This window comes from Natator depressus, chromosome 3, assembly GCF_965152275.1.
Source record: "Natator depressus isolate rNatDep1 chromosome 3, rNatDep2.hap1, whole genome shotgun sequence".
Lineage (NCBI taxonomy): Eukaryota > Metazoa > Chordata > Testudines > Cheloniidae > Natator > Natator depressus.
In genome coordinates this window covers 199566642-199638526 of record NC_134236.1, presented here as the reverse complement: position 1 = coordinate 199638526, position 71885 = coordinate 199566642, and the positions used below count along the sequence as shown (strand labels likewise).

General features: G+C 43.0%; 2 protein-coding genes across 4 annotated transcripts; both read left to right on the top strand.

Moving 5' to 3' along the window:
• Positions 1 to 3242: 3242 nt before the first annotated feature.
• LOC141984244 (D-beta-hydroxybutyrate dehydrogenase, mitochondrial-like) lies at positions 3243 to 20427 on the top strand. The gene is made up of 4 exons (XM_074947180.1): positions 3243 to 3579; positions 12619 to 12771; positions 15375 to 15505; positions 18882 to 20427. The coding sequence occupies exons 1-4, from the start codon at positions 3243 to 3245 to the stop codon at positions 19227 to 19229; spliced, it is 969 nt and encodes a 322-aa protein (XP_074803281.1). The 3' UTR covers positions 19230 to 20427.
• An 11051-nt stretch (positions 20428 to 31478) lies between these two features.
• On the top strand, positions 31479 to 66102 carry ANKEF1 (ankyrin repeat and EF-hand domain containing 1). Of its 3 annotated transcripts, XM_074949657.1 has the most exons (10): positions 31479 to 31561; positions 38190 to 38577; positions 39235 to 39434; positions 42853 to 43002; positions 44731 to 44854; positions 45786 to 46605; positions 52879 to 53105; positions 56638 to 56828; positions 59395 to 59529; positions 61477 to 66102. In XM_074949657.1, exons 2-10 carry the CDS (start codon positions 38232 to 38234, stop codon positions 61627 to 61629), a joined length of 2346 nt encoding a protein of 781 aa, XP_074805758.1. In that variant the 5' UTR covers positions 31479 to 31561; positions 38190 to 38231; the 3' UTR covers positions 61630 to 66102. The 3 variants fall into 3 exon arrangements, with proteins under 3 accessions (XP_074805758.1, XP_074805759.1, XP_074805760.1); XM_074949658.1 differs by lacking the exons at positions 31479 to 31561; positions 39235 to 39434 and having other exon boundaries at positions 38436 to 38577; positions 61477 to 62875; XM_074949659.1 differs by lacking the exons at positions 31479 to 31561; positions 38190 to 38577; positions 39235 to 39434 and adding an exon at positions 38607 to 38724.
• Positions 66103 to 71885: the final 5783 nt, after the last annotated feature.

The window sequence follows — 71885 nt, the reverse complement described above, 5'->3', positions numbered from 1 at the left end:
AAGCACAGTTTTTGGTGAAGGGCTTGGATTTGTATCCCTACATCTGGGCCTGACCTTTGATTTTTGTTCTGGGTCACGTCCAAAAACCTGCGGAAGGAGACTAGTAGAAATCAACTGATATTGCAAGACAGTTGCTGTGTTGGACCCAAATCTCACAAGATTTTGGTACTGTACCTTGAACTGAATACACACTGAGAATTATCAAGGGCATATTCCTTCACAAGTGTTACCCTCCTGTGAAATAGTTTATCTGTTTTGGTGTTAAAATGTCTTTATAATTATTGTTTGCATTGGTAGCATGCAGAGGCCCTGTCAAGGTTCCTTCCCCACTCTGAACTCTAGGGTACAGATGTAGGGGCCTGCATGAAAGACCCCCTAAGCTTATTCTTACCAGCTTAGGTTAAAAACTTCCCCAAGGTACAAACTTGCCTTGTCCTTGAACCGTATGCTGCCACCACCAAGCGTTTTAAACAAAGAACAGGGAAAGAGCCCACTTGGAGACGTCTTCCCCCAAAATATCCCCCCAAGCCCTACACCCCCTTTCCTGGGGAAGGCTTGATAAGAATCCTCACCAATTTGTACAGCTGAGCACAGACCCAAACCCTTGGATCTTAAGAACAATGAAAAAGCAATCAGGTTCTTAAAAGAAGAATTTTAATTAAAGAAAAGGTAAAAGAATCACCTCTGTAAAATCAGGATGGTAAATACCTTACAGGGTAATCAGATTCAAAACATAGAGAATCCCTCGAGGCAAAACCTTAAGTTACAAAAAGACATAAAAAGAGGAATATACATTCCATCGAGCACAGCTTATTTTACCAGCCATTAAACAAAAGAAAATCTAATGCATGTTCTAGCTAGATTACTTACTAGCTTAACAGGAGTTGTAAGGCTGCATTCCTGATCTGTTCTTGGCAAAAGCATCACACAGACAGACGAACCCTTTGTTCCCCCCCTCCAGATTTGAAAGTATCTTGTCCCCTCATTGGTCATTTTCAGTCAGGTGCCAGCGAGGTTGTCTTAGCTTCTTAACCCTTTACAGGTGAAAGGGTTTTGCCTCTGGCAAGGAGAGATTTTATACCACTGTATACAGAAAGGTGGTTACACTTCCCTTTATTTTTATGACAGGCCCCAACTGAGATTAGGGTCCTATTGTGCTAGGCACTGTACATACACATAGTAAAGGAGAGGCCCTACCCTCAAGAGCTTACAGTTGAAATACAAGACAGACAAAGTGTGGGATAAAGAAAGGAGCATTATCCCCATTTTAAAGATGGATAAGTTAGGCACAAACGTATTAAGCAACTTGACTAAGATAAGCATTGATCCCAGATCTCCTGAGTTCCAGCCCAGTGCCATCACCACAAGATCCTCCTTCCATGCAAGACCTGGCTTCCAGCTGCTTACTCTTGGTATCTGCACCACATTCATCAAGGCCCTGTGTACTCTGAAACAAACTGGAATGAAATGGCTTTAAATTCCCTGTATCCTCTGGCATGGCAGACTGGAAATTCTGTGGTAGCATCATTTTAAACTACCAATTGAGGTTTTTAATTAATTAAATAGGAAAATGAATAAAACAGCACAGCAGTGGCTGAGTTGTTAATTCTAATACTAAATTCAATTTATTTTATGCTGTCCTGACCTTTTCAGTTTTTGATATGCCACATATTTTTGTACTGGCAATGTATAATTACTGTATAGAAAATATCAAGGGGCGAGATATAGGTTTTGGAAGGTGAATAGGGTACAGAAGGAGCTTTTGTCACCTGAGGGGGGCAGCTTAGGTTTGTGGGGAAAGCATATTTGCTGGATATTTCTGCTAAAATAACAAGCAATTAAACAGTTAACAATAACAACTTTTAAGTTGTAATTGGTAGGTTTCAGAGTCACCATAATATTAAGCTGAATGGTGGCACTTCAGCCTTCTTAGAACTATTGTTTCCGTCTATCTACAGACTCAGAAGGACAACACTTAGTTCTTGTTTTCCAGGTTGCCGTTACAACCATGAGGACTAGAATCATATATATTTTTAAATGAAAGAGTAGATTTCAAAGTACAATTTGCCAACAAGGCACTGGTAAAGGGAGGACCCTACACAAAAGTCTAGAGCAGAAGAATCACATAATGCCTGGGACCATCCCTATAATAAACCTAATCTGGATCCCAACACCAGTTTCTCAGCCCATCTCTAGGGACTGTTGGCACAGCGACCTTACTAAAACCACAGACCATAATTCATACATTGTACAAGTAAGGGGCAAGAGTTGTTTTAAAATCATTTCAGTAAATCACACTGAGAACAATCAAGGACATAGTCATTTACAAATGCCACTGTCCTTTGAAATATTGGATCTCTTTTGGTAATAAATCTGCCTTGAGGATCTGCTTTCATTACAATAAGGGTAGAGGGAAGGTTAGAGAAACCATCTTGCTGCTTGTAAATGGAGCATATTTGATACAGACGTCATTGGGGCGCAATAAATATGCCATTTTTACAATTACCTTTTGGAGTAGAGCAGCACTTCAACTTTTAATTGTTAAAGAAAAGAGTTTCTAGTTCTTATGAGTATGAAACTGGTTTTCCAAATGTGGACCAATGCCAGGTTGTCTGAAGAGAGATTGAAACAAGGGGGTAGGGGGGCAAGAACTGCCTCTCTTATTCTTAATATGTTCTCTCTGAACCCTAAGTATGGCCCCTCAGTTGGCAACATTGTGAACTATTTCAATGCTAATCATTTTAGCAGAGGTATCCAGCTCCCCTGGGATTGTGGATGGATTGTAGCTAGAAGGCCATCGCTTTCTATTCCAATCCAGTCCCTGTCTGGAACAAACCCAGCCATCAGACAGGGATCCCGACAGCTCTGGCTACATCTTTCCCATCCCTTCTCTTACGATGATTCCTTTGCACGTGGTAACTATGAATACCTTGTGGGAAATAAATGGCTGAGCTATAATGACAACTTTCCTCAAAAAGTTTGTGGCAAATCTGCTTCATGATTCCAGGGCGCCCCTAAATTTCAGCCCCAGCTGTGGGCCAGCCGGGAGAGAGGTGCCCTGAACCCAGCCGTGGGTGTGCCCTGACCCCTCCCCGTGCTGTGTGCGAGAGCCTCTTTCTCCTCTCGCCGGGCAGGGAAATGCTCCCCGCAAAGGGGGGAAGGGGGCGGGTTTCTCTCGAGCGAACTGCCCGGTGCGGGGGACACTGGCCAGACGGAGCAGAGCCGGGGGCGGCGCAGCCACCATGTGGGAAGCGACCGCGCTGCTGCTCCTGCTCCTGCTGCTGCCCCTCGCGCTGCGGGCCGGGCTCCCGCGGCAGGCAGCGCTGCAGCCCGCCGGCCGGGCGGTGCTCATCACCGGCTGCGACAGCGGCTTCGGGCACGGGCTGGCGCTGCGCCTGCACCGCCTGGGCTTCACCGTCTTCGCCGGCTGCCTCTGCCCGGGCGGCGAAGGGGCGCAGCGGCTGCGGCGGGAAGCCGCCTCCGGCGCCGGCCGCCTGCGGGTGCTGCCGTTGGATGTCACCCGGCAGCGGGACGTGGCCGCGGCCAAGGAGTTTGTGCTGAGCAACCTGCCGGAGACAGGTGAGAGCGTCCTGCGCCCGGCCCTTACTCCGGAGGCAGCGCGTTCACACGGCACTGCCCTGCTCCGGCTCCTGGCCTCTGCCGCCGGCTGCCGCCTGCCAAAGACCCTTCCCAGAGACAGCAGCCACCCAGGGCAGCCACTCATCCTCTGCACCGGGGCCGGGCTCCGGACACTGGAGTAAATCCGGAGCAGCGTTTGCTCCCGCGTCGGAGCAGGGTCTGGCCCTAGACTCAGGGCTGGGAGTTCAACCAGGGTCGATATAGGGGCGCCTGGTAGCAAAACGAGAGGATCATCAATAAACCTTCCTGTGTTGTAAACTCCTTGGGGCAGGGGGCCTGCTGCCTTTGTCTCTTGTCCAGCCCCAGGTTTGCTGGGAGGCTTCCTCCGTAAAAGGTATTGATCTGGCCATCAAATATCAATGGAAACAAAATGGTAAACAGAGTTCCCCTGAGGTTCCACCCTGCTCTGCTAGTTCATACCCCTTTTGTCTGGGGCAGTTCAGACCCCTGCTGTGTCCAACCATTTGGCGGAGCTGAATACGCCATGTGCTGGGTTAGGTGCTGGGGATCAAAGTTCATGAAATCTTTCTTCTGAGGTTTGACTGCTTGGGGCTTGAGCTCTGAGATCTGGGTTGGGATGAACCCAAATATCAGAACCAAAAATTCAGCGGGGACTACTGACTATCACCTTTTTTTTTTTTGAGACTTTTAGCCATAAATCAACCCAAACCGTTGTTAATTTGTCCAGTGGCAGCACCCTTCATGGACCTGGGACCCCTTGTGCGAGGTGTTGTGCAAACACAGAATAAAAAGACAATCCCTTCCCCCAAAGAGTTTACAATCATGAGCCCGTCAATGAATCTTGACTAAACTTCCAAGTTTGTAGTGAAAAAGGAAACCCACCAAGTGTTGCTTGTCTGGGGGTTTCTTTGTGAGTATTTTGCAGGGATCTAATTATAGGTAATAATGGGGAGGAGAGCAAATGAAGAAGTACAAGCAAGAGGAAAACAAGTAGTTTCGGGAGTGATTTGAAAAGAGGTGCATAAATGCAGGAAAGCTGCAGAGAAGAAGGCTCTTGTACCAAGAACGACCAATTATTTATCAGTCTAACATTTTGTTTTATAAAGCTAGTGCATAGCACTTGGTCAGATTTGGGATGGATATTTAAAACCAAATGTAAAGTCTAAACCTTATTCAGTGTGAATGGCTGACCTGACACCAAAGGGAGTGGAGGGGAGATGTGCTCATTTGCACTCTTCATTGGACATGTTACACATGGTAGCAGATATGAGGCAATTTCCCTGAAATTAGGGACAGCATGTAACCAGAATTGCTTTGTCAGGAGGGCATACTAGAGATGGAAGAGCGCATGGGAAGCCTCCTTTGGTCATCTCCCTGTCCCACCTGCACAGCAGTAGGGTCGAATTTCCCTCTAGCATGGGCAATGAGATCCATGCGGGAGGACACCTCTGCCTGCATAGAGCTGCATTAATTTCAGCAGGGCTGTGTACTAACACAAGTGCACCCACAATGATTTCTCTGCAGAACTGGATGGCTGGGCACAAAGTTGGTGAGGGGATGACAGCGCCCATTAGCCTCCACATAATATATGAACTTAGGGTATATTATATTGTCCAAAATAATCACAAGCAGCACAAATCCCTGTTTACCTTATCACAAGAGTGTCAGACTGCTACGACTGAACTTATTGGCCCCGAACCATGCATGTGCACGCAAGGCAAAGCTCTTTATAGACTTAAGTCTGCGGGGCATAAACACTTCTATTAGCCATTGAAGCCAATGGAGTTGCATCAGGGATGGATTTAGCCCCATACATTTACTCAGTACTTTGCAAAAGAAGTTAAGTGCATCTGTAATTCTGAACAAATGATTTTCATTAACACAAAAATTATAATGAAGAATAAAGCACATGACACAACCATGGAAATGCAGGACACATTCTTGACTAGCTTGTTAGGATATGTCATGGAAAGGAACAAGAATATAGAAAGTAAACAAAAGCACAGAAGCCTCTCATTAAGTATGTGTATTTATGGGTTATCCTGACCTCAACTGATTAAGTCTTCCCCGTTTAGGTTCTTTCCCCAGCTTTAGAAACAACAGCTGAATCCCAAGGCCAGTGTTTATAGGCTAGACAGAGCCCAGGGACTTAAGGGAGCATCACCCTGAAACTCCTGTGCAGGGGCAATTAGTTGTACCTTATACCAAAGCAGTAGCTGGCATCTATTCAGCGAAATCTTGATTAACAAGGTTAGCTTGCCAAATTGGGGGTATTATGAAAGATTCTTACTGCAAGGCCTGATTCATGGGGGCAGCAGGGAAGGGAATTTTCCAGGGATTATGCTTGTTTGATTCAGCTCATTTACATGGAATGTCCAGATCATAATATATACATTCTCTTACACTGATCTAGACCTTTAAGACCTGATCCAGAGACTAAGTGAGTCAGTGAAAAGACTCTCCTTGCCTTAAATGGGCTTTGGACTAGGCCCTTAATAAGACACTTATACCTATTCTGTTATATGACATTATACATAATCAGGATCTTGTATGTATTATACATCTGATGATGGCCCTTCACTTTTTTGCTCAATCTCTCTGCTTGAGCAGCTATTGAGTGTGCCATGGAGAAAACCAGGTAAAGGTCAAGGTAAAGTGGTTTTACGAATCCTACCAGCATGTACTTTACTTCTAAATTACTAGGCAGTCTTTCTCCTATGAATATATTAACATTAAGTACGATGGAGCCACTGGCTTAATTTAATATCTGATTTAATACAGTGAATTCCAAAGGCCTTATTAGTGGTTTGCAAAATATAGGGGCATAAAACATTTCATTTCAAGTGGAACAAAAGCCAAGAAACTGATGTATGTGGGATTGACATTAGCAACCTTCCTGCATGGGCTTCTTCAACCAGCCAGGATGTAGTGATCCATCTCTTTAATTATAATGGGCTAGATTGTGCCCTCCCCCCTTTCATGAGTGTCCTGTGTGCAGGGGGGCTGGAACAATTTGTGTAGTGGGGGTGCTGAGAGCTATTGAACCAAACTGTAAACCTTGTATATAATGAAAACCACTTCAAACGAGGGGGTACTGCAGCACCCCCAGTACCCCTAGTTCCAGCACCTATGCCTGTGTGGGTGGAGAGAGGAAGGACTCTGCCTCTTTTGTGAGGCCTGGATAAGGGTCTCCTAGAATTTCTTATACGGTGCGTGTGGGAGGAGGCAGTGGTTTAGAGACTGTTTCTGAGTTGCTCGTCTCCTTCCTATTTCCCTAGAGCAACTCACCGTAAGAGGGTGGGCCAGATTTGGGGGGTGATAGTACGAGGTGCTCCTTAAAGTGGTGTAACCAATTACTTTCTCTTCAATGCAGCCTGGAGCTCAGAGCTTGTATGCTCTCCACGGGACAAAACCTCCCAGGTTAGCCCAATATTTCAGAAGGGCCTAACTCTGCAGCCCTTACTCACACCATTCACCTCCTTGGGACTCTTGGTGAAAGCTATGTACCTTAGTTGATTTCAGTTGGCCTCCTTGTCTGAGTAAGCATTTCTCGGTGTGAGTAAGGGTTGTAGAATCACAGCCTAAATTAATGAAACATTAAAATGAGATCCTCCTTGCCTCCCAAAAATATGTACAATATTATAGATAAAATTCTACATCTCATTCGGCTAAATATTCTTTAGCCACTAGATAAGTACTGAACTTTGAGTGTTGCATAGAGTTCCAGACAAAATATAGTGCCTGTTAAATAAATCCAGATCAAGCAGGAACTCAAGCTGTCTGGAAGTCTGTTTGCTTGTGCCTGGAGATACAATAGTTTTTTATAATAAATTCCTCCTGCTTAAGAAGGACTGTGATCCCGGAATTCCATATGCTATGACACAGACTAGGCAGTATTATTCCAGGCATAATAATGACTGTACAGTCAAATCTTCCAAAGGGGCCACAGATTTTGGGTGCCTCAGTACAAAGACTTCAATGGGAGTTGCGGGTGCTCTGCACCGTGGAAAATTGGGCCTAAGGTGACTCGTTTTTCAGTAACAAAAAAAAAATTAAATTAGTGAACCATTTGGTTAACAGTTCTGATTCAAATTTTGATACAAATGTTGCAAATGTATTTTTTGGGAAAAGCAATTTTTTTTAAAAAGTCAATTTTTTCACAGATTTTTCTATTTTTGAAAAAGAAGTCCATCTTTTTGTTTTTTTACAAAAACCCTTTTCATTCAGAAAAAAATCTGACCTGTGTAATCATGACCTATAAGTACCTACACAGGAAGAACATATCTGATAGCAGAGAGCTCTTTATCTAGCAGATGAGGGTAACAAGATCCAATGGCTAGAAGTTGAAACTAGACAAATGCGAGCTAAAAAAAGGAGCAAATTTTTAACAGTGAAGGTAATTAACTATTGGAGCAGTTTACAAAGGGATGTGGATTCTATATTATACCCAATCTTTAAATCAAGATCAGATATCCTTCTGAAAGATATGCTCTTGTTCAATCACAAGTTACTCGGCTTGATGCAGAAATCCTTGGTGAAATTCTTTGGACAGTATTTTGCGGGAGGTCAGACTAGATTATCATAATGGTCCCTTCTGACCTTAAAATTTATGAAAACATCTTGCATTAGAATAAGTTCACCTAAGGTTTCCCATTCTAACTGATGAGGATAGCTAGTTTCTAGTTTTAAGTATTGCTGAAGAATTCCCTAACCCTCTTAATACTGTGAAGAATACAGTTGTATGCATGAAAGAGGTGTTGGATCTTTTTGAGTCACTAAACATTTGTCCTTCAGACGTGATCTGGCGAATAGCTGTCTTCTGAGCCCCCTTTCATAACTGATAGGCCAATACTCTGTCATCTTTATTCCCTTTATCATAAAAGGAGTATTTATTCACTCTTTTTCTCTAAGGAGCTGATTCAGTTTTCCTCTAGTGTTTATTACATCCCTAAATAATATTTCCTCCACTTTGGCCTTCTGCAGAACATCCATTACTATTTCTATTTCAGTATCACCTAGAGACCCCAGGGCTGCATTGTGCTAGGAATATATATACATGTAGTAAGAGACAGCCTCTGCTCTGAAGGCCCTACGGTCTATATAGATAAGACAAAGAGTATCATATGCAAGCAGAAGATAGGGAATTGAGGTGCAGAGATTAAGTGATTAGCCCAAGGTCACACAGGGAATCTGTGAGAGACCAGGAATGGCATCCAGATCTTCTGAATCCCACTATGTTGCCTTAACCTCAAATGTTTCCTTCTTCCCAAGTTCTAACCTATGTTTTCCATCTTTTCTAGGGTCCCTCTGTAGGCTGCAGGTCCTTTGAACACCAGTTCACTCATCAGGATTGCTTTGGCAGCTTTTCATAACATATCAACACTACAGCACTGTGTTCCTTGTTTGCCATGTTCTCTGACATATCATTTCTCAAGTTTTTAAGGCTGTTCTCCTTATGTAACATAGTGTTATAGGGGGCCTAGTGCTACTGGACCCATGGGAAGGCATACTTCAGCAAAATCAGTCCCAAATCAGATACCAAAGTACTGGTAATACCTGATTGGATTCTTTCTCTCTTCATAGATTGTTTCTCTCTGTAGAGCTATGGTCTATTCTAGACTATACAACCAGGTGCTTCTGAAACTCATTTTCCATGGGTATGTTACTTTCTCTAGACATCTGACATGGAAGATGGTATAACACAGGGCCTTCATTACTGAAACACCCTCTTTAACCATTTATAACATAATGAGCAGCACTGAACGAAAAGTAGGAAGCATATTTCAAATGAAAAAAATAAAAATAAAAAATGATTTTTTAAGTTTTTCAGGTTCTGAAACCACACAAACACACACACAGAAATAAATAAATCGGGTTTTCTTTTCTTCCTATCTCTCCCTTTTTTTTTTCTTTTTCTCCTTTTTTCATTTTGTCACAGAAAGGGAGGGGGAAGGGAAAAAACAGGAAAGTGGGGAAAAAATGAAAAATTTCCATTGGAACATTTTTAAAAAAAATCAGTGAAATTTTGTTTTAAAAAAAGACCCTTTTTCATCAGAAAAAGGTTCAAATGAAATTTTTCAACCAGTTCTAATAACCGTGCTTTTTTCAGTGGATTCTGAATTGTCAACACACTGCAATACATATAAAGAAGCAGGAATATTTACAAACAATATATTTCAACCCAATTGGCATCTATCTTGTAACACGTTCTTTGATTTTATATTCCATAAAACCCATGGTCAAATATGGATTTTATATTCCATAAAACCCATGGTCATCCACAAATACAATGTCCCTTCCTGCCTGCCGGCTCATGCATAACCTGGAGAATCTCAAAAATAATCAAATCTGAAATTGCAAAAGAGAAATAAAGCTAGAGAGAGCACGTTCTTTATTTTGCTTTTCACATTTTTCACCCTCTTTTCATCTTGCATTCTCATTTGCGGATTTTGAGTGCAGTCTCTTGTCCAGGGAGCTGTTGAGATTGACAGACCAGGGGCTTCACTGCCCCGTAGCTTTTTCCAAGGAGTCAAGGAATTTATTAGCGTCTTACAGATGTGCCGAGAGATTTGGGTTTGTTGTAAAGAATATGCAGCTTTGCAAGGTACCACACTGCCGAGTGTGTACCCAGCTCCATAAGATTTTATATATTTTTAAACCAGAGTGAATTGTATTATCTTTTTTCTCTGTTTCTACCCTCACATCAGAAAGAACATCAGGGTATCTTCTTTAAATGAAAGAGACCTCATTCCACGTGGCAGGGATAGAAGTTTTTCTTTATCCTTGTGAGAGCCTACTCCCCCTTCTGGAAGCCCCACTAATCTTAAATGAGGTCTCCTAAAGTGAACCTCCAGATCCTCTACTTTATCTGTTAATCTTTGTCTTCAGAATCCGTTTTAACGACCACGGTGTTAGTGAGAATCTCCCCCCATCCTCTAATTCTGTTTGCAGCTTCAGTCCTTCTGTTTCTGATAGAATCTGTACATTGCCCAATGACTACCCTGCTCTCAGAAACTGCCATGAGCTCAAGTGAATGTGGGGGGGGGGGGAGAGGAGGGACAGTTCTGAGAGCTGGATAGACATTGGATGAGACCCTGACCAAGCACTGCCTTGAGATCTGGAAAGACAAAATCTAGTGAAACCACCCTTGTGGCTTTGCACAAGCAGCTCCAAAAGAGGAGAGTCTGAGCAAGGAGACCCTGGAGCCTGCTCCACAGGGGTGGTCTGGGGAGAGGCGTGATAATATCCATTAGGTCTATGAACGATTCAGCTCCCCTCGCCAGGAACCTTGCTGGTGTGGTTGCAGCAAGCTGTGGTCCCTGCTGCAGTCTTGTAGCCATAGATGACTGGGCAGATGCCCAGCACCCTGTGTCAGGATTAAGAGGAAAGATTCCATTACCCACTCCAGCCCCCACAAATACCCCATTTTCACTGATTCTGTGCAGGGCATGTGAAACCGACCATTTGTATCAAATGCTGCCTTCAGATAACGATGTGCAAGGCCCCTGGCGGAGCTAACAGTAAGCGAAGCTGACGAACCTGGGAGAGACTTAGGACAAGTCTACACTACAAAATTAAGTCGACCTATGGATATGTCTACACTACCCGCTGGATCGGCAGGCAGCGATCGATCCAGCGGGGATCGATTTATCGCATCTAGTCTAGATGCGCTAAATCGACCCCCGAGTGCTCTCCCGTTGACTCCTGTACTCCACCGCCACAAGAGGTGCAAGCGGAGTCGACGGGGAGCGGCAGCAGTCGACTCACCGTGGTGAAGACACCACGGTAAGTTGATCTAAGTATGTTGACTTCAGCTACGTTATGCACGTAGCTGAAGTTGCGTAACTTAGATCGATCCCCCCTCCAGTGTAGACCAGGGCTAAGTTATGTTGACGTACAGCCACTGCAGTAATTAAATCACTTTTGCATGTCCACACTGCTGGCGGTGCACGTTCTCACCAGGAATGCTTGTACAGACTGTACTGTCAGTCTGGGGCATTGTGGGATGGCGTCTGAAAGGCAGCAACAGTTGATATAAGCAACGCAGGGTCTACACTGACCTAACTACATCGACCTAAGTGCTACGCCTCTTGCAGAGGTGGCATTGTTAAGTTGGTGTAGTGGGTAAGTTACATCGGTTGGAGCCACATTTTTATGTAGACACTTGTAGTTAGGTCAACATTACATTGACCTAAATCAGCTGTTGAATCCGGTACAGACCTCCCTATGTTAACCACTGCACAGATATTACAGGGCTGGTCAGCCTGGAAATACCTGCAACAAGTATTTGAGGACAGGATCTGGAGTAAAGTTTTCAAAAATGACTAAGTAACTTTGGCTCAGTCCCATCTTTTAAAGTGATTTAGGAGTCTAAGTCCATTGACTTGCAATGGGTGTGGGCTCCTAAACACCAAATCGCTTTTTAAAATAGGATTTACACTCCTAAGTTACTTAGACACTTTTGAAAATGTTACCATTTGGTCTTTAGTCTGCTTAATACTGTTTTCACAAAGATGCTCCAAGTTACACAGCAGGATTAATGTAGTTAAAATACCTTGGTGCACTGTTTTGGCAGCAGAAAATGGCCTCCCAGATCATGTTATTCATAAATAACCTAAGGAGACAATATAGTGAATGATTATTAAATAGCACTCAACAGGCTGATATGGTCCAGATAATGGCCACAATTATGTACCTTCATTAAGCAAAATGTGCACATGCTTATGAATACAAACCTAAAATATAATGTAGCCAAGGACTTATTTCAGATTGCTCTCATTGTGGTGTTCAGTGATAATATAAGCTGCTTGCAAGAGCTCTGCTTTATTCTATGTCAGTTCCAGCTGGGTGGGCTTCAGAGTGCCCTGACCAGCTCCTGTCTGGGAAGCTCAGTCCTCAAAGGCACAGACCAATACCACAACCATCTTATGAACATTGTTGAAGACTCTGAGGGTGTTGTGTCCAGTTTGTCTGGTGGTTAAATATGTTACAGACAGGAGACAATTTTTCCCCCTTCAGGTTTTTGGGGACTGGTGAACAATGCTGGAATATCGACATTCGGCGAGACAGGGTGGCTGCCTATGGAGAAATATGAAAAATTTGTGGATGTGAATCTCCTTGGGTGTATAAGGACAACGTTGGCATTTCTTCCCCTTCTAAGGAAATACAAGGGTAATTCTAATCCAATGTCATCTACAGTTGTAGAATAATTAGTTTACTATAGTTAACTGAAACAAAACCAGTCTGTTGTCCAATTTCCTGAAGTGTTACCTGAGAGGACAACACTATCCTGACAAGAGGGCAAGGAAGTATAGGGTGAAAAAAGTAGTTCGTTTTAATTTATGAGGAATTAATGACATCAATATCTGTGGTTGGAAACAGAGGGAAATGCTTAAAGCTAGTTGTTAGAGCCGTCCTTCGAGTACAAGAGACTGTCAGCACTGGCACTGGGACACACGCAGCATGGGCAAGGACTTGTTCCGGTATTTAGATCATACTATTTTATTGTTCATTGCTTCTGGGAGGAAAGATAGTCTTGTGGAGAAGGACTCAGGAGATCTGAATTCAATTTTGGCTCTGCCACAGGTTCTCTGAGTTCTAGGGCTGGTCACTTAATCTTTCTGTGTCTCTGTTGTCCCCATTGAACAGATTGGGGATAATAATATTTCCTTTCTTCCACCTTTTGTCTGTCTTGCATTAAGCTCTTCGAGGCAGGGATTGTCTCCTACTACGTGTGTGTACAAGGCCTCACACAATGAGGTCTCGATTGCGGTCTGGAGGTGCTACTGTAACACAAATAATAGAAAGGACCCTGTGATCCAGAAATGGATGCTTTTATCCTACTATTTATCCCTTAGTCACAAATACGCAGCTCTTCAGCCTCCTAGTAACACTGCTTTTTCAATACATGGGAAAAAATGTAATGAAACCTTAGCACACTGTAAAACGAATGGCCACGTTATGTTAATATCACAAGAACACAGCACTGCTTCTGCCTGTAGAAGTGCTACACTGTTAACTTGTGGGATGCAGTCACTCTCCTTCTATGATATGTCACTGCTAACACTCTATCACCCAGACCTGCAAACACTTTTATGCATGTGCTTAACTTTAGGCACTGTATGGCGATCCATTGACGTTATTCCTGAAACACTGCCACGATTGTAACCATTTATATTTTGTCTGACCCCAGCACCCTCTCATTCTGGCCAATGGAGATAGGTCCTGTGCAAGGGAGGAGCAGAGTGATCCCAGAGTGGCCAGGCTGCCTTGAGGTTCCTGGGCCATTGTGTCTTCCTGGCACAGTACTTATTACAATAGCACCTAGATGCCACAACCAAGATCAGAGCCCCATTGTTTTGGGTGCTGTACTTACATACACATACTCTGGGCTGGTCTACACCAACAGGGGAGATTGATCTAAGTTATGCGTCTTCAGCTACGTGAATAACATAGCTGAAGTCGACGTACTTAGATCTACTTACCACGGTGTCTTCACTGCGGTGTGTCAACGGGAGACGCTCTTCCGTCGATTCCCCTTCCGCTTCTCATTGAGGTGGAGTACCGGAGTCAACACTAGAGTGATCAGCGGTTGATTTATCGCATCTATACTAGACACGATAAATCGACCCCCGCTGGATCGATCACTGCCCATCGATCCGGCCGATAGTGTAGACATGCCTTAAGATGCAAGCCCTGAGCTTGCATTCTAGATTCTAAATAGGCAAGGCAGGGAAAAGGAAGTACTGTGATCCCCATATGACAGGGGAGCTCTGAAGCAGAGACATTAAGTGGCTTGCCAAGGTCACACGGTGACTCCGACTCAGGAGCTGAACCCAAATCTCGAGTCCTTAACCACAAGACCATCCTGCCTCTCAGTACCTGAGGTATCATCATACATGTAAACATTTCTAGTTCTGTGGTATAATTATTTGTTGGAGCTGTGGGAGTAAATTGTTCAGCTGGGCTGGAGCAAAATTCCTTGTTCTGGACACCTTTGAACTTTAGTAGACTGGTACATTGGACAAAAATCATAAAATGATTATAACAATGGCACAAGCCATGGAAATCACTGCCAAATGTAATGAGAAGACACACATTTGTGGAAATCACACTACTTTTTCAGGGCTAACCTTCTTTGAAGTCAATGGAGTTGCACTGGTATAGAACTGGTGTTACAGTGAAATCAGCCCCATCATGAAGAATAATTAGACACTGTCTCTCTCCCCTACTACAATCCTCCTTTTAGATGCACAATCCCTTCATTTTTATTTCTTTTATTTACCCACTGGTTTTAGGGGTTGCTTTGCTGCAATCTCTTTCCTCCTCTCTATGGAGTGGTTATACAATTCCTGGTCTTCCACAGTTTCCAGAGAAGACCAGGATATATTTCACCAGGGAGCTTAATAAATGTAGGAATTTCATGATCAGGGAATTCTCTAGTTGCTGGTTAAAGCATGGCTCTTTGCGTTTATGTCCTTACGCTACGCTCTTTATATCTGAACTTACTGGCTCAGAACTGGCAGGATGCAAGTTGTGACTATATTACACTTAGTCTGGTTCAGCACCTGCAAATAACCAAGAAATGAGACTTTTGGAGGAAGCTTGGTTTTTTGAGCTACAGAGCTGAACATACTATAGTAAGGTTATGATGGGAATGTACATCTTAGCCTCACTGCACAGTAAGGCAGTTATGAGGGAAAGATTATGAGGGAAAACAAGGAATTTAAATACTAAGTTATTTGTCATTTGAACAGTGTTTTTTTCCCCTCCAGGACGTATGGTCTTTATGTCTAGTGTTACTGCATATTTTACTTTGGGGAATGGCATTTACTCTATGACCAAGGCAGCCATAGAAAAATTTTGTGATGCCTTAAGACTGGAAATGAAGAAGTTTGGAGTGCTGGTAAGATACTTATTCAGCTTTTTTTCACTCACAAAAGCTGTTTATATATTTCAGGAGTAACCATTAATTTTGCATGAAGAAAAGATGTATTCTATATTTTTATAGCATCTTTCCTCCTGAAACTCTACACACATCACTGACCTGTCATTATTTCTGGGGTGGAGGGGAGCAAGCAGCTTACGCAGAGGATATTGCATATTGATGAGGGGAAAAGGAAATTTTAGCCAAGCAGACTCTTAGTCTTGTGAAAAGTCATATTTAAAAGCCCCTCTCGGTAAACAGCATATATTAACACTGGAAAGATGAAGAACTGAGTCAACCCTGGGATTCCAGCCTCTGGTTCCAGGATGTCTAAGATGCAGATCCTTCTAGAATCTATGTTGGTTTCTAGGTATGTGATCCCCAGCAGGCAGTGTGGCCTAGTGGATAGGGTACTGGCTTGGGAGTTGGGTGCTCTGGCTGCTATTCCCAGCAATGTGGGACCTTGGGAAGACACTGTGTTTCCCCTCCCATCCTTTGTCTGCCTCATCTGTTTACACTGTAACTTCTCTGGGGCAGGAACTGTCTCTCTCCATGAGTTTATACAGTGCCTGTCAAGAAGAAGAAGTTGTAACAACATATTGTAACTAAAACGTCCCTTCAGTGGGGCAGTTACTGGGGGGGGGGATGAGGACTTCAAAAATGAGCGGTGTGGTATAAGAAGGAAGCGGGACCAGGTTGCCCAGGGAGTACATTGACCTGGTGTCTCTCACTCACAGAGCTCCTCTGGAGTTTCCAGAAGGAGGTAAAGGTTCACTCCTCTGGTAGAAAACCTGAGTGCTGGAGACATCCCTCCCCACTAGATTGCCAGGGGCTGCGCTGATGGTGACTGGTGAAATATACACCCCCTGAACCAGGGCTCCTTTGTCGATGGAACCCTAATGACCGAACCTAAAGCTTCGATCACTGAACAGCTCATCTAGCTTTTCCTTTGAATCGTTCCTCCATTTAAATCCTCATTTAGCGCTCCCTAAATGGTCCCCGAAGAAATTACTACAGCATAGACTAATTGTATGCACCGCTCACATCAGTTTGGTTGTGGAAAAGCTGTAGCTGTGTTTCAACAGCCCCCCCCTTTTGGAAAACAATATACAATCCCTTGCATCGTACACGTTGAAATACCTACGGCACGATGAGGATTTGAACTGCTTAGCTAAGGATAATCTTGAGTGCATGGAAGTGCTTAGTTTAAGAGGTTAGCTGTTCCAGTTTGCTTGGACTTTAATGTTCAAAAATATATTTCTCTACTAATTACCTTTGCGAATAAATATGGTGGCGGTATTTATGAGGATTACTTTTATATCCACTCACTATGGGCTAAGCTGTGGCTAGCCCTTAGCTAATCCTCCTTGTCCCCTTCACCACTGCACAGCCCGCCTAAAGACTGGCAGGATGCATCGCCTTGAGAGTCTCTCCCTCTTTTCTGGAGCCACTCTCCCAAAAGGGGGCAGGGAGCAGATGGAGCCATGGCTCTACATAAGAACAGCCATACTGGGTCAGACCAAAGGTCCATCTAGCCCAGTATCCTGACTTCCAACAGTGGCCAATGCCAGGTGCCCCAGAGGGAATGAACAGAACAGGTAATCATTAAATGATCCATCCCCTGTCACCCATCCCCAGCTTCTGACAAACAGAGACCGGGACACCATTCCTACCCATCCCAGCTAATAGCCTCCATGAATTTATCTAGTTCTTTTTTGAACCCTCTTATAGTCTTGGCCTTCACAACATCCTCTGGCAAGGAGTTCCACAGGTTGACTGTGTGTTGCGTGAAGAAATGCTTCCTTTTATTTGTTTTAAACCTGCTGCCTACCCCCTCTATACATTGGCCAGCCAAACTGACTGCCCACCCAGTGCACAGTATGTTGCACCCATTAAAGGGATACAGCAGTTTGTGCTCTCTGTAGCTAGGCAGGCCATTCGTCCAGTAAATGGTCCTGCTTTTCTACGGTTTGTCCCCTGTCCAGTACTGAGACAAAACCAGACATGGTTTTGTCTGGGGGACGCCATTTTGAAGAGTGCGCTGCCCTGCCCCTGCCAGCGTTACCTCATATACATCATGTGTGTGAGGTCCAGTGCTGCTCGCCTTGCATTGGGTCTGTGTTGCCACTTACAAAAGGCTGTGGCTAAATGCCACAGTCTAGCCCTACAGGGTTTGTCTATGTTGTAATTAAAAACTCATGGCTGGCCTGTGCCAGCTGAGTTGGACCTGTGGGGCTAGGACTAAGGGGCTGTTTAAATGCAGTGTCGATGTTCAGGCTGCCTCCCACCTCTGCAGAGTCCTCGAGCCCCTGCTCCATCCCGAGCCTCAGCATTCACAGCCCCTTAGCCCAAGCCCCTTAGCCCACGTCTGATGGCACAGGCCAGCTGCAGGTTTTTAATTACCGTGTGGACAAACCCGTAGTGTCACTGTTACGTGACATAGGTAGTTTTAACAAATACGCTGTTAACCACTTACCAGTAGTCAGATATTTCAAGTCAGATGTGCCCTCTGTAGTGCCAAACATGCCCACTGCAATCTCTGGGAACCTAACAGAACAGCAGCACCAATGCAAGCAAGGACAATGGAGACTCAGCAGCAAAGGATTTGGAAACTGTGGGTGTAAACCTAAACATACAGAAATCAGAGGGAGTTTCGCTACAGACTCCAGTGGGATCAGGAACATAATCTTTGTCCCTATCTACTTGGAAATCAAAGTCCATTACCTGTTCCTTAGAACGGCTAGGAAAACAGAATTTCCATCCCATGAAAAATTCCAGCATTTCCTAATTTTCATTTATCTCGCAATGGGACAAAAAGTTGAAATTTCTGAATTTACCATGTAACTGACATTCAAAACCATTTCATTTTGGATACATCGAAATGGCCTTATCAAAATGTTTCATTTAAATAATGTCAAAACATTGTGTCCTGATAACGTTTCACTGATGTAAAAAATAAAAAAAAGTTATATACACATAAATATGAAATCCACTGTACAATACATGAAATATATAAACAGGAATTAAAATTTAAGGAAGTTAAAAAAAATTAAATCAAAGTGAAGGGAAACAAGACAGTTGAAATGAAACAAAGTCAAAATGATATACTCCATTTTGATTGTAATCAACATTCCCACGAAACATTTGATTTTGCAGAAGCCACATTTTCCAGCAGAACTATTCTGTTAAAAAAAAAACCCAATTTCGACCAGCATTACTGCTCCTATTATCTCACTGAATTCAGAGCAGCTGATTATATTCTAATAGGTTTCAGAGTAGCAGCCGTGTTTGTATTCGCAAAAAGAACAGTTCTCATAGTTCTAATAGTTATTTCCTAATTTGCTTTTCCTTTTAGGTTTGTGTTATTCAGCCGGGAAATTACGCATGTTCAACTAATATTCAGCCACCAGTCAATGCACAGCAGATCTGGAATGAACTTAGTGAGGAGGAAAAGGCAGTCTACAATAAAGAATACGTGCAAGAACGTTCAGACTTTTTCAACAGCATGCTTAAAGAAGGGTGCACCACAGGCCACGAGGTTGTAGATGCCATGGTGGATGCTTTAATATCACCTGCACCCAAGGCACGTTATATGGTTGCGAAGCTAAAGGAAAAACTGTTGGTCTTTATATGCACAGGTTTCCCAACAGCTGTGATGGATTCAATTCTGTCCTTTGCACTGAGTAAAGTGAAACTCACATAGCCCTGTGGAGAGAATACTGACTCCTTGTTCTGCTCTATTATTCACGTTGGACAACTTTTGTAAGCAAAGGATTTACAGCTTGGTCCAAAGCCTGTTGAAATCAGTGGACAGACTCCCATTGACTGATACGAGCTTTGGATCAGACTCTTATGCTAGGACTGTAACTTTTGCATACTGAAATGCATCTGGAGTTGAATGTAAAAGAATTCAGTTGCTGTACTCTGGGACACAGCACTGCTCCACTTGCTGTAAGGATTAGCTCACATGCAGCTGTGCTCCTTGCCTCTCGAATCTAATGCATTTTATTTTTCTATAGAATCTTTCAGATGAAAGTACCACAAAATGCTTCCACATCAGTTACAAGTAGAGTATACCCCACAGTGGCATTGATAGATACAATCAGGCAGGGATGAAGAATGCAATAGTTTTGAGAGCCTGAAAAAGTATTTTATTGGTTTGTTAGAGGCAGAGCTAGGAGTGTTAGTCTGGGAGTGAGAAATGGGCATTGAAGTAGGTTTGAATGGAGTCAGGAGGGTGCAGAGAGCTAGGGAGCCTTAAATGAATTATGAAAGTATAGGTCCTTACCACTGGAAACAATAGCAACCACTGTGAAGTATTTTAAGCTCACTGATATTTTGCTTAAGTCTGTAACATCAAAGCAAATATGTCATATGCTTTGTAAAATAAATAAGTAGCACATTCCACTTACAAAATGAATGTTCATTCCTAAAACGATTTATTGCCTGTCTCTAATGTCCAGATTAACCAACACATTAAGCCAAAGTGCGGTCAGAGAACTAAACACAAAAGACGGCAAGCAGTTAGCACCGCACAATCAGCAGCTAGTAGTTGAGGAAAGTCCGCACATATAGCTTGTGGCTCAGTTTGATGTTTCAGAGGTGCCATTTCTTTCTGTCAATATAGGAATTAATTAAGGGTCTGATGAAAAGTCTATTGAAATCAGTGGAAAAAGTCGCATTGATTACAATGGGAGTTGGATCAGAGCCTAAATGCTTTTGGATGTATATGAATTTAGTGCTCATGAAACATGCTAAATTAACACATGTGAAGCTGCTGCCCCATCAATCAGCCTCCATCCATACTGGAGACTACTCCAATCAGAGTTTTCCCCAGGAATTGAAATTAGAGGAGGTGTTTGAATTTACCAGGGTGTGAAGGCCAAGGAGTGAGACCATAAAGGTGAAGGTGGGCTGCATGGCACCATAGTAAAAACTGAAAAATGTTTCACGACCATTTTATTAGATTTAACTCATGTTTTAAAAATCATCACACAAATTAAAGTTGGCTACTCAAGCCTTCTATGAAACACTACATCTACATCCTTCTTGGTCTCTTGTTGTAATTTTGCACAACTCTGTTAATGAACTTCTCAAATGCAGTGTGTTCACTGTGTGAATGGTATTTCCAGTCCTTCAACTGATACGTTCATTCACATGATCAGGCAGAAGGTGACTTTTTTCAGAATGCAAAATTCTATCCGTGATGAAAACGAACACTCAGCTGTAGCTGCTGTGACTGGGAGTAGCAAGATATGAATTCCTACTTCTTTCATCTCAGGAAACAGAGCACAAAGATCAGGTCAAGCCACTAGTGATGATAAAAAAGAAGTTGAAGTCAAATCTTCATTAATTTGTTCTATGACATTCCACTCCGTGTTCAAATTCTCCATTCTGTCCTGACCACATGGCAGCCCCATTAATGGTAGTGCTTCACTCCATTCACCTGTCAGGGTTTTATAAGACGGGCATCTTTAAAAGCTATGTAGAGATTGAGTAGAATCCAGAAGTTGCTGTTGTAGATTTGTAGGGATCAAGTTTGTTCAGTTGGCTTAACAAACACTTCTTGTCCTCTTCACTTAAGGATTCAATATAAGTGCCTTCATTAGTCAACTTCTGGATTGAAGTCTTTGCTTCTTCCAGTATGTTTTCAATGGTTATCCCTCTGATTGATCCAAGTGTAGCTTCTATTGCTGAACAAAGATCTACTACTGTTGTAGCAGATTCCTGGATGGCATTGTTTAATGACCCAAGCAGTTTCAACAGTAGACTTACAAAAGAGAGAATGGCAATTGTCTTCTCTGAATGTCTTAGCAAAAGTAGTCCACCAGCCTCACCACTTAGATCCATCCCCTCTTGGTAAATACTTTCTAAAGCCAGTAATAACGGCTGCAGTAATTTTAAGACAAAGCCAAGAATCGCTCAGGAGAAAGCCAGCGGGTTTTCCCAGGTTGGACTAATTTGAACTTCAGTTCCAGAGCATCTTCTATTTTTTTCCAAGATGTTCAGTCTTTTTGGACTCTTGTTGAAAAAAAAGAGTACAATGAAGACATTAAACATATGGCTTTTTAAATGTCTTTTGAAGATTCTGCAGCTCGTACTAGTGCTAGTTGGAGTGGATGGCCTCTGCAGTGTGTATAGGAGAGATTAGGGTTATACTTTTCTCTGAGCAAAGCTTGCACTTCATCATGTCTTCTAGAGAAGTTTGCAGCTCCATCAAATGCACAAGCAGCCATCTGTTTGGGGTCCAATTTAAAAGCATTTAACTCTTCTAAAATGTGGGTTATCAACGATTCAGCTGATGTGTCTTCTATAACCTGAACATCTAAAAATGCATCTACTGGCCTTCCACTGACATCAAGAATAACGTATGCGTTGATTTAATACTTGATTCCCATTTGCATCGGTGCATTCATGAGCCATGTACACACGTCTTTGTTCATACTTTTCAAACCTATTATGCTTTTTCAAGTACAAGTGTTTTACCATATATATGCTTTTAAAGTGTGTATTAATGTTTCAATTTCAATTCAAATTTTCAACCAACTGCATGGAATTTTTTCCAACTAGAAACTTTTTAAAACAACTAGATCTAATTGGAAAATGATTAAATTGGTAATACCACATGTAACTAGTTGACCAATGGAGGGGTGGATGGGAGAGTTCAGGGGTGGTGGTGTAGGGAAATCCCTGGTTCCAGGGGAACTGATTTGTTTCAGTTGTGTTGGTGATCTCTGTGACATGGATTCTTCCCCTTTTTGAACTGGACTGAGAGTTCATCAGCTCATTCCAGGTCTGTCACTGAGGATCCTAAATGGTCATGAATTTTTTTCACAGCAGACCTGAGACTGATTTGAATCAGTGGCCATTGGCTAATTTTGTTATTAACAGAGAACTGTTTGGGGAGGGACTGCATAGCACAGGGGTATGTTTTTGTAAGAGTTATTAATAAATGAATACAAAGAGAAATAACCATGTAAGAAGAAGAGTATATCATCTGAGAAAACGGATGCACATTTCAAGCTCTGCTTCAAACATGTTGCTGTAATCCTGCCTTCCTACTGCAGGTATATTCTCTGAAATAATCATTACACAAGGGAACAGCAGTATTCCTTTAGAAGGAGTTATACCACTACCAAGTAAGTCACTGAGCACATGGTTGGTAACTTTACGATCTGAATCAGGGGCAGTGCATAGCCCAGGAGAAAATCCAGGAATGCACTGGAACTCTCAGTGTTATAGTTCCTCTCCTGAGGACCCCTTGCTTTGCAGGGGAACAGCAAGTTACTTCATCCCTTGTAGTGAAGCAGTTTACTCCCCCTCATGCTTGACTAGCCACATTGGCTACCAAGTAGGGAAGGTCAAACCAGAGCTCTTCTCACCCCGTGGCTCTCTCCACCCCTTCCATTCCGCCACCCGCCTGAGGTGGGATTATCGGATATGTAGCCCTTGTTCTCCTCATCTAGCCCCACCAGAGAAAGGCTGAGCAGATGAACAGGGTTGGGGCTTCCGGTAGATTTAGCATCCCTCCTTCCCCACAAAGCCAAGTCGCTTTAATTTGGGAATTGCAGCCATCTTTCCTGACATTAGAAAATCTGGTTCATCTGTACATTCTTCACATAGGGTAGGTAAACTGTGTGCCTGGCTCACGTGGGGTTAGCGTTTGGTACACTCACAGTGAGGGAGCACTTTACTTCTAAAGTAGATCCTTTTAAATCAATGGGACTGCTTGAGGAGAAAGGGACAACACAACGTCAGTAAGGGTTTCACAATCCAGCACATGGTACACATGGCCGTTCTGCTCCTTCTGTCTCAAGGATGATGTTGCTTTTCCATTACATGCTGCTTTCCTTTCCGTTTACAGGTTACATTTCCAAGAGGTTCAGCAATAATTCGGGGTTTGCAGGAAGACAGCAGCCATTTCAGAAGAGCTGCTTTCCCAACTCACTTCTGTCTGACATGCATTATTATCAGCTGAAAATTGCTCCTTTGTTTGCTGCATATGCAATGAGGGTGATCAATATTTCATTCGCCTTGTTTATAAGAAATGCTAGGTGAATGACGCACTTGAGGCCATTGTTTCTCATCAGTCTGGCAAACTTAAGTAAGCACCTACAATGCTTATTAGCGGACAATAGTGATAATGTAACAGCAGGGCTCACAAGGTTTAGACATTAGTGTATGCAGAATCAAATGGAGTCTAAGATACCCTAGGGTTGTCCTGGAGTCTCCAGGAATTAAAGATTATGACATCTGATGAAACCTCCAGCAATATGTCCAACCAAAATTGGCAACCCTAGCTACGTCTCACCATTACTAACCTGCCCTAACTACACTAACATTAATGCAAACGAACTACAAAAAGAACTCTCTTCTTACTTTTTTTTTGTCCTAACGATAGTTGCCTACAAAGAACTAATGAAAGGAGTGAAGTGGATCCATACTACTGTATTCATTGGGCTTTGGCCTAGGCCCTTAGACAGGTGGACAAAGATGACCTGAGGAATGAGTAGGGGACAGTAACTTATATCCCCTCAATTCCAGAGCTTAAGAAGCATGGAGCACCTTTCCAATGGGGATTGGATACACTAAAGTAACCTTAAAGTAGGGGTTCTCAAACTGTGGGTTAGGACCTCTCAGGGGGTCGTGAGGTTATTACATGGGGGTCGCGAGCTGTCAGCCTCCACCTCAAACCCCGCTTTGCATCCAGCATTTATAATGTTTTTAAATATATAAAAACATTTTTTTAATTTATAAGGGGTGGGGTTGCACTCAGAGGCTTGCTGTGTGAAAGGGGTCACCAGTACAAAAGTTTGAGAACCACTGCCTTAAAGGGTTAAAATGCAGAGCCTCCCACAGCACTTTAAAATTCTGGTCCTATCCCTTTTGTGCATCCAGAGCTCCTGCTGAAGCGAGTGGGAGCTTTGGGTGGACAAAGAAAGCAAGGCAGGGCCCGACATTTGTACTTAGGAAGTTAGGAGGCAAGTAGAAATGTGTGAATAATTGACTATTCAGTTCCCTGGCTGGAGCGAGACATTGAAACAAAACATTATTTTAGATTGACTCCAAATTAATTTTTTCCCCTCTCTTGGTGAAACAATAAAAAACAAAATTAATTTGGGGTTGACTAGAGGAGAGGTAGTAATTTGAGACACCCCTTTATGACGTGTCCCCAACCCTATATACCCATCCAGCTCCAGTGGCCAGGTTGTGAGGGGGAGGATATAGGGCTCGGTCCAGACCCGCCCTTCCCTACCCAATCCCACTCATTTGCTCCTGTGAGATTCTGTGCTCCCTTGAGAGTCTGGAGGAGAGATGTGGGTAGCACTCAGACAGCTATGCAGGAGCTCCTCCTTCCCTACAGTGCCAGGTGAGGGCTAGGCACAACCTAGCCCTTGGTTAGGAACAATGTGTTATTTAATTCTACCAAGACAAATACATTCGTTAGCCAGGCTAACGTGATCTCACACTCCTGCAAGGTAACATGTGGCTGATTTTAACATCATTTATGATCAAGACAGACATTATAATTAGCCACATGCTAGGCTTGTGTCATTGCACTATGCATCAGGCTTGCAAGCTGGTACGCAGAAGAGCATACAACAAAAGGACGAGTCTTGCAGTAACATGGGACTAGATGAAAGGGTATAGTAGTAATTAACCTTGGGAAGATAATGATTGGAGGAGCAACAGGTTTATGTCACAAACATGCTCACCGTAATACAGAACAGCATGTAATACCAACGAAAATCATACTAGGCTCCAAACCAGCTCCCACTGAGGTCAATAGGGCCAGAATACCACTCTTTGTGCCTCAGTTTCCCCTATCTGCATAATATTTCTGACAATATACAATGCCACCTTCACAGGTGGGCTCTGAGGCTTAGTTAATGTTCTAGGCTTTGGGATCCATGGATGAAAGGCACATTGAGACTGCCAGCAGCGTGCTGCTCCTGTCTTGTAGAGAGAATTTCTCCAGCTGCTGTCAGCCTGGTGCCTTACACCAGCACTGAACAAAGCACTCAAAAGCTCTTATATTTTAATTCCAAGCACTCTGAAGCAGCTGTTCTGCATCAAAATCTTTTCATGTGTAATTAGCTCATCCTGCTGCTGCAAAGTGAGCATATTGGTAATGGGAGCTTTGCCCGCCATCATATGAGGCACGCATGCTGTCTGAGTCTGAGTAGGTTAACACTTAGCATGTATAAAACAGGACGAAACAAATTCCCTTCTTACAAATTAATATTTTATTGACATAGCGCTGTTTAGAAACTAATACTTCATTTATTTCTGATCATCTAACTATCAGAATCTGCTGTTATATGCTGAACAAAATGATACCTCCTGCATCCTGTTCTGTCGTTGGATTAAATTCATTCCTGGTGTCACTCTTTGGAGAACACTTGAGTTTGCTCCATCAGTTGCAGGTTTCCTTTTGTTTACCACTGTCAAGGGCAGATGCTAGCCTTTGTTTCGTCCCCTTGTGTCCTCCAGCAGTACCAACAGGGCTGTAAACTCCCCTAAATGGGGCAGCTGAAAATTCACCTGGAGTGGGGGACTCCCCAGCTGGCATAGTCAGCTTTATACAAATCTCTCTTGGCCCGTCGTAGTGTAAAGAGGTGTGTGGGGAATAAGGGCATATGGACAAAGCATGCAGAACTCTAGTAAGTCCTGGACAGCTTAACAGACCTTTGGGAGCTGTTACAAACTAGCGCTGGTTAGAGGAGCTCTGAGGCTGCCCTAATTTATGACATGGGTTAAAATGGCTCTGCCCAGCTCTGCAGATCAGATGAGCACAAAGGTAGCATACAGCAGCTTTGCCTGCTCCATTGAGTGCTACATCAATGGCAGTTCGGCCAGATCGAAGTAGATCAGGATCTGATTTTTCCTGTGTCTTGATCCCAACTTCTTCACCTTCTCTGGCTGATTGATCCCTCCATCTATGGAAGCTGTTTTTTTCCAGTCACAAATCTTTGTGGCATAGTCAAGGCTCTGCACCATTTATGTTTCCTTAGTGAATTCAGTCTCTCTACCTCTGACATGGCATCATACTTGGCTCATCTCCAAAACTGAGTTGTCAACCAAGAAGAGCTAAAAAGTTGGGAAACTGAGTCACAAGTCTATTTAATTTAGGCTTAATCAATTTTCACCTTTATTTATACAATTGCCAACAGAATTATTGTCACTTATAGTATCTGGAGATATATTTATGCCAGACATATAATAACAGACAAGACAGAATTGGTAAATGGGTCCAAGTTGCCACATTTTGCCATGATAGTTTCACCCTCTATGATCTCTTGGCCTGGTCCGGCAGTCCCATTCTTCAGTTTTCTGGTCCAGTGTCTCTTAAGTTTGGGCCCATGTTCAGTTAGGTCATTTATACATTTCCACATTACAGATTACTTAATCTTTATCCAAATGGTTTTAGCATGTCAACTGTTTGGATTTTAGGTAACCCATATATTATGCATGCACAAGCTTCAGTTACCCAACTTCTAGATACTTTGTGCTGAGTTTGCAGTTTCTAGCTCATGTTGTTTTTGTGTCACCCTGCCCAGGGCCTTCCCAGGAAAAGGGTTTTTTTTTAAATTTATCATTACACATTTGTGTATCTTTTATTTACATCTTCCAACACGACATGTTACCTTTGTTCTCTCAGCAATAACATTTTAAGCAGAGTTGCAAATCTATGTAAAAGAAGAATTGGCAAAGCCACATTTATACCAGCAAAGACTTGGCCTAAGTGTTATCTCATCTGTACTCCCTCACTATACATAATTACAAATCATTAAAAACATCACTATCAAAGTTCTTAATCTTACCATTAATAATTCTCCATTTTATATTTCACTGTTATGAGTCAGTATATGTCATTCTGTGCTACCTTATTAGAAATGGGAGGGGCAGTTATGGAAAACATGATGATTCTTTAATGTCAACATTTGCTTTCATCTGTAAACATGGGCTTTTCATTCAAATCCAGCTTCATTAAAAAGAAACTTCCTTAGACATTTTCCTGTGAATGCATTTTGATGGGTATCTGAGTTTTAGAGCCTTGATATTTAGTTGTTTTTAATGGTACCCCAACAAACCCAGCGGTGTCAGGCTCCAATTCCTGTATAATTCTTTCTGATGATTTTTTTCTATTCAGGGATCTCGATTCTGACGGCTTATGTTGCTGAGAATTTGTCATGCAGGATTTTGATCTAGTCCTGTCTTGGAGTGTGGTCAGGGCAGTTCCCTTATGTCATAGTGGCAATTGTCTAGGCAGAGACAGACTTCACTCTTGGGGTAAAGATGCTGTGAAATACCTAATTTTTCTATTCCACAGCTGCTGAAAAGGGATATTTTCCCCTTAGAATCAAGAGTCCCCAGCATCATTCTCAAGAGCATGACAGGATATAGGGCAATCAGACTGCATGGTCTGAGGGAATGAGGCAGTCACTATAGAAGGAGGTTATGCCCCACTTAGAATAGAATACAAATCTCAGAAGTTCCCATAATGTATTAATTTGAAGGTATCATTCTTATTTGTGTGTGTGTGTGTGTGTGCTTAACTGGATCTCCTGTATTTTGGCATTAAACTACATTTCAAATTAATCAGGTTGGCATTTCCCATCTTGAATTGTCTATTTTAAAAACCAAAAATGAAAAAGAAATATTTGCAAAAGTTCCTCAGCATAGAATTTTGCCACCCATATTAGTGTAAGTCTTGCTTTCGGAAGGCCCAAAAATACAGCAATCACTGCAACAATATGGGTGAGCAGACAACATTTTGTCCTGCCATACAAAAGCACAATGACTGTGACACCAGCCTAATGCAATGGGGCATGTACCTCTGCCAAAGCAGGAATGATCAGCTGAACTAAAGTAATAATTGGCCCACAGTCTGGCTAACTCAGGTTCCCACCATAAGCAAGTGCTAGCTGGAAGCAGCTACCATGCACATGGCACTCCTGTTAGGAGAAGCAGTAAAGAGCTCACATACTGAGATGAAGCAATAGGAGCCATCCTGTTTTGTGGCAGCAGGATGTCTCTTCTTTTGGACCTGGATCCGCCTATGCACCGCTGCCCATTTTGATGAAGATATTTGATACATAGTAGGACTGTCAAGAGACTAAAAAAATTAATCACGATTAATCACGCTGTTAAACAATAATAGAATACCATTTATTTAAATATTTTGGATGTTTTCTACATTTTCAAATATATTGATTTCAATTACAACACAGAATACAAAGTGCACAGCGCTCACTTTATATTTATTTTTTATTACAAATATTTGCACTGTAAAAAAAGGAAAAAAAGAAGTAGTATTTTTCAGTTCACCTAATACAAGTACTGTAGTGCAATTTCTTTATCATGAAAGTTGAACTTAGAAACGTAGAATTATGTACAAAAAATAACTGCACTCAACCCATGGTTTGGGTTCTGTAGTTTCTGCATTGGAGTTTTGCTCTTTTAAGACTTCTGAAAGCATGCTCCACACCCCGTCCCTCTCAGATTTTGGAAGGCACTTCAGATTCTTAAACCTTGGATTGAGTGCTGTAGCTATCTTTAGAAATCTCACATTGGTACCTTGTTTGCGTTTTGTCAAATCTGCAGTAAAAGTGTTCTTAAATCGAACAATATGTGCTGGGTCATCATCTGAGACTGCCATAACATGAAATATATGGAAGAATGTGGGTAAAACAGAGCAGGAGACATACAATTCTCCCCCAAGAAGTTCAATCACAAATTTAATTAACTCATTTTTTTTTAATGAGTATCATCAGCATGGAAACATATCCTCTGGAATGGTGGCCAAAGCATGAAGGGGTATACAAATGTTTAGCATATCTGGCATGTAAATACCTTGCAATGCCGGCTACAACAGTGCCATGCAAACGCCTGTTCTTACTTTCAGGTGATGTTGTAAATAAGAAGTGGGCAGCATTATCTCCCCTAAATGTAAGCAAGCTTGTTTGTCTTAAGGATTGGCTGAACAAGAAGTAGGACTGAGTGGACTTGTAGGCTCTAAAGTTTTACATTGTTTTGTTTTTGAGTGCAGTTATGTAACAAAAAAATTTACATTTGTAAGTTGCACTTTCATGATAAAGAGATTGCACTACAGTACTTGTATGAGGTGAATTGAAAAATACCATTTATTTTATCATTTTTACAGTGCAGATATTTGTAATTAAAAAAATATAAAGTGAGCTCTGTACACTTTGTATTCTGTGTTGTAATTGAAATAAGTATATTTGAAAATGTAGAAAAACATCCAAAATATTTAATAAATTGCAATTGGTATTGTATTGTTCAACAGTGCAATTAAAACTGTGATTAATTGACAGCCCTAATACATAGCAAGGGTTTGGCCTTATGCTTCAGTTGGTTCTGAAAGTGTTTTAGAGGGGATGTTTTGACAGTTGTCTTGAATAAGAAGTGGATAACTTGCCTGATTATGATAACCAAACTGATGTTAAATGCAAGGGTCTGATCCTGCCAACAACAGGTGTCCATGAAGCTCCTGTTGAACTTAGTGGGAGTTGAGTTCAGTTTAGCAGGCAGAGTCTGGGCCCAGATGTTGAAATCAGACACTGATCAAAACGGACATAAAAGAATAGCTCACTCATCAAAAAGGGTGGAATTTTCAAAACCTTCTAAGTGACTTAAGAGCACAAGATTTTTAAAAGGGCTTTGTGCTTCAAGTCTCTTACACTTTTTTTCAAAATCTTTCCCCAAAATATCTAGTTCGAATGCACACCAAGTGGGATTTTCAGCAATGCTGCCCCTTGAGGATTTTATATGGCTGTCACATTTTGGAGATTACCCAGGCCAGTAAGGGGTTCTGTCACCACCTGCCCTGTAACCTTGGGCATCTTTATACTATACTATACTATACTGCAGAGCCCTGACATCAGCAGACAGCCTAAAAGTATAAAGGTTTTACCCTGCAAGGAGTAATTAGGCTGGAGCAGCCAGGGTGACCTTTATGCTTTTAGGCTGGCTACTGGTGTCAAGAGTACTGAGCCATAGCAGCATGCATTAAGAAAACCAAGGTTATTGGTCTGGGTGATCCCCAAAACATCACAGCCACATGAAATCCATCGGGAGCAGCTGTGGAATTTTGGGCATGGGTTAGACACACATTTCATTCACTTCTTCTTCTGACCATGCGCTCTAAAGACAGAAATCTGAGGAGATCCGAATGCGCTCTCACATTCAGAGCATTGCTACCCCTAGTGCTGCTGCACAGGGATGTTAAGACCCAACTCGCCTGCACAAATCAACAGAGGAAATGGAGTGGGGGTTAAGGGAAGCCTGTTGCTTAGAGGAGCGGTGACTTGCAGTGCATTTTGCATGGTGAATTGCAGGACTCGGAGAACCACAGTGTACCACATTTAGTGTACGCGACCTTAAGGGGCTCTCCTTTCCAGGGGACTGCACAGGGGGAAAGGTGGCTCTACTGCTCTTTCCCCCCCTCCCTTTGCACCTCCACTTTCTAAAGCTTTGCAGCAACCTGGGCCCCACCTTGGCCCTCGGCAGAGAGGAGCAACATCCCAAACCATGGTGAGTGCAAATCTTCCCTGTGGTTTCAGGGGGAGTTAGGCAGGCGGACGAGGGGGGCGCAGGGAACTCGAGCAGGGAATGGGGGATCATGCACATTGCGGGGAAGACGTGCAGGGAACGGGGGGGTGCGGATAAGGGGGGCAAGGAGCCGGGCTGCAGACTAGGAGAGGGGGTGCAGGGACCTGGGGCCCAGAAGGGGGGAATGAGGCGCAGGGAAGCGGGGATACGGGAGCAGCTGCCCACAGAGGCTGGAGTCACCCCACCCCGCAGCAGCAGCGCGCCCCAAGCGGGGCCGCCCAGCGCGGGGGCGGGGCAAGGCTGGCATTATGACGCATGTGCGGGCGGGGCTGCCGGTTGCCGTGGGAGCTGCGGGGTAGCAGCGTCCCTCGCGCGGCCTGTCCCGGGGCGCGCCGCAGCCCCTCCAGCGCGCACGCGCGCCTGAGCCATGCCGCCCGGCCGGCTGCTCCCCGCCGGGAGGTGAGTCCTGGGCTCGTGCTGGGTCCGCCCCCCGCCCCCCCTCGCTCCAGCACGTCACAAGGGAGCACGCGCAGGGACCTCCCCCAGTGCACGTGGGGCAGGATTCCCCGCTCCTCTCCCGAGCCCTCGTGCAGGAGTGGGGGTGCAGCGCCAGTGCGGTGGCCCGCCCCCAGAGGTGGCTGCATTTTAGCACTGTGTGAAGGGGGCGGGGGAGGGGATCCTTGTGCGTCGCTGTTGGGAACTCTGGCCTAGTTCTTCTAGCAGGAGACTAGGGTGACCAGACAGTAAGTGTGAAAAAAATCGGGACCGGGGGTGGGGAGGTACCAGGAGCCTATATAAGAAAAAGACCCCAAAATCGGGACATCTGGTCACCCTAGAGGAGAGGTGCGGTAGGGATGCCGCGGTGGCTGTCCCTAAAGCCTGGCCATACGGACACCTGCGCTCCACTGGGCCCTGGCCTGTGCAGGAGCGAGGCCCGGGGCTGGCCCATGCTTTGCCAGCCCTGGTGCGTTCTCCGGACCCTTCATTAGAGTTAGGGAGGAGCATGTCAGTTGGAGAGGGATGTGATCCCATTGCTGTGTGAATGTATTTCTCATTAATCTTCCTAGATGTTGCGTGCGAGGGCAGACGAATGGATACATTAAGCCCCCGCTCTTTAGCTTCAAGGCCTGCTTAGCTGCAGGCCTCTCCACGTGGCCCTCGGGATTGGCCCTTACACCCCCGTTGTGCAGTGGATCTGCACAGGCAGATCCTTGCACCAGGGTGGAACCCCTCTACCTTCCATGGAGGTCCACCCATGAGGAGCTCAGAATAGGAATTGGAGATTTAGCAATTACAAATTAGAAACGGACCGTGGCGCTGATTTTTAATTTTCTAGGTGGGTGCGTGAGTCCGGTGTGAAGTCCCTGCAGTGTCCATTCGCTCTACGCTATACAGTGTATCTGTGTCCGAACAGAACATTTTTTGAGAAGTGACATACAGTTTAAAACTAAAAGGCGTAGAAGGGAAGGGGATATCCGTCTGAGCCTTAACTGTAGCCTTGTAGTTATTTGCTGTCCTGGGATAAATTTTCATCAGGCGTCATTGCTCAGGTCCCATTAAACTTGAGTCAAATGGAGTCTTTATTTGTATAAAGCAATAAACGCATGGGGGTACTGTTACCATGTTACGTTCTTTTATGTCACACTGTAAGGTTCATGCTTAGATACAGTCAATGTGTCAACTAATTAGAAATTTTTAAATGCCTATTTTTTTAAAATAAAAGGTCTGATAACTTTGTTTACTGATTTGTGAACTGTCATTGTTAAAAGGGACATTGTCAACTTGAAATTTAGCTTTTAGAAAGGTTTCAGAGTAACAGCCATGTTAGTCTGTATTCGCAAAAAGAAAAGGGGTCCTTGTGGCACCTTAGAGACTAACCAATTCATTTGAGCATAAGCTTTCGTGAGCTACAGCTCACTTCATCGGATGCAACAGCTTTTAGAAAATGAGTAAAAATATTACTATTAGCACTATTCAGTGACTGCACCTGACCCTGTATTTCTCTGCCAATTTTTGTGGTTTTCCATTTTCCAGGGTTGTTGTTTTTTTAAGTGTTTCTTTTTGTTGTTGTTGCTGGGCGTGTCTCCCACACAAACAGTGTGTTGCAAGGAGCCAACAATATACACAAAGTGCTGTCACATGCACACGCTAAACAAACAGAGGAAAAAACATTTCTCTTTTTCCGACTCTTAAGGCCTTGCTCTTGCAAAGACTCATTGTAATCCTTGAGACTACGCTTGTGAGTAAAGCACAGTGCATATGTAGGTGTTTGCAGGATTGTGCCTTAGGTGTTGCTGGTAACAATAACAGGGGAAAAAATCTGGCAGCAGTGTGATATTTTTGATAATGGCCTTTGAGAAGGCCACAGTGGGGGAAATTTTCAAAGACATAAGGGGCAATTAGGCCCCCAGCTTCCGTGGAAAGTCAGTGAATGGGAGTTGGACATCTAACTCACACTTGTGTGCCCTTGAAAAGCTTTCCCCTTGTGCATCTAGCTGGTTTGGCAAGTTCCACAAAGAAACAGGAATCTGCTTGAAAGGATCTTCCTACTAATTGGTGCACTGGAAAAATAATTAAATTGAAATTAAAATGAGTTTTTTGATTCTCAGCCTAGTCCATCACAAAACCATGATGAAATCTGGCATGATTAGCTAGAGTTTCCCTCAGTGTTTATCAAGAGAGACAGAAGTGTTACAGGTTTTGATTTAGGTTTATTGGCATAGCTGTGTGAGATGTTCACCAGAGTATACCTGGCTCAAAGCTATGCTATCAGTCCTTCCTCCCAACAAAGAATAATACGTCACAGGTAAAACTATGTAATGAGTTCCGTTCCAAATATTTGCTTAACAACGCAGACTAGCAAGATGCTGAATAATATTTTTTAAAAATCAATACCAGTGTAGTTGCAAATTGCACAGAATTAGAGTTGGTGTTGGTAACATAACCCGTATTTTAACATTCCCTGACACTTCCCAGGCCTGTTTTCAGTTGTTTATAACTTTGACAGACTGTAACTGCTTAGGCTGGAATTTTCCATGCTGAGTGTTTGTCTGAAACGAATTATTTAGAAAAGTTTCAGCAAAAATGGTTCAGCTATTTCCAAGAATGAGTTTAGGGAAAAATATTGTTTTTTCCCCCATGTTTTTAAAAAAGATTGTACAACCATTTTCACAAGAAACTCCAACTCCACCATGCTTTGGAGCATGAAAGTTGGCAGGGACGTCAGGGGTGTGCCTTCTGCGGCTGTTGTGAAAACCTGCTAAATTATAAGCCTCTGAAAAATCAGTTTGCACATGGTCAGTAGGGATGCTACTTTGGCACTTAAGTTCTCTGAAAGTTTAATCTGCACTGGACATGCTCCACTCTAGGGATGCAGAGGCAAAGCAAGACTTTCCTTGCATTTGCAGGAGGTTGGGCACTAGAACTGAAAGCAGGGAGTCTTTTTCCTGTGCTGTTCATACTCCCACTGCTGGTGCCCAGGGAGCATGAAGAAGGAAGAAGTTGCGGGAGACTGAGATCAGATGAGAAGTCTGGCGGGAGAGGGGGAGCTGCATGGAGAAGTAGGATACTGAGACTGATTGGACAAGGAAGAGGAAACCTGGGGGGAGAATGGAACTGGAAGCTGGGGCAGAGGGAAGACTGGGAATTGGCTGAAGAGCCTGGTGTGGGAGAGTGGGACTGCGAGGAGGAGCTTAGGTTTGAGGGGATTCAGATGAGTAGCCTGGGGAGAGGGAGACAGGGACAAGGAGCTGCTGGGGGAAGACTGGGATGAGGCGCTGGGAGGGAAATACAGGACTGGGACAGAGACAGGCTGAAAGGGACAGGGCCCAGAAGGGATCAGCCTTTGTGGAGGAGAGAGGAGCAGAAGGGTCTGTGGCCACTGGCGCATGCTCCCTTCTAGAGCCTGGAATGGCACCCACTATTTCCCAAATCTGTCAACAAATATCTGTGAAACCACTGGAAAAATGTGACTCATCCCTTCCTAGTGGTTGGTCCACGTCCAGTATGGCAGCCTACTATTGTTTTCAGTTACTCCATTAGCTCAAGTAGCAGAGGTCTCTGCTGTGGCTATCACAGTTCTGATCCTGCTGAAGACCCTTGTGGAGATCAATATGGTTCCACATGATGGAATCTGTTTTTTTCAGGGTTAAAAAATATGCACAAAATTAGTTATTAAAAGATCAGTAAGGTAGCAAGGTCAAATGCTCTAAAGTTAGGAAATGCCAGAATTAAGATTGTCTATGCATCTTTATTTTGTTCCCTTTGTGTATATGCATTATGCTATCGTCTGTAATTACATGATCATATACTCTTATTCCACAGGACTCTTGCCTTATTCAGAGCACAGGATGGGCAGTGTTCTGGGTTGGAATCAGGGTTGTAGTGAAGGAGGCTGTTGTCTGGAGGACTCCTGCTTCATTTGTTGCAGAAGTTGGGAGATACTTAGTGAATGAAACTGGGAGCTGCTATAAGAGAAAGGAGGGTCTTGTGGTTAAAGAAGTTGATTGCTGCCATGGAAAATTGGATTCTATCTCTGCCTTTGCCACGCAGTTCCTATGTGATGCTGGGCAAGTCACTTAAAACAAACTTTTCACAGGTGGCTGCAAATTGTGAGAGCCTCATTTTCCAGGCGCCAAACTTGAAACATCTGGGTTTGGATGTGCACATGTTGTAAGCACTTAAAACTGCAACTGAAGTCACTGAGAGCTGTGTTTTGGACAAATAAAGTGCTGTAAAATAAGCTGTTTGAATTTTAAGACCTTAAGCATCTCAGAGTGGGCACCCAAAACTAGTGGACTCTTGTGACCTTAATGTCTATGACTCAGTTCCCCATCTGTAAAATGGGGATAATACTACCCCACCTCATAGATGAGTTGAGAAAATTAATGTCTGTGAAGCATTCACAGTGATGAGCCCAAGAGGAAATTAATAATCCTGGATTCAGAGCAGGGCTTGAATAGTATGCAGTAAATAAGACCTAAGCCCACATACTGAACACTAAGGGTTAAACGAGATAGTGAATAGCTGCTCGTTCAGTGAGCGCCATCCATCCTGTGTACTTACTGGGGCAGAGATCCTGTGGAATAAATAGTATGCGATCATGTAATTAAAGACAGTGTCATAATGTGTGCACACAAGGCAGCCGAATTAAGGTTGCACAGGCAACTTCAATTTTGGCATTTCCTAACTTTTGAGTGCTTGACTTTGCAACTTGAACATTCTCTGTTTATTACACACAAAAAAGCTACATTCAGTGTGTTGAATCAAAGAATGTCCCATAAAACAAAGCCAGACGCGCTGAACATCGCATCTGTTATGTATGGGTACTACATGTGGCTGGCAAATACTTATTTTTCTAAATTGAAACACTGCCCCTATGTGGGACACCTATGGCCTAACTATCCCCATTCCAGTGAGAAGGAACCTGAAGTTTGTCTTTAGGCTTTTATGTGGAATATGGAAGGAAAGAAAAAGTAAGATTTGCTCCTAAATGCATCACTGACAAGTACTGCATCGCATTCAGATTTGTACATAAAAGCAACAACCTTGACTATATAAATCATCCGATCTTCAGCTGGTGTAAATCAGTCAGTGTAGCTCTTTTGACTTCTGTGGAGCTATGCCAGTTATCACCAGCTGGGTGGCAACTTGGCCCGTACTCTTGTCTCGTAAATAGAACAATGAAGGATTTTTGCACTTCTTCCAGAGAGCAAGGAGCTTTGAACGTCCTTCCTCTTTCCACTTCTCTCCTGGGATAACTTTGGGTTTCCTGAACATCATTTGGATAGAAGATCTCATAGCCTGAGGGTACAGCTAATGACAGAGCCAGTTGGCACCGCTCACATGGGGAGTCTCATGGCCCCAGAGGGGAGCTCTTGGAGGGATTGTGCCTCCCAAAGCTCACCAGCGCACACGGGGAATGCACAACCTGCACCATCCCTTTGGGTGTTACAGCATGCTCTCCTCTTGGTGAGGAACCATTTATGCTGGCCAGGGTGGAACCTTCCCACCCTTCCTTGTCCACTTTGGGATGTCTTCTACCTCCGGAGCACTAAGAAGGAGCAGGGACTGTGAGTATGCCTGGCTGTTGCTCGGAGGTAGGGACACACAAAGCAGCTGAAGGACTCTTTGCGCACCCACTCCCCCCACCCGGCCACCAGCACAGGGCCAGGCACAATTGTGCCTTGTAATAATATAGTGGTACGCGTTTTTTTGCGGAGGGAGGGGGGAAGAGTGACCAGAGTCTCGAAGCACTACCACAATACAAATCAACAACAAGGTGGGTGGAGAAGAAGGGCTCCACTAAAACAAGTCAGATTTTTAAAAAGTGAATCCAGTCTTCCCTAGCATCCTATGCCAGCAGGCAACGGAACATGACTACAGGCAAAGAATTCATACTGCAAATTACAAGGGGCTTCCTCCTGTTCCCCTTAGCATCTTCAGACACCCCAGCCCTGCAGAGCTCACGCCCCTTTGCCCGTAGCGGCCAGGCCCCCGTGCTGACTTGCTGTGGATGTGATGGTAACAAGGATGGTATAAGAACCGACACAGAATAGAATTTAACATTTCAATCCAAGTATTTGCCTAAACAGGTTGTCACTTAGATTGTAAACTCTCTGGGTCAGGGAATATCTTATCGTTCGTGTTTGTACAGCGCCTAGCACAATGGGGACCTGGTCCGTGACTGGGGCTGCTGAGAGCTATGGAAATACAAATATAAATAAATAATAATCTAATTCCTTGTGATATTTAGATTCCACATCCTCTGGAAAGGTAATTTGTTAAATTATAGGCTGGTACAGGGGTTGGCAACCTTTGGCATGCGGCCCATCAGGGTAATCCGCTGGCGGGACGCAAGACATTTTGTTTACATTGACCATCTGCAAGTACAGCCCCCCGCAGCTCCCAGTGGCCGCGGTTCGAATTATATATATGCACATATAAAATCAAGAATTATGAGGCTGCTCAGTGACCTCTGAAGTCAAAATGAAAAGCTTTAATTGACTTAAATGCGATTTGGATCAAAACCCATTATGGCTTGTAAGGAGAATAACTTCACACGTGTGTTTTGTGTTTTTTTGCCCAGAAAGCCTTCCCTTTGAAGAAGACTAGCTTCAGTTGATCAAGGATGTCTTTGACGGACAAAAGACTTGAAGATTTGCAGATCTACAAAGTTCTCCAATGTGTTCGCCAAAAGGACAAGAGGCAGATAGAGAAGCTGACCAAACTTGGATTCCCAGAACTCATTAATTTCACAGAGCCTGTTGATGGAGATAGTGCCCTTCATTTGGCATGCATCGCAAATGACATAGACATGTGCAACTTCCTGCTGGAGCAAGGAGCTCATCCAGATGTTCAAGACCGAATGGGACGCACTCCTGCAATGAAAGCAGCTGAGCTAGGCCATGACTTAGCCTTGGATAAACTAGCGAAGGCCGAGGCAGACATGACCATAGTTGATAATGAAGGAAAAGGTAAAAAGAGTCCCTCTTAATCATATTAGACAGAAAAAGTATCTTTGGAGCCAGAATCAACACAAATTGCAGTCCTGCTTTCTCACCACATATCACGTGCTAGCCATGTGTGTTATGTCCCCCTCTAGTGGCTGGTCAGCATAATGGGTAAGAGTCTTCTGCTGCAGGACTGTTCTTTGGCTCATGTAGCAAAGGTCTGTGGTTTGGTACTGAACATCCTAAGGTTCAGCCCCAGGTGGGTGTTCACTACACATACAACCCAACAAAGCCATTTTTCTTCAGAGTTTTTGTGGTGCTGAAAGTGAGGACATTTTTGCTGGATCAGGCATTTTGGTAGCTCTCTCCAATAGTTAGTTTTAGATGTGCCTAACTATTAAGGGTCAGATTCTGATACCCTCACTCTCATTGAATATTGCTTTACTCCACAAGCGGTCCCGTTGAAATCCCAAATATCATTTCATGTGTTAATTTCTGAAGTCTTCATCCTGTAATCTGATTCAAATGGACAGGCCCTTATGCCTGAGAAATGAATGGGTCACTATACTGGTTCAAGGGGTCTATCTGTGCAGATCAGGTTCCTGAATCAGGGCCTTTCCTGCTATTTGATTCAGCCCCCTAACGTTTGTTGCTTAACAGCCATTTTGTTTTTTGTTGCAGGTGTTTTGTTTTACTGTATTTTACCTACGAAACGGCACTGCCGCTGCGTTCAGATCGCTTTAGAATGCGGCGCAGATGTTAACAACTGTACTATCAATGGGAAGCCAGTATTCCTACAAGCCTGTGAACAAGCACATGAGATTAAAGAAATATGTCTGAAATTTTTGGAAAGAGGAGCAGACCCCAATGCGATAAACCTAGTAGGAATGTTCCTATAATTAAATATGTATACCTACTATTGTAATGCAGTTGTAAGACCACTACAATATAGGACCATTCATCTTTAAAATGAAATAATAAGACACATCAGGTAGTTAACTTTTGGGCAATGTACATATTACTGCTACTGATAGCACCTCTCCATCATTCTTGTTCTATTTTACCGAGGTCCCACACCTGGATCATTTGTCTCCGGTTTTGGATTTTGGTAGGTTGTGATCCAGTTATTTATATGCATAAAAACAACCAGGTCATCTCCCGAAATGATGTGAAGTGCTATCGCCCGTTGGCTTCAGTGAAGCTGTGCCCATTACACTGGCCGAGGGATCTGGCCTATTGTTTTAAATGTTGAAATTATATTCAATACAATTAGAAGCATAGTGTGGCCGGCTCTGCATGAGAACCAAGGCAGTGAGATGTTACAAGAAACCTTGTCCTTTACCCTCCTTTCCGTCTGCACAGCTATGCAACGGGCAGCCATAATCCAGGTCATTTATTTGTTTATTCATTACAATGAGACATTTTAAAAAAGCCAGACCAGTGCTCAAGGCACATTCAATGTTTCATATGTTTCAGGTAGCCACAAATCCAGGAGCTCATCCTCATCCCTCTAGTTAAAGTTAATCAGCCCAAACATTCCTCATGTGCCCACAAACACCATCCCTTACTGCATTTTTGTCTTCCAAGATGAAGATGCATTAAAGGTCAAGAGACTCAGGCTATTTCAGCCCAAGAGGGGGAATGAGTTCCAAAGCCACTCACAGAGAGTGCCCTTCCAGCTGCACCTCTTTATTAAACTGTGGGGGCCTCCAACTGGAATGGCTTTACTGATTGTGGGTGATTTGAGCTCCAGAATGCAAAGAAAGAAGAGTATTAGTACCACAGATGGTGCAAGACACTCCATAGGGAATGGCTTAGGGCTATTGCCCCGCTCTGCCTTAGTACCATCTGGTGGATTGAAACTGGAACAGGGACCTGCAGGCTATGCACCCCCCCAAAAAAAATCTTAACAGCATTTCTCCACAGTAAACTCCCTGAGCCCCACAAGACACATTCAGCCTGCCTGGAATTTGCACAAGCATAATCACTCCAGCCATTTACCAGCAATACAGCAGCTACTTCCATCCCTTACCCCAAATATACCCTTCAAAATAGACCAGAATAACGTATGAACAATCAAATTTCTTTACTTATTAACTATTGAGTTAATCTGCTTGTTTTTATTGGGTCAAAAAGCAGTGCAATACTGAATGTTTTTTTAATAAGATAAAAGAATCCCTGGCACCTCCTCCTAACAGTGATAGGCAATGAGGAACATTTTAATATCAGAGCTTAGCCATAGGGAATTATTTTCTGCTCAGTCAGTATCTTCACCACTCCCTAGGACAAATAGTTTCCTATTCACTGTGACGCGCTGTTTGGCCCCAGCTTGTACAGAATAATTTTCAAAGGAAGAGAGTCGCACTGCCTGGCTTGCGTGTCCAGGGTGATACCAAGGGGAAGGAGATTCCATTTCCTTCACCTCTGGTCAGCTAATAATATTTTACATGACTGGAGCATCTCTTATATTAGAGTGCTTCACAAACTTATATATATAGACTCCACTGAAATGTGCCTGCCTCTGGGGTGTAAAGAACAACAGCACAATGTCTTAATAATTCTAGACTATATTTCCTATTCCGGAGCCACGTGCGGCTCTTCAGACGTTAAGATGCGGCTCCTTATGTAGGCACCGACTCCGGGGCTGGAGCTACAGGGGCCAACTTTCCAATGTGCCAGGGGGTGCTCACTGCTCAGCCCCTGGCTCTGCCACAGGCCCTGCCCCCACTCCACCTCTTCCACCCCCCTTCCCTGAGCCTGCCATGCCTCGCTCCTTCCCCCTCCCCCACAGAGCCTCCCGCATGCCACAAAACAGCTGATCGGGAGGTGCAGGGAGAGAGGGGGTGGGGCTGCTGGTGGGCGGGCGGTGCTGGGGGCTGGAGGGTGGGAGCTGATGATGGGCTGCTGACGTTTTACTGTGGCTCTTTGGCAATGTACATTGGTAAATTCTGGCTCCTTCTCAGGCTCAGGTTGGCTACCCCTGTGCTTTGTATAAGGAACGGTCTCTGGGTCTCCTAAAGCCAGACATTCCTAAGAGTGTATATTCTGTTGTAATTAAATATATATAGATGTCATGCATAAATTTGATGTTTGTTCTAGCATATGCTAGTTTTGCTTGGGGATATAATAATACTGGTGGAATTCCCAAAACCCTGCCATCTTCGAATAAACCACTGTCCCAGTTGTGCTGATTGCTCCTCCTTGACAGAGCTGGTGCACTGAATCAGTCTTCCCTTGCACGTCCATCTTACCACATGGACACATCTAGCACCAGTGGTTTTCAGGCACATTTTGCAAAAAGTTCTTGGTATTGGCTAGAACAGTTGCTCTCAACCTTTCCAGACTACTGTCCCCTTTCCAGGAGTCTGATTTGTCTTGCATACCCCCAAGTTCCACCTCACTTAAAAACTGCTTGCTTACAAAATCAGACATAAAAATACAAATGTGTCACAGCTCACTATTACTGAAAAATTGCTGACTTTCTCATTTTTACCATATAATTATAAAACAAATCAATTGGAATATAAATATTGTACTTCCATTTCAGTGTCTAGTCTATAGAGCAGTATAAACAAGCCATTGTCTGTATGAAATTGTAGTTTGTACTGACTTCGCTCGTGCTTTTTCTGTAGCCTGTTGTAAAACTAGGCAAATGGCTAGGGGAGTTGATGTACCCCCGGAAGACTTTTGCGTACCCCCAGGTTGAGAACCACTGGGCTAGAGGAGCCTATGGTCCCGTGTCCCTCTCTAGGACATCTGTGACATGGAAAAACAATGGTGCTCTGTTTTAAGTCTGTGTCCACAGTTGTGGACCTCCTAAGCAAGATCCAACAAGCCCTTTGAGTGTATGGGAACGTCAGTTGCTGGCTGAGGAGCACTTCATTGAAGTACCCAAGTGGCTGAGCTGACTGAGCTCTTCTGAATATCTAGGGGCCGAGCCCATAAACATGTTGCTGCATAATTTTACTCAAGTGAGAAGGCACATTGACTTCATAGGGACTACTCACTTGAGTAAAACTACACATGTAGTTACTTCTAGGTTTGGGCTTATGCGGCTTGATCCTGTAGCTTTTACTCAAGAGAAGACAGTGGGACTCGCTCATGTGTTTTAAAAACTGTAGAAATTAGGTTCTTAAAGGTGACCTGCAGAAGACTTTTGAAATTATTGGGCTTGCACCCACCCTTCTTTGCTTCTTGATGATGCATAAAGCAGACCTTCAGTTCTTCTATTCCCTTGTGACGCTGACTTTGACTGTCTAACACGAAAACGAACATAAAACACAGCTGTTTAATTTGCAGGCTACTGGTCGCACAGCCTTAATGGAAGCGGCAAGAGAGGGAGTAATAGAGATGGTGCGTGGCATACTTGAAAGAGGAGGAGATGTTAACATATTTGACAACGAAAGACACAATGCTGCACATTTTGCCGCCAAAGGAGGCTTTTTTGAGGTATTTTTGTCGATAGTACTGAAACTTAACTTCAAAGCTACTCAGCCAGTTTTCTTTCCCCCCAAGACAAGCAGCTTTGCTGATTAAGCAGAGAAATCATTATTCATGAATGGCTTCTATTAAACCATCAAAGGGAATTTAGAAATTATGGTATTTCTCTTATAAATCTGCAACAGTTTTCTGTGAGGTACCTATAAATACATGTTCCTACTTATGTCTTATGTGGGTGGGCCCACCAGGGTGGAGGGGTCTCACAAGGCTGTGTGTCCTGGCTGTGTCTCTCAAAGGAGGTGTTGCTTGTAGATGCCCAGTGACGGGGGAGCGGCTTCTTTTCTTCCCTGTTGTTTCTAAGACATGATGAGGACAGCTATGGATTTGCCCCCTCTAATTTCAACAGAGGTGGGGGAACTGATCAGCAGCAACTATCCTCCTGCCCCCATTCCTACCCCAAAGATCACTACATTTCTGCTATAGAGAAGCCTGGAGACAATGCCCACCCCATTAGTACCCTGTTGTTTGGATCTAGGTCACTTACTGTAGCAGTATTGTTCTATCTATCACAGTATTGTTCTATCTATCTATCTATCTATCTGTGCTTCTTAAAACACAACAGCCTTGGATGGGTTGATGGTAATAGGGATTGAAAGTGGGCACTCTGGATTTAAAAACACAAGTTCCTACTGCCTGGCCAAGGAACCACATAACTGTAGCAACCTCATAAACTTTTGTATGTAGACTAATCAGTGGAGAGGGACAGAGAGCTGCACAGCGTGGGTATGGATTACACAATATTTTAATTAGGGCTGTCAAATGATTACAAAAATTTAATCGTGATTAATCGCCATTTTAATCGCACTGTTACACAATAATAGAATACTAATGTAAATGTATTATAAATATTTGTGGATGTCCTACATTTTCAAATATATTGATTTCAGATACAGCACAGAATACAAAGTGTGAAGTGTTCACTTTATATTATTATTTTTTATTACAAATATTTGCACCGTAAAAAAGATAAAACAAAAGATAGTGCAGGGTACAAGTCAAAGCATGAAGGAGCATACAAATGTTTAGCATATCTGGCACGTAAATACCTTGCAACGCCAGCTGCAATAGTGCCATGCATACGCCTGTTCTCACTTTCAGGTGACATTGTAAATACGGAGCGGGCAGCATTATCTCCCGTAAATGTAAACAAACTTGTTCAGCCAGTCACTAAGACAAACAAGAAGTAGGACTGAGTGGACTTGTAGGCTCTAAAGTTTTACATTGTTTTGTTTTTGAGTGGAGTTATGTAACAAAAAATCTACGTTTGTAAGTTGCCCTTTCACGATTAAGAGATTGCACTACTGTACTTGAATGAGGTGAATTGAAAAATACTCTTTTTAATCTTTTTTACAGTGCAAATATTTGTAATAAAAATAATATAAAGTGAGCACTGTACACTTTGTATTCTGCGTTGTAACTGAAATCAATATATTTGAAAATGTAGAAAAACAAAATTAATAAATTTAAATTGGTATTCTATTATTGTGTAACAGTGCAATGAAACCTACAATTAATGACAATTTTTTCATCGAATTAATCCGTTTTGAGTTAATTGCTTGAGTTAACTGTGATTAATTGACAGCCCTAGTTTCAATTTTTTTTTTTTTTTTTAAAAAACCCACAAACTCTCGTCATTTTGGTGCAGGGTTTTTAATGGCATTGACTTTGCTTTTCTAGATCCTAAGAATTATTTCAGCTTATAATGGAGATGTGGGGCTCATTGCTATGAATGGAAACACGCCTCTTCATTACGCTGCTGCTGGGGGCTTTGCGGATTGCTGCAAATTTATAGGGCAAAGAGGTAAACAAAAAATGTGTATTTACATAGATCGTACAAATCTTTGCTTGTCTTCTGTGCTAAATACAGGATTTCACTTCTCTATAAATGGAGGATTTAACTTTCCAGAACTGTCACAGTTGCACTAGTAATGAGTATTTAATCCACTGACAAATACAGATTGTCAGGAAAATTTTCCTAACTGTGTGGCTGTGAGCCTGTAGAATAATTCTCAAGGGAGGCAGTGGATGCTCAATAGATTTGAGTCATTTAAAACAACACTGGGCTAAGTATTTAGGCATACACAGGTGGGAACGATATTCCATTAGCATTGAGATGGATTTAATTCTTTCAGAAGTGAGTGTCCACAGCTGCTTTGGACCCTTTACATTTCAAAGGAAAATAATCATTGTATCACTTAAAGGGCCTGATCCAGAGCCTATTGAAGTGAACGGAATGACTCCCCTTAATCTCTGTGGGCATTGGATTTGGCCTCAAAGAAGCTGTGGTCATGCTGACTAAAATCAAATTCAGTGTCACCCCTGGAATTTCACTGTCATCACATGAACCTGCAAAATCTCTTCATGCTGTGTTCATGAGGTACAAACATTTTAAGGAATGACACCACACATAGCCAAACTGCAATTCTTGGGTACAGAATGGTGAGTTAGAAATAATATTTCAGGCTTAGCTCTGCTCTTCATGACTTCTTTTATTGGTTTAAGTAAAATCTTTTAATACTTTCAGTGTAGTTTTTGTGTATTTGTGTATAATAACTATCCCACTCCCTAGTTAAAAAGTGCAATTTAATAGTTCTGTCTAGATCCCAGACAGTATAAAATTGTAGACCCGTGTTAATAATTATCTGCAACAGTTGGCTGCAAATCTGAATTAAGACTCAGCTAGTTTTATACACCATCTTGTTTTTTCAGTAAAACAATGTCTGTATGTTTAGGCTGTGATCCTAAATGGAAGAACCTACTAACAAAAACCCCAAGAATGACTGCCAAAGAAGGTGGCTTTAAAGCAGCATCAAAGGAACTGCGCAAAATTGAACGACTCCATGCTAAAATCACCAAACCTGGAGCGAAGGAAGCCAATCCACGCTTTGCGATGAGGTTGCACGATTGGTCCTTAGAACATCAGACAGCCCTTCGTGAGGCATTTGAGGTGGTGGACAGAGGTGACGGAACAATAAGCAAAGACGATTTTGCATCAGTTATTCAGGAGAGGTGTGATTTTGTGGATGCTGAACTAATACAAACTGTTGCCCAGGCACATGATAAGTCTCGTGCTGGGGGAATTAACATTGAAGAGTTCTTTAAAGGTTCCAAATACTTGCAAAAAGCCTATCTCATTTCGTCTTTTGGACCCAAAAAGAAGAAAGGGAAGAAAGGAAAAGGCAAGAAAGGCAAGTTCTCCATCCCCATGCCCATCTGCGTCATTCCAGAGAGCTTGTGCCCACGCCGAACAGATGGCGGGCCCCCTATGTACATGATTGAGACCTATCAGAATGTGACCGATGGTAACCGCTTTCATCGGGATCACCCCCCTGAACATCCTTTGCAGGATGACTCTGCGTGGTACATTGATGAGCCAGAGAAGACTTACACCAAGATTAACTATCTTACTAAAGAAGGAGACATTGTGTCGCTGAAAAAAGCATTTGAAGAGGGGATACCAGTGGACATTAGAGATGTATATTATAAAACTCCTCTGATGGCTGCATGTGGAAGTGGAAACATGGATGCTGTGAAATATCTTCTAGAGAAGGGGTAAGTTTTTGTGAGGAGGGTTGTTTTTGCAGTGTATATATTTGATAGTCACTTAGACACAAAAGAAGAAAACTTGGAGATATTTAACTTTATTTTAAAGAATTTGCATAGTGTTTATCACTGTACAATCAAAGCATTGCAAGCAGTAATGAATTTAGCTTCATAACGCCCATGAGGTAGGGTATTGTTATGATGATCCTTGTTTTTGAAGATGGGGAAGCAGAAGCACTTAAAGGTGATCTTCAAAGTTGGTTAAAACCAACGTTTTCAAAGTGTTTGCTAATTTGGGGGGGTCTGAGCTTTTGGTCTTTCAGAAGTGCCGGGTACCTGAATATCCAGTTGAAGTCAGTGGGATCTGCCGGTGCTCAGCACCTCTGAAAATCCACCTCAGCGTATCCCAAATTGGGCATTCCAAAAACGGAGGCACTCAAAATTAGAGGATGCTTTTTGAAAATGTTGGCCTAAGTGACTGGCCCAAGGTCACACGAGCAGTCTGTGGCAGAATTGGGAATACATCCTAGATCTCCTGATTCCCACTGCCTTTAGAGGCAAAGGTGTGAATTGAGACTGGTGCATAAAAGCATTATTGTACTTCCTTTCTACAGCCACAGCAGGCTGACACGTGTGCTGAGTAGATTAGGCTTAAGGCTGTAGTCAGAGACACTGCTATCTAATATATTCACCACTTGAAAAGTTCTGCGGCAGATTGTAGTCAGCAGACGCGCTTGGGAAATGTAAATAATAAAAGGTAGGATTTTTATTTTGAATGATAGTTAACGATTCATTCAAGTAATTTGGAAGATGTTCCCTTAGGCATTTATCTGAATGACTGTCGGGCTGTACCAGGGCACGACAGGGTGTCTGTTCAACAAGGAGAACAAAAGAGCAGAACATTGTGTTATATGCAAAAATTGTTACACACAAGTGCGACGGGTTTTTAAAAACCCTTTATTTTTTTTAATTTGAAAGACAATGATATTTACCTTAGCATTACTCTCTACATATAGCAATTCCCATTTCCAAGGGTGAGCAGTTACTTACAGTCTTAGGCTCTGTTGTTAGTGAAGCCTTGTTGAGGCTGGTAGGTGCTCCTGTATCCATCAGCTTCACCAGCAGCTTGCTGATTCAGCAGACCTCGATGTTATTCACAAAGACCATGGGCTCGGTTCAATGCTGAAGGCGCTCAGCCAGGTTAGATGCCGACAAAGCACAGTTCCAGTGCCCCATAGGAGCTACAGGTACGCTAATATATGTATGCCTGTGACAATGGTACCAGCTCAACCAGGACATTAGGATCTGGTCCCCTAGGCCAGCACAAAGATGCCCCTCCTATGTCTTCTCCTTTTATACATTGATATAAAGACGTTACGTGTTACATTCCATATGCTTTTCATTCTTTTCTTCTACCTTGCACCTGCTAGTTCTAACAAAACATCTTCATCCATTATCCTGTCATTCCCTCAATATCTTATGAGGGGTCTGTCTGTCCCTCAACCATCGCCTGGGAATGTGTTCATGCAATTACTTGAGAACTCTGGGTGTTCCTGTATCATCCTCTCAGGCCTGGAACGTGCTTACTTGGTGTTAGCTAATACCTGGTGCATTGAAATTTTGCCAAGACCAGGCTTCCTCTGGTTCACAACCTTTGGTTCTTACTGTTAGTTGTGTGTAGGGCTCCAGTAAGGCCTACACTGCCTACAGGCCCCAAGCCTGAAGAGACTTAAACTCATGCAACCTAGTGCATTTCAGCAGTCCCACTAACATTAATGGGACATTTGTAAAGTTACGTACATGTTTAAGCCTGTGCATTCTTGGAGTCTAGTGGTTATGCTTATTGGGCCAATTGATCTTTACTGACTTTATCAAACCTCCATTGAGTTCAATGGAGTTACATCTAGGATGAATTTTGCCCCTTATGTTTAACATTTGGACCTTGTAACATGGTAAAGCAATGTTAATTTTGGGATTTTAAACAGACAAAAACAGGAAATTCAGAGGTAAAGTGCCATAGTAAATGTTAGCTTTGCACCTTTTGGCAAGATAGAATTTCAGTACATAGTGAAAATATTGCTATGGAAATCTATCTGGGCTCCCTTTTACAATATGGTCTTTCAACAAACCATATCGAGTGGAATACAAAGTGTTCCGTATGTTCATCTAAGGTTATAAAAAATGGTGCAGTTTGACCGTAAATCGGCAGTGCGTGCTGTGGTTTATTTGCACAGTTTTGCTGGAGCAGTATTATAAATCGGTTTGATAAAAAAAAAATACCGCAAGAAACAGTGCTAACATGCAAGTCCTATGTAAATCAATGTTATGCCCTCCCCTGGAATACTCTGTTCAGATCTGATCAGCTTGTCCCTAAAAGGATAAAAATAGAAGTGGAGGGGGTTCAGTGAACAGATGGAGAGAATAATTGCAGGCATGGAAAATAATGCATATGAAGAGAGACTGGAAGGATTGTGGATCATTTACTCCAGAAAGGAGATGAATAGGAAATGATAGTGATGTATAAAATGTATGGTATGGAGATGATTGAGCACTTCTCTCCCCTCGCCCTTTCTTACGCAAGATCAAGAGTTATCCAATGACACTGAAAGCCAGCAAATTTTAAAACTGGTAAACAAATAACACTCAATTAGCTGATGGAAATTATTGCCAAGATGTCACTGAGAGCAAGACTTCAGCAGGATTTTAAAAAAGATTAGACATTTATATAGATTACAGGAACATCCAGGACTACATTAGTAAAGAATTTAAAAGACGTGTGGATGGAATGCAAACCCTTGTGTTTCAGGGCATAAGTCACCTTTTGGCCAGAGCGGGTTAGGAAGAAACTTATCCTGAAACATCTTATAACTGTGGGGTTTCTTGCATCTTCCTGCGAAGCATCTGGTATTGGCTCCTGGACTAATGTTCTAATGGATGCTCCAGTTCAGCAATTTCTACATTGTACCTGTATGGGACAGTCCCAGATACAGTGAAGCTGATGTAGCTGGTGTGTGTGTGTGTGTGTGTGTGTGTGTGTAAGGGGTTGGGGAAGAACCCCTCAAAGGTCTTTTACTCCTTGTAAACCCATTCAGTGGGGCTTCTGAGACGCAGCAGATTTGGGGAGGATTATGGGAAGAGCTTGTGGCTTGTTTGAAAACAGGAGGGAGCATCGTTCTCCCCTTTTGATAACTGTGAAGGAACCTTGGTGAAGTGATAAGTCAGGAGAAGTGGCTGATGGGGCCCCTCCTGTTCTGAGCTCCACCTGAGGGAAGTGTACCACAATCAGCTGGGTCCTGGTCCTGCCCGGATGGACCCCTGCATGCCTGCAGGGCCTCATTAACTTCAGCAGTGTCCTGCTTGCGCACAGGTGTCTGCATCCCTGGATCTAATTGCCTTGGACTGGAGACAGTCTTTCAGACCACTGCATTTTTGTTAATTCAGTTCTTTGCATGTAAATTTTCATTTCCACAAAGTGAAGAAAAAAAAGAAGAGTGAGTAAAATAAAAAGCAAATGCAAAAAATATGAATGGAGAAATATTAAAAATATGAAATTAACCAGAAGGGAATATGGAAGACGGAGGGAAAAGTCTGAATATAAGATGTAGAAAGTGTAACGGCATAATCAGGATGGCTATTCAGGTCACATTTTATGAAGCAGCTATGTCAACAATATTGCAGCAACGTTGATTATTTCTGTTCTGTAGTAAAATAAAATATTTATATTCTTTCTGCGAGCCTAACTCTTATGCTTTCTCTCAAGTTGCACATTTCACTTCTGTCATGCCATCATTGCTGTACTGCTATGTAGGATAAACTAGATAAACAATACTGAAAACGTCCCCCGATTACACCAGTGTGAAGTTTTTAATATCAATCTTTCTAGCTCTGAATAATTAAAGAAGTACTGTAATTTTCTAACCTAAAGCTGTACAGGTATGCAGTGTTGGATCATCAGCTTGTATAAATCAGCATAGATACTCTAGTTTCAGGAGAGCTACACTGATTTATGCCAGAGGTCTGGCAATTTATAATCGGAGAGAGTCTGTTTAGTGTTAAAATATGAGTATTATTTGATTCTACAATATGCATCCATTAAAGTATGGTGAAATCTGGGTAGTAAACTACTTGGCCACATCCCTTATAGAATGTAACTATTTCAAAATAAAATTGGGTGCACTGACTTTAAAAAAAAAAAGTTGAGAAAAATCTAAAAAAAATCCAAGGAAATGATCTGATGATTGGATGAGCTTCTCTTTCATGTCTCTCTTCACTGTCATCCCTGTTTGGAGTCCATAGGCTTTAATTCTTTGGGCTGTGGAAGAACATTCAACAGATGAAAATGTTAAAGTGGGAGGGGAACTGAAATAAATGATGTAACCAGAATCTAGAGCACGCACCTGGAAGGGTTACTGCCTCACATCTATTGTGGCCTGTCCCTTAGGGCTTGTCTTCACTGCATCAGTGAGCTCAAGTTACTGTACTCCAGCTAACCTAGCCCCAGTGAGAGCAACCACACTGCAAAACAACACTGCAGTGACGCAGTGTGACTGGATGATCGGGTGATGAGTTACTGTAAGTCACGCCATTGCATCCCCCCAGCATTACTAGCTCCAGCCTCAGCATCACTTGAGTTTAAACCCACCCTCCACCCCTGACGGGCTAGAGTTTAAAGCACCATTTAACTTGACCAAGAGATTTTTGTGAGTGGTTAGGAGTTGAGGAAAGAGTAACATTTGAGTTATCACTTGTGCTAACTGGGCTGTGAAGACATGCCCTTAGACATCCCTCGGCCCACGCCGCTTCCCGCAGCCCCCATTGGCCTGGAGTGGCGAACTGCAGCCAGTGGGAGCCGCGATCGGCCGAACCTGCAGACGCTGCAGGTGAACAAACCATCCCGGCCCGCCAGCGGATTTCCCTGATAGGTCGCGTGCCAAAGGTTGCCGATCCCTGGTCTAGATCAGTGGCAGATTCCTGTCCCCTGGATCATTGCTTCTGAAGCAGCAGAGCAGCATGCAGCCCCTTAACTCAGGGCGGATTTTGAAGTGACAGTCAGCCTGAATTGTTCTGGTAAGAAGAATCTGAGGATGCTGATCTTTTGTTAAAGAACATAAAACATAGCCATAAGGGTTAGAAGATCACACCAGGGGGCCCAAGTGGAAGCCAAAGCACAGTAGTGGCAGCAGTATAAAAACGATATGTTTGATTCGTGACATGAATCATTTACAACCCTATTGTTCCCCTCCTTACGGAAGCATTCTTGCAGTAATGTGAGTAGGCACCATACAGCTGTTCCAAGATGGGAATCATAGGATTGGAAGGGAGCTCAACAGGTCATCTAGTCCAGTCCCCTGCACTTATGGCAGGACTAAGTATTATCTAGACCATTCCTGACAGGTGTTTGTCTAATCTCTTAAAAATCTCCAGTGATGGAGGGTCCACAAACTCCCTAGGCAATTTATTCCCACTGCTTAAGCACCCCAATAGTTAGGATGTTTTTCCTAATGTCCAACCTAAACCTCCCTTGCTGCAATTTAAGCCCATTGCTTCTTGTTCTATCCTCAGAGGTTAAGAAGAACAATTTTTCTCCCACCTCCTTGTAATAACCTTTTATGTACTTGAAAACTGCAATCATGTCCCCTCTCAGTCTTCTCTTTTCCAGACTAAACAAACCCAATTTCTTTCAATCTTCCCTCATAGGTCATGTTTTCTAGACCTTTAATCATTTTTGTTGCTCTTAGTTAGCTAAGTTGTCATCAGCCGTACGAACTCCTAAAATTCATTTAGTTCCATGATAAGCCACATCAGGTATTTTAAAATATTTCAAAGCTGTATGACAGAGAGATGAAAACCCATGAAAAGGCTTCTTACATTTAAAAAGTAACGTCATGCATTTAATGTTTACTGGACCTGGAACTGTGAAACAATCAATCTAGATACAGTAGTTGTATTCATCTTTATATGTACACAGTACCTCTTTATTAGAGAAGTTCATGGAGGACAGATCCATCAATGGCTAGGACATGGAGGACAGATCCATCAATCCATCAATTAGCCAAGGTGGTCAGGGACGCAACCCCATGCTCTGGGTGTCCCTAGAGGTGAAACAGTTTGAAGCTGGGGTTAGATGACAGGGGATGTCACTCGATAATTGCCCTGTTCTGTTCATTCCCTCTGAAGTATCTGGTACCAGCCACTGTCAGAAGGCAGGACACTGGGCTAGATGGACCATTGGTCTGACTCATTATGGCCGTTCATATGTTCTTATGTTTTATTTATTTACAGGGCTGATGTAAACGCAACTGACAATTTCAAGTGGACTCCTCTGCACCATGCCTGCCATGCAGGTCAACAGGACATTGCTGAACTGCTTGTGAAGTATGGAGCAGCGATAGATGCAGTTACAATCAACTTTGCCACCCCACTAATGAGAGCTATTGAGAGCTGTAGATTGGACTCAGTGCAATATTTAATTGATTCTGGTGCGAAAGTCCAGATGGAAAACAGAAAAGGTAAATATCCAAATTATTTGTGGTCACTTTCGATTAAAAAGGCAGGAGAGGGTTTGGAGTTTTTCTCAGTTACACATAAGCTTTGTTGAGACAGTGGATCATATTGTAAAAGAAGTAAAATGAAGTGGTATGTTCTTTGAGGATCTGGCTGTGCTACATTTCTGGTGGTTGTCAGCATGGTGCTCTGGGGAGAGAGTTAAAGTTGTCTTAGTAAATTTAGGGGGCGTGTTCCTATTTTCCAGTGTTTAGGGGTTCAGTTTTTACTACGTGGAACCCACATTTTAAGAACATTAAGAACGGCCATAGAGGGTCAGACCAGTTGTCCATCTAGCCCTGTATCCTGTCTCTAATAATGGCCAATGCCAGATGCTGGAGCATGGGGTTCTGTCACTGACCATCTTGCCTAACAGCCATTGCTGGACCTATCCTCCATGAACTTCTCTCATTCTTTTTGAACCCCACTATATTTTTGGCCTTCACAACATCTCCTGGCAACGAGAACCATAGGTTGACTGTGTCTTGTGCGTGCATTTGTTTTAAACCTGCTGCCTATTAATGTCATTGAGTGAATTTCATTCTTATGTTACGTGAAGGGGTAAATAGCACTTCCCCGTTCACTTTCTTCATACTACTTGTGATTTTATAGACCTCTGTCGTGTCACTTAGTCATCTCTGTTCTAAACTGAATAATCCCAGTTTTTTAAATTTCTCCTTGTATGGAAAATGTTCCATGCCCCTCATAATTTTCATTGTCCTTCTCTGCACCTTTTCTAATTCTAATGTACCTTTTGGGAGATGAGGTAACCAGAACTGCATGCAGTATTCAAGGTGTGGCCATACCATGGATTTATATAGTGGCATTATGTTCAGTTCTGTTCAGGATTTCTATCGTTTTGTGCTTTTTGAAAAAAGTGGGTCTCAAGAGTTTTGGGGGGTTTTTTGTTTTGATTTATTCTTTATGTAAAAATTCAAGCTTAACTCTAGGTTAACAAAGTTTTTTGCAGTGAAATAGAGTGTCATTGAAAACAACTCTGCTAGGACTGTAGTGGCTCCCTTGGTTTGCAAATGGTTATTAGTGAGTACTATAGTGAGGTAATGCTAGTTACGTAAAGCAAAATTGTAAAGGTTTTAATTGTGACCCATCTATAATAGCCATTGTGTTTTTACTTTTAATTCTGTATGTGGCATTTGTTTGATGTGCTTCTTCCTGTTTAGCAGTTGGATAAATATTATGCTGTGTTAGCAAAAATGACAACAAAAATTATCTGAATTTATACAGAAGTTATTACCTTGTAGTAGCAGTAGAGACAGGGATCTCGTGCACCTCTGTTAGTTTCCTTGGTTTTCACATGATGTAGTGGGAGAGTCTCATTAACTTCAGTCTGCAGAGGTGTCCAATAGATGTCATGCATCAGAAACTACTCCCAGTAAAATAAATGTTATTAAATTAAAAATATATTGGCTGGGTGTTTTGGCCAGCTGCTGGTATTTATTGATGCAGTCTTGTCCCCATTGACCTCAGCTGGCAAACTCCAGGGAAGGAATTCTGCACCTGTACTCCAGCCCCTATGCACTGTTATGTCACCATGCAGTGGCCAGAAAAGGGATACAGGACAATTCTTCTGGTGAAGGTCAGTAGCTCTACACAGGTCCCCTTAGAAGCCTTGGCATAGAAGATATGCTGGGGCAAGAAGGGAGACTTCATAGCTCATTCCTCGAAAGGGATTCTGGACAACTCCAGGTTGCAGGCTGCTGTAGTTAAGAGCAGCCCTGGAGGCCACTCTACATTGTGCTGGAGGCTGCATTACCCGCCAACCAGACCAAAATCCCAACACCACGAAGGGGGCTTAAAGTCCTCTTTAATCCATGCTGTTTAAGTAATAGTAAGGGGACACGTTTGTTCTGAATAAAAGAGGAAAAACTTGCGCCAGCTGTAAACTTCACTGTGGGCCAGTTTTTCAAACTAGCCCAGCATCCAATGCCTAAATAAGTAGTTGGATTTTCAAAAGAGCATTTGAATTGCCGGGTGCTGAGCAATCTGGAAATCTGGCCCTTATTTAGGTCTGCAACTGGGAGCTGAGCTCTTTTGAAAATCTGACTCTGTATATGTATCTTCTGCTCTGTTCTAATCACACCTCTGTGGGCAAACAGTTGTAAGTAGTGGGGGAAAACTTCTCATACTAGCCCTTTCTAATTGTTAAACAAACTTAAAACCATTCCCTTCATCAGCTATAGTGCACATTTAGGGTTTGTTTGTTTTTAAACTATTGTGAAACGTTTTAGTACTTTCTATAAGGTATGATTACGTGAAATGTCAAAATTGTTGGCAAATGTGGCTTTATTCCTGGGGTTGAGACGCACAGCAGCTGTTCAACTAAAACAATGATTATATGTGATTCATGTAGCTGGCATCATTTAAAATGAAAACTTTTATTTCTGTCACTCAACATTTTAATCTTGTAGGTTTCTTTTTTTAAAGACATGGGAGCATCTATGAGGGGATGAAATGCTTGATCCAGAGGGCCCTCCGTAGAGCTGATTTGGGAAACATAGCTTGTCCAAAACCATAGTTTTGTCAAAAGTGAAACTTTTTGCAAGAAAGGGTCAGTTTCAATGAAGCTTGCATGGGAAGGTTTCTCAGGTCCATGGGGCACTATCTGGTCAAAGTGTGTGTGCTCCCCCTCTTTCTCCGGCCCCCGCAAATAGGTTGGTGGTTAGGGTGCTCACTTGGGATGGGGGTTCAAGTCACTGCCTTTCTCACATCCCGGTGGAGAGTCCTACCTACCAGACTATAAGCTGTTCTTGGATGTGGGAAGGGGTGTCTCTCTGATTTTTCAAAAAAAAGGAACAAATTCTAAAGATTTCAGGGTTTTTTCCCCTGTGTTAAACTGGAAAATTTTTTTTGAAATCCTAGAAATTTTTGTGTGGCCCCACAACCATTCCCTATCCAGTTCTTGGCCAGAGCCTTGTAATACCCACTGAGTTCACTGGGAATTGCAGGTGCTCAGCTCAGCTGAGTCTTGCCACAGAGGAATAACTTTTAAAATGATGGTGTTCCACTGAGGGCCCTAAAAGAGGTGGAGATCTACTCTAGCCTGTTTTAAAGCCCTGGCCCTGCAATATGCTGGCCGCTTTCTGGGAGGTGTTGGTGCCTCCAAGTAAAGTCACCATCTTGCTGAATTCGCTTCTACAAGAGTTCAAATATAAACAACAAATGTCAAAAACTATTACAAGCAAAATGACCAACCAAAGAATACATGTGATACGCAGTTTAGGGGCTTGATCCTGAAAACCCTTAGTCACAAAAATAGTGTCTACTCCTGCAAGTATTCCCATTGATGTCGGCAAGGCTGATAGCATGAGTGAGCACAACTCACGTGTTTCATAGTTAGGAGGCTTGAGCTGTAACTGAGTTCAGTGAATTGCAGTGTCATTATGGTGATCAGTGCCACCGTTTATTTTCATGGCTGATACAGCTTCTGACAGTGATTCTTATTGTGAACTTTGCTTTTGCTTTTACTTTTTTAAAAAGGCCAAAATACTTTGGACATTGCAAAGGCGTACGCTGACTTTAGACTAATTGACCTGCTTCAACAAAAACTGGACCGTTTGCCAAAACCACCAGAAACCAAAGCAGATAAAGGGAAGAAAGGGAAGAAACCTGGCAAGCCTAAATCAGCTGCTAAGCCCAAGCAGGGGGAGGCTGAAGCTGCAAAGGAGGAGGTATGATAGATAGCAAGGGGGTAATGAAATACAGCCAAGGAGGTGATTTGATTTGCCAACAGTTACTAAGATGCTTGTTTTCTTCATTTATTTTCCAGACAAAAGCTATAAAGATGCTCTACAAAATACTTACGCAAACCACGCTAGCCCTATAACCAGTGACTGCGAGAAAGGATTAAGGCATTGGGTATCTGGGATTGAACCCCCATCTCCTAACTCAGGCTTCCTTGTATGATCTTGGGCATTCGCCGCCCCCCCCCTTCTCTATTTAGCTGTAAACTCTTTGGGGGCAGGGACAGTGCCCTTCACATAGGCCTCTAGGTGCTATTTTCATATTAACAATAGCACGTGTGGCATGCCCCCAGCCAAATGGTATAAGGACCATTTCGTCTCCACGGTAACTTGCTTTTTTGTTTCTCTGGTCCCTGTTTGTTTGAGCTTGCTTTTTTGTTTCTCTGGTCCCTGAACTCCTGCTTAGCAGCGCTCTTCTCACAGTTACCAGTGCCCCATCAGGTACTCCTGTCACATCCGCTACCTACTGGCATCATGTAAGTCACTTTTTGCCAACATGACTCCATTTTTAAAAAAGTTTTGCAATACCCTTATTTACTATCCCGGCAGATTCAGCACAAGATAAGGAAATTACAGATCAGACTTTCCAAAATGCAATTTTGGTGGTGGTGCGGGCTGGATTGGGTTGGAATTTAGTTCTTCGTAAAGTCTGGATGCTTCTGAGCTGACCTATGGTGAGAGGGTGTGCTGGAGGTTTATACCAAGTGGACATAGTGATTGAGGGGCAGTCTGGATCTCACAGATCTGGAGAACGTAACAGAAGAAGAGATCAATTGTCAGTATTTAGCTGCAGCTCTTTAGTGCAACCCCTTTGGCCTAGCAGGAGCTGTGGGAAGCATTCTTCCTGATCTTCAAACTAGAACAGGAATAGTTACAGTTTGCTTCAGGGCCAGGGTAAAGAATTCTGGAGGGAGCAAGAGCCTGGCAGCATGGACCATGAGAGTGGAGAGCATTGCAGCTAGCGGGACTCAGACACAGAGTTTATTATTTGTATTACTGTATACCTAGTAGCGCCAGTTATGGAGCAGGATCCCATTTTGCGAGGTGTTGCACAGACACCGAACAAAAAGACGTTCCCTGTCCCAAAGAGCTTTCAATCTAAAATGTTAGGTGTCTTTCCAAAGGTCACACAGGAAGTCTGTGTCAGAGCCACGAACAGAACCCAGATCATCAGAGTCAGACCTTTACCCACAACTTCAGCCTTTCTTTCTGCTAAGCCGCACAGTCAGTACCCAGAACCCTCTGGTGCTTTCGTGGCCTTGGCTGTATCCACAGATCTGGCCACTGAGAACGTGCAAGGAACATAATTGCTATCCTAGTCATGGGCATCTAAATGTATTATTGTAGCACTTGACCCTCACCAAGAGTATTTACTTTGTTTAAAGTCGATACTTTGCAACATGTGGTTTCTGAATGACACTCTCCTGCTGCTTTGAACTCGTGTCATACTCATTCATCAGCTAAAACTGTGGATTGGGTAATTATTTTAGTGCAGGGTCGCCCACTGACCTGCTTGGTGTGTGATATTCCAGGGATTGTGTGTTCTGTGGTACCTAAACACAAGGTAGAGAAATGTCCTTTTCCCTCATATAATCTTTACTGTCATCATGATTGTGATATGTTAAAAGGAGACCTTGTTACATCCGGCATATGGGGCCTGACCCAAAGCCCTCAAAGTCTCAATGGAAGACTTCCATTGAGTTAAGTGGGCTTTGGATAAAGCCCCTTGACTTTTTTCCCAGTAGTGAGTCTGCAATTATCACCTATTCCGCCTCTTCAGATGTTGAACTATTTGAGTTATATTTTTCAAACCCTGCCTCTGTTCTGAGTGTTCTTTTCCCTGGTGTGTTCTCTGCACCCCAGCCAGAGCCTTGAGTACCTGATCTTTTCCCCCTAATACACATTCTAACACCGGCCTTAGCAGCTTCATCATAGTTATGGCATTTTCAGTTGTGACTTTCTTCGGAGTTTATCAGTGCTGCTTCTTAATCAGCCCCAGGGGATGCTATTTAGAGACGCAATGCAATTATTCCCTCCGGGACTAAAAGTGCTTTCCTTACAATAATCCTGCCCTTGACAACCTAGGGAGAATGTGACTGAGACTAGAAGTCAAACTCTGGTTTAGCCCTTTGGTGTAGATGCCCTACGGGCTTTTTCTTTGCAGTCTTGCTCGTTAATACTTGTGATATGTGGAAAAAGCATCAAGCTTTCTAAACTTGTCAACCAATTCTTTTGCAAATGTGAATGTTTCATCTGTAAATTCCCAAGAACTGCATCCACTCGCCTGATTCTTAAAATGCTTCCCTCGTTTTTATTTCCAATATAAATGCTTAAACCTTTTTTTTTTACATGATTCAATAATAAAAATCCTTTCTAGAATGGATACACGCACACACATCTATCTGGCTGGCTGGTAAAAGAAATATCCTACAACAACTAGTATGAATGGTGTTTGAAAGGGTGACATATTTGTCTTGTGCTTAAACTTTTGCAGCCACCTCCACCAGTCGCAGAAAAATCTATTTTTGAAGAAAAGAAAGAATCCTTTAAGGACAATGTTATTCATCTGAATTCTTTAATAACCAGTGGCGCTACTAAGAAAGTTGATATCACATTCATACCCAGAAAAGTAAGTATATTAGCAGAGCCTCGATACTGCTGCATTTTGACACTGAAATGAATATGACAATAGACTTGTATTCTCTGCTGGTGTAAATATCTACAGCTTGATTGAAGCCAAAGTCAATTCAGTAGAGCTGAACCCATTAACACCAGCAGAGAATCTGGCCCAATATATTCAGAAATATCAAAAATATACAACTTTTGTTTGCATGATTTAGAAACGTGGCTTTCATAACTAGTGTCACTTTGCTTGCTCTGCTTAAGATAAATCATTTTGTTCTGACTTTAGAAATTAATAGCCTTCAGTATTTTTATTACAAATCAGTTGATCAAAGAGCAACAACCTTGTAAAAATTCAGGTGGTTTCTCTCTGAGAAAGATGCTTTACAATGTTGACAGTGAAGTTGTATCAGGGTGTAAGGATGATCCTAGTGTACCAGGGGTTAACTCCAGATCAGCTTTCCTCACCTCTTCTACAGCTATTAAGGGGAAGAGCTATAAGAACGGCTGCTTTGGAGACAGAGGGGCGAGTACCTTTAGAAGAGCAGGGCTGTCATTTGTCTGGCTTAAATCCATTCTAAGGAGTCTTTCTACTTACTTGTCAGTTATGTTATTAATTTATTTGCCTTTCCTGTTATAAACAATAATCATTGCGGAAAAGATCTTGCTGAAGACAACTGATTTTTTTTTCTGAGTCATTCTCTCCTTCAAGATATGTACTGTTGAAATTAAAGAAATTACAATTAGCCTGTGGAACTCATTGCCACATGATGCCACTAAGGTCAAAATCATAACAGGATTCAAAAAGGGGATTAGACATTTAATGTGGATCCATAGTTACAACTGTAACTATATTAAATGTATGTTAAAAATAAATAACACCTTTAAAGGCTGTAAACTCTTATGCTTCAGGCATAAGTTGACTTCTAACTGATGGGGCTTAGGAGGAAACTTTCCCTTTGGGCAAGTTATCCCATGACTGCACCTTCCTCTGAAGTAGCTGGTGCTGGCCACTATTGGTGACAGGATACTGGGCTCGATGGGTCACTGTTCAGATCCAGAATGACAGTCCCTGTGTTACTGTAACAATTAACAGGTAAGATACACACCAGGACCCCTATTAATCCATCAGTTGCAGGTGAAAGCTGTGGGCGTTGCAGATGCAAACTGAAAGAACAGTCAGGCCCCAGTCCTTTTTCAAAGCGTGTTTGTAAACGTTTGTCCTCACTTACAATGTGCTGTGTGCAATAAAGGCCTGTGGCCTCCTTTGTCACACAGAGCTGCAGATTCTGATGCCATCAGTGGCTATTCAGCAGGAGTGCTGGACATCCATTTTTTTCTGTATCAGATATTCATTGTCAAGTGACAATGGTAAAGAGCCTGTGGCATATGCTTCCCTGCCGCTATTAAAGACGTTTGGAAATTACGTTGGGGAACTCTCTGTCGCTATGACGTCTTTTAGCCGGGAAAGCTATTTGGTTGTGCCAGGTATGGAAGCAGGAAGCAATGCTGGATGCGCCGTCCCATGGGCACTAATATTTTACTGAATGAGGAAGAGGTTTTGTAACTATACAGACTATTTTTAGGGTGGGATTTTTAGAAGTGTCTAAGGGACACAGGGTAGGATTTTCCAGAGCTTATAAGTGAATTCCAATTCCCACTGGAAGTCCATGAAAGTTAGGTGTCTAACTTCCTTAGGTGTTTGTAAAAATTCCACCCTCAATTGGCTGGAAATAATGTAATATCAGGGTGAATTTCAGGATTCAAATCACAGATCTCCCAGCTGATAAAGCAGATATTCAACTAAATAGCCAATAGTTTGTCCGTCTGATATTGATTCTAATTTAAAAAAAAAACTATATCAAAAATGTTGAGACAATTGCATAAGCATTATTCGTTAATTAGAACATACTAATGCTTAATTATTACAATTGTATTTACCTTTGTTTTCCAGACTTGGACCCCGGAAGCGACAACAGCTAGTCTAATAAGAAAGCGGGAATTGCATCGTGAGCGCTTTACTTATGAGGTGGACTTTGAAGACTTCATGATGCCATTTAAGAAGAATTTCATGGGAAAAGCCCGTGCGTTAGAAATGGCATCTTAAATTAATTCGTGCCTTTCTTTGCATCAAAGTTCAGAAAGGGCTTAAAGGCAGAGGCTCCTTTTTGAAGGCAGAATCATGTTACCCTTATTTAATGCCCCTCAATTATGATAAAATTGGAGCAAAACTTTATTTTTTCCTTTGTACAGCTGTGTAGTTTCCCTGTAGTTAAGGGCTTAATCTTCTAAGAGGCTGAGCCACAGCAAGATTCTAGACTCCTGAAAGGATCAGGCTTTGATTTACCAATGTATACAGACTCTAGTTCCATAAAACAATGCATCCTTTAAAATTTATAAACATAGGCACCATTGGCTACAGCTTTATGCTGCCATATTATTGGACACAGGGCAAGACTCATTTAAGGGCAAGTAGCTTTTTATTTATCTTTCTCTTATTAGGATATTTTTTAAAAAAGAACAGGGTAAATTGCAAGTCCTTTATTGGGATGTCCTTAGCCAGTGCTACGGGACAGTCAGGAGGAAAGCATCATCCTTCAGAGAGATAGATGGCATCATTCCTATTAGTTAAAATTTGAAAATAGATGAGTAATGAGTAGTTCTGGTATTAATTCCTGAACTGATATTTTCATATCCCATTACACACACTTGCAAAATGGACACATGCAGGAATTCGCTCAGTATTGCATTACTCGAGTTCTGAGCCAGTGCATCACACTTGTGACTCAGGCCCATGGTGTATTTTCAACAAACTTGCCAGAAGCTGGGACTGGATGATGCGGGATGGATCCCTTGACACTGCCCTTTTCTGTTCCTTCCCTTTGGAACATCTGGCACTGGCCACTTTTGGAAGACAGGATACTGGGCTACATGGACCATTGGTCTGACCCACTGTGGTCGTTCTTATGTTCTTTCAAAAATAATCAGTACTGGGAGTGTAGTTTTGCACTTGTGGGGCTTGATACAAGGCCTTTTGAAGTCAGTGGATGTCCTATACTCAAGGAATGAAGACCAGTGAATATTGTCCCTACCTTAAAAATAGGCTTTAGGAGTGATCTTGGGAATTATAGACTGGGGGGCCTTGTTTTAGCAGGAAAACTGGTTGAAAACATACTTAAAAAGAGAAATTATAAGACACCTTGTTTGTTTGAAGATGAAAACACCCAATGTGGTGATGTGTGTCATTTAAATAGTACATAGTTTTTTCCATAGTGCATGTGGAACTCCCCGCTACTATATACCTGAGGACAATAACTTAGTACAAGATGTAGACATTTATATGGATTATGAGAACAGCCATAGTTACTTCAGAGATGACTTTTATATATATATATATATATATATATATGGGATACAAACCCCCATGCTTCAGAGCCTAAGCCAATTAGTAGTTGAATGTGTTAGGAAGAAAGTTTCCTTGTGGCTAGATTATTCTATAATTTTCCATTGCAGAGATGCTGGCATCTCCATCAGAAGTATGTTTTTGAGACACGATACTGGACTAGAAGAACCATTGGTCTGACCTGGTGTGACAGTGCTTGTGTTTATATTTGTGTCTCCATGAGCTCTAGATCCAGTTTTTTCAGTTTACAAGGGTAAAAATATTCGGGTTTTTTTCTGTCAGTCCTGCCAACTCTACATGGAATCTGAGAGTCTAGCTGGGTTCTTTCCTCCATGTGCATCATCTCCAGTAATTAAGATTCTGCAGACCAAATTCTGCCCTCAATGACATCTGTGCAGCCACATTGCCCTTAATGGGTGTGCACAGGCACTGCTGAGGATAGCATGGACTTCGGTGGGAGCTTTGCCTGAGTAAAGACTGCAGGATTGAGACCTTAATAGTGGTGGTACTGTACATTTCTTTACCCATGCCTCTTACTAGCCCAGTTCCCCAAATGAGCCCGATGCTTTTTACCCTAGTTGCATGCAGAACAATAGACGTACTGTTCACTGGTACGGAGACAGAAGCTTGAAGCAAATGACTTAGACACTCTTTGTTATGAAAATAATTCTTAATGAGCTATGTGCTTGACATTTGAAAATTTTGGGGCCAGGTTCCCAGCTAGTGTAAATGCACATAGCTCCATTGACTTTACATCAGCAGAACCCTTGTGCTTCCTTTCTTTTGAAGATGAACACACCCAGTGCAATATTACGTGCAATTTAAAATGACTTTATTTAACATGTAATTATTTAGAATAGAATTGGCATCTTCGCCCTGATGAAAATTCTCAGGGCAAGTTGCTTCGCGTGGAAGAACGCCCCATTACTACTGGTATTGTAGTTTGTATATTTCAGAGTAATGGTGGCCTTTCAAGGGAAATAGGGTGTCCTGAGTTGACATCAGTTGTTTGGGGATTCTCAATATATGGGCATGGTATCTTTGATCCTCAGTTTATGCCCAGATAGTTCAAAATAATAAAATAATTGTATTCAAACTATTCAGAGAGAACTATGCAAAGGAGGATGAGGTGGCAGACAACAAATGATCAAAAATAAAGCTGGATCTGTACATACGGGAAAAGCTTCAGGATCGGTTTGATAAATCATACACCCTAGAATAAAGCAGACTTCACAGATAGAAATGAGCATGGGGGGAGCGGGGAAATTCATAAGTCAACTATTTCAGAAGGTAAATAACAATGTTCATGACACGGGCGTATCATGGGAATTAGCTGGGAGAGTTTTCTCAACATTAATGTCAGCTACTCATTAATACCGTAATAAATAGCCTACCCTTAGGTAATCACTGCTATGATTAACTAAGGGCAATGTCCTGTTTGGCTTACACAGATGAGTGGCTCCACTGGACGGGAGAAGGATTTTGTTTGGATGCAGTAGAAGAGTTTAACCTAACCAGTGTACAGTGCTGTTTCTCCCATCGTTTTGTGTTGTGCAGTATGAGGCTTGATTGTGACTGGCCTTTGAAAGGCATGCAAAAAGCTTCTCCAGTGCATAGTTGCAACCCCTGGGCACTTGTGACTGACCCCTCTGTGCCCACTGGCAAAAAAAAGGGGGAAGGGACCGTGTAGGGCCCCACCCTTTTCTTACACATTGCCCAAAAGTGGGAAGGGAAGGGGATTAAGAAGGAGGTGAAGCCACAGCTCAACCCAGAACAACATGCTGGGTGCAATGGGAGGAGCAGTTTGTGTTCTGGTTGCCTGGGAAGTCTGTCTGCACGGCAGGCTGCTCAGGGAGGCTCTGCCCCACCTCTCAACAGGTGCCAGTGTATTTATGGCACCATTTGGCCCATAGTGTTCTAAGGTGGGGATAGGATAAAAAGCACCCTCTAAAGCAGGGCTTCTCAACCTGTGGCCCACGTGCTGCGTACAGCCAATCAGCACAGAGCTGCGGCCCATGTGACATCCTCAGAACCATACAGGTAGTACTGGATGTGGCCCACGTAAGACGTTGTGGGCTGCATATGTGGCTCACAATGGTAAATAGGTTGAGAACCACAGCCCTAAAGTAAAACTCCTTTGTGTGTGTGTGTGTGTGTGTGTGTGGAGGGTGTATTTATAACCTATATAAGTATAATTTTCTGTACTGAAGGGCAATTCAGAGGCAACACTAGTTTGTAAAGACCTGGTTTGGTTAATTTTGGACCTGACCCTACTCATCCGCGCTCACATGAGTAATGGGTACAGTGTGAGCCTGCAAAATCAAGTCCTTTGGTGGCACAATTTTCTCCTGTTACGTTTTTTTGTTCCATCTGTACCAGGGACTTTTAGCAAATCAACAATCTGCACGACCACCAACATAGTTTTTTTTAACGTGGAGACTTTGTTTCCATTTGATGCAGCAGCTGCAGTAAGTCACTCCACGTGCTGCATTTCTTGGGATTACTACACTCAGACTTGAAGGCATTCAGGAGTTTACCTCACACCTCAAAGCACACCTCAGGTGTCTTATAACCTCACAGACTAACAGACCTTATTGTGCAGAGTCATGTGGAATGCAGTCCATGTCCATTGGGGGTTAATGAAACTACTCATGTGAGTAAAGGTCAGCACATACATAAGTGTTTATAGGATTGGGGCCTTAGATTGTAAACTCAGGGCAGGGATTGTGTTTTACTCTGTAGTCTGACTAACATGCTGGGGCCTTGATCCCTGACTGAGTGCTACTGCACTATATTAAATGATTTATCTGGAGCTGTCCTTGAAGGCCACTCATATGCCAAGGTTACATATTCTCAGTTTGGCAGAGAAAAGGGAGTATCATTTAGAGTTTTGTTCAGCAAAACTATTTATGTGAGTAAGGATTTTGCATGATTTCAGTGCATCTCCTCATGTGAATAGAGATTACTCAAGTGAGGAGAGCTTTTCAGGGTCATGTTGCCTTTGGCTGTGTCTGACATGACTTGCTATATATAAACATGAAACTATGACATATGTGGGAACGTTCTGCCTTAAAATTACCCACTTGGTGTTTGTACCTTGTTATATGTTTGAAAAGCTCAAGCTCTTGTTCAGGAAGCCCAGAGATGTGTGCGGAAAAACTTTTGTTACTTGTATGTTTAATAGCAAATCAGTATTTATTAAATAAAATCATTTACAGCTAATGCAGAATGCAGCATCCTGATTCCTCCAGGGCTTTCAATGGCAAAAGTCATTGCCACCCATGCAATAGAGAAGCACAGGATATGAGCCACGATTTTCTGCGGGAGCGCCAGTATGAAGATAGTGAACAGAAACCCGTCTGCAAGTGTGTAGACAAATCAAAATCTTGTATGTGATGCAGGTCATTTTCACAATTACATGACAGAAAAGAGATAAGTTTGCCTCTAAACTGTGCTCCATGATCCGCACTTGGGTGGCTTTTATTCAGCAGTTAGAGTTCATGGTTTAAGCCCTAAATAAGAAGGCCTATCTGCCTAAGGGATTGTTTGCCTTATGTCCCTTCATAGAAATTGAGACTGGCTGGGATGGAACGGCTTACCATCCCTCTGGAGAAATCAAGAGGTAGATTCTTCTCCATTTAGGAACAGTTCTGCAGAATTCTCTGCTCTTCAGCAAAAATACAGGAGTCGGGGGCGGGGTGGCATTCTGGCCTCTTTAGCCCTTAGGACTTTTTAAATTTTATTTTTGTAGGTTATTTTGTTTAATGAACTTTGCATATGTTGTGTGGTTCTGTGTTATTGTTTGTGAGTAAGGTGTCACTATTTGCAGATGGTTGTGCCCTGTGGATTAGGAGTAGGAAATATTGAGGTGGCAGAAAAAAGAGAACCAACAAAGAGTTACGAGAGACCTCTGACAGGAAAGTGCCTGGGGTTTCAAGTTCTCCATTGCTAAAATGAAAGGATTGATCTTTACAGAAAGGAAAGTTACAAAGGTGTGTGAACAGTATCTGTGTGGAGAACAAAGAGAGATAGTTAAAAAGTTCAAATTCTTAGGGGTCATATCTCATACTAAATTACTTTGGAAAGATCATATAGACGCCTCTGGGGCCTTCGCTTTAGATTCAAAAGTTGTGTTAGGCCATAAGAATTAAGACAGCCAGTTGACTGGATTGTTATGGTGATTTATTTTGAGTTGCACAAACTATCGCAGCTGTGAATTTCCATTTTGCAATACATGGATACGGCAAAAGATACATGCAGTGACTAACAATTTTAATCTAGGTTAGAGGACTCTCGGTTTCATAGCACCAAAGCAAATAAAGGGGAAAAGCGAGGACAACTGCCCTGCCAATAAAATGTTAGACGGTGTTTATAGACATTGCATGACACAAGAGGCACCTCTGGTCTCTATTGTCCAATAATCTCACTTACACAATTACCGTCATAACAGGGATCTTCCCTTTTTCTGTTTGGCTAAAGAACGCTTAGTGTCTGCTAAAAGATTCTTTTCCATGGATGCAAATGTCATGTGTCTTAAGCAAAGGTTAATTAATATTTAAAAGTGACTGAGTAGAAACATACCCACATATTTAGAGCAATGGTTTTGGTTTCTTCCACCAGTAGGGCTGAAGACTTTGGCAACATTTTGGGCAGTGCAACCTGCATTGGCATAACAAGAATGAAAGGAAATCAGAGTTTTGCAAGTGCCCACTTTTAATATATATTTGTGCCTTTGCCCCAGTACCCTTTAACAGGGAAGTTGTCTTAATGGCAATCATGCCGAAGGAGTTCCAAATTAGTGGGCTTTAAAAAACAAACAAAGTTGATCGAGTCTCGAGAAATAGATATGAGAGAGCTGGAGATACCAAAAGTGATTTCAGCCATAAATATCTACAGTAAAATGTCTGTATTGGAGTCAACATTTCTTTGCAGTACAGATATAACCCAGCATCTACCATCTTTACTCATAATGGGCCACATTCTTGGCTAATACAGATCAAATAGTACCTTGCTCACCAAATAAACCCTTTGATTTCAGTGGCACTGCGCAAGAAGCAACGCAATACTCAAGACTAGCAAAAGCAGAGCAGCACCGCAAAATGGGAAATTCAAGTAAAGAAAGAAAAGAGAGGGGGAAAAAAAATCAGTAAATACCTAGTTACCAAATGGGCTTGAATAACTTACAGTGGAATGAAAACATAACAGGATAAACCTAGCACCACTAACGTTTGGAAGTGCTTTGCACTCAACTCACGCAGAGCGCTGTACAGACATTAACTAATCCTCACAGCACGCATATTTTCCAAGCTACGAACATTAGTGGCCTAGCCGAGGGACGGGGCTGCACAGAGGTTTTTGGGACCTGGGGCAAAATGTGAACCTGAGACGCCTCTGCCCTGTCCTTCCCAAAAACATTATCGTGGAGACAAGAGTTTAAGAAGAAAGGAGGGGCTGGGGGATCAGAGACGGCTGAGGCCTGTGTGATCTCTGGCCTCCCTGTGGGGATTAGGAGTTGGGGAAGGGGTGCATGATCAGAGAGGACCCAGGCCTATGGAGTTTCTGTCTTCCCCACAGGGATGGGGAGGTTCTGCCCTGCATGCAGCCTGGCAGCTGCTCCTGGTTCCATCTCTTCCTGAGCTCTGGCCCTGCTGCTAGTCGTGGCAATATCCCTCACCCTGCTTCTTCCTCCAGGTTCTCAGCCTGTGGGTTGCCTCAGGCTTGGTACAATGATGCCAGCAGTGGCCATGGTGGGATCTGGGCCCAGCAGGGGCAGGCAAATTGTTCCTCGTATTATTGTTGACAGGCGCCAAACCTGAGTAGCAGTGCGACCCCATGCATCAGGCTGCATCACTGCTCACTCAAATGGGGCCCAGCCATGCCTCTGTCATTTTGGGGACCCTCTCAAATGAGTGGCCTGAGGCAAATTGCCCCTCTTGTCCACCCTGACCCCCCGGCAGCCCTGGTAGGGATAGACTTTGACACCATGACAGAAAGTAACACTTCCCCCCACCTCCAGTGGGTACCCCTGCTGCAAGTACCCCCTCCAGCACCCCCAAATACTCCCTCCCAGTACACACATACCCCTCAAGAACCTCCCAAATGCCCCCTCCTGCTCCCCTCCACCTGGGGGGGCTGCTGCGCTGTAGATGCTTCCTACATCAACAGAAGAGGTTTTCCCATAGACGTAGATAATCCCCCTCTCCAAGAGGGAGTAGCTAATTCAGTGGAAGAATCCTTCTGTCTACCTAGCTGCATCTACTCTGAAGGTTGGGCGAACATTACTACAGGGCTCAGAGTGCAACATTTTTCACACCCCTGAATGCTGCAGCGAGGTTGACTTAAGTTTTCGGTATAGACCAGGCCTGTTTCCCTGTATGTAACCCAAAGATAACACCTACTTCACAGAGGCACCCTGTGGACTAAGTCAATGTCAGTCCACTGAACATGTAAAGAGCTATGTAAGTGTGAAGTACTATTCAGTGCCTTTAGTCCCTCAGTTCTCTTTCCATAGCATAGGCTAGTGCAGTGGTTCTCAGCCAAGGGTACATATTTTTCAGTAATAGCACACTGTGACACGTTTGTATTTTTAGGTCTGATTTTGTAAGCAAGTAGTTGTTAAGTGAGGTGTGATTTGCGGGTACGCAAGACAAATCAGACTCCTGAAAGGGGCACAGTAGTCTGGAAAGGTTGAGCGCCTTTAATTCGCCCCTGAGCCCGGGGGCTCCCAGCCGCCTCTGCAGCTGGTAGCTCTGGGGTGATTTAAAGGCCCTGGGGCTCCCAGCCACAGCCGGAGCCCCGGGGCCTTTAAATCTTGATTTAAAGGCCCCGCCTCTTCCAGTTGATGCCATGCCTCTTCTGGTTGAGGCCACGTCCCCAGTCAGGACTCCAGCGTACCGGTAAGTCCTTTAAGTTACTTTCACCCCTGCCTTTAGCTGTGATGCTTCCTGAAATCAGGTGGAAGTCAGGATTGCTACTTGAATATCTTTTTACAAAAAGGCCTTCTTGATGGTCAAGAAAGTGACCAGTCTGAAAAATAGAAAGGGGCTGAAGGCTGGAAACGCATGAATAATATTGCCCACATAAAAATACCTCCCTTATTCCCAGCAGCAGTCAGGCCCGGATCTTTGCCTTCCCCCATGGATTTCTCAGAGGTATCATGTAATCATTTTTTCAGTATATAACAGCTCAGTTTCACTGTCCAGCTTCAAAAAGCCTAGCACACATTCATATTCCTTATCTGGGCTTGATTTTCCAGGTACTCACCTTTTCTTTCCCTAGCCATGTAATCTTTGGAGGGTCCATTTTCAGATCTTTCTTTAACCGCTCTCCCCTCCATTGGGACAACAGGCCTTGTCCGTTGGAGGATGATAAAACATCACTCTTTCAGCAGGAAGCTGAATGTTGACACAGCTTCTTCAGGGCACCATGCAGTACCTCACTTCCTGTGGATGCAGAGACATGAACCAGATGTAGAGGCTGAGTCAGCGAATACAGCCAGGTTAGATCACAGCAGCAGCGTATTTACTGCATACCTAAGTCCTTGTTGTGAATGAAATGACTAAGTTATCCTAAAATGTGCCTTAATCATCCTTAGCATTTGTCTTGTTTAGAGTTCAAGGACTCTTCTGTTACCTATGGAACCCTTGAAGGGTGGCTTCACATCACTTCACCTGGGATAGAGGAAGCTGATATTAGCTTTGGTTTGACACCCAATAAAGGGTTTCTCTTACACTGTTCCATTGCATGATAAGGGCTGCTACATTCCCCCCCCCCCCACACACCCCATCTTCCTACACATTGTGCTGTGTGCCATGATTAATTCTTTGGCCAAACTAATGAAATTAAATTGACACTGGGTATTGTTATTGTAAATGCCGTTTAAATATTTAGTATGCTTTCCATATTATCTGTGTGAGCAAAACTCAGTCTTTTCTTAAGAAGTTTTTCAAATGTCTCTTTGGTTATGCAGAAAATCTCTTCTCGGAAGACGAATATACTCAGATCCTGCCCATATAGCACCAGGTAATGGGATATGGGTAACTGAAAGATCGTCAATGGTTCAGAGCGCCAATAAACAATAGATTTCTACAGCAACATCTAAAGCACCCTCTGGATGAGCAGTGACTGCTCACTCAAACATATCTGCTTGTGAATGACATGATCATCCTAATACGGAAACACCATGACCAATCCCTCTCCAAAACATTGACTGGGATTCGCTGAATCAAACGTCTGATTGTAATGGGCTGGGCAGCCATTAGCTCGCTTCGCAGAGGCAGAAGCTTCAGGTGGAAATCTTGTGCGTTACAGATCATTTTTCTGCAGTCTTTTTCCGTTTCACATGTATCTCAGAGGAGGATGACCTTGCTATGCTGACTATGGGCCTAATCTTGCAAACCCATATCCGTGCAAGTAATCTCGCAGAGGTCAGTGGTGTAATTTGCTGAGTGTAGTTGAAGAAAGAGTGGCTACCCATGTGAGCAATGGTCCAGGGCCCGAACTGTGACTTTTCATTTCAGATCTGAGCAAGGGATGGCGAATAAGCAGCAGCACCTTAGAATAGCCCCAGGAGGATAATGCCTCAGAGCCATAATCTCTCCTCTGCTTCTTCCTTGCACCAGAGGGTGGGGACAATGATTTGCTGCTGGCTTATCCCAGTCACAAGCTATTACAACTAGAGGCGGTCAGGAATCTTTCAAGTAAACACTTTTTGTTGGAAAATGCCCATTTGTTGAAAGCTTTTGCAGAAACATGTTGGCTTCATAGGCGCTGACTCCATTGGTGCTCCAGGGCGGGAGCATCCATGGAAAAGTTAGTGGGGCTTAGTACGCATCGGCGGCCACCTCCTCCCTCCCATCCAGCACCTCCACCGATCAACTCCTCCCCCTCCATCCCAGCGCCTCCCACCCACTGCAATTAGCTGTTCTGCAGCAGGCGCAGGGCAGGAGCGGAGACAGGGC

Coding starts and splice junctions, on each gene's coding strand:
- ANKEF1 (XM_074949657.1), top strand. CDS start 38,232: ATGTCTTTGACGGACAAAAGACTTGAAGATTTGCAGATCTACAAAGTT. Junction 43,003..44,730: donor CCAAAGGAGGCTTTTTTGAG/GTATTTTTGTCG, acceptor TTGCTTTTCTAG/ATCCTAAGAATTATTTCAGC. Junction 44,855..45,785: donor CAAATTTATAGGGCAAAGAG/GTAAACAAAAAA, acceptor CTGTATGTTTAG/GCTGTGATCCTAAATGGAAG.
- LOC141984244 (XM_074947180.1), top strand. CDS start 3,243: ATGTGGGAAGCGACCGCGCTGCTGCTCCTGCTCCTGCTGCTGCCCCTC. Junction 3,580..12,618: donor GAGCAACCTGCCGGAGACAG/GTGAGAGCGTCC, acceptor TTCCCCCTTCAG/GTTTTTGGGGACTGGTGAAC. Junction 15,506..18,881: donor TGAAGAAGTTTGGAGTGCTG/GTAAGATACTTA, acceptor TTTTCCTTTTAG/GTTTGTGTTATTCAGCCGGG.